This window comes from Aegilops tauschii, chromosome 5 (assembly GCF_002575655.3).
Source record: "Aegilops tauschii subsp. strangulata cultivar AL8/78 chromosome 5, Aet v6.0, whole genome shotgun sequence".
Lineage (NCBI taxonomy): Eukaryota > Viridiplantae > Streptophyta > Magnoliopsida > Poales > Poaceae > Aegilops > Aegilops tauschii.
Genome location: NC_053039.3, coordinates 496,684,678 through 496,756,609, shown reverse-complemented (window position 1 = coordinate 496,756,609; position 71,932 = coordinate 496,684,678). Strand labels below are relative to the sequence as shown.

The 71,932-nt window shown below is 46.1% G+C and overlaps 3 protein-coding genes across 4 annotated transcripts; all 3 read right to left on the bottom strand.

Moving 5' to 3' along the window:
* Positions 1-28,581: 28,581 nt before the first annotated feature.
* Positions 28,582-30,579, bottom strand: LOC109753018 (transcription factor JUNGBRUNNEN 1). The gene is made up of 3 exons (XM_020311949.4): positions 30,202-30,579; positions 29,808-30,112; positions 28,582-29,654 (listed from the first exon to the last, which is right to left on the bottom strand). Exons 1-3 carry the CDS (start codon positions 30,446-30,448, stop codon positions 29,088-29,090), a joined length of 1,119 nt encoding a protein of 372 aa, XP_020167538.1. The 5' UTR covers positions 30,449-30,579; the 3' UTR covers positions 28,582-29,087.
* A 12,955-nt stretch (positions 30,580-43,534) lies between these two features.
* LOC109753025 (mitochondrial import inner membrane translocase subunit TIM14-3) lies at positions 43,535-45,266 on the bottom strand. The gene is made up of 3 exons (XM_020311956.3): positions 44,999-45,266; positions 44,165-44,343; positions 43,535-44,023 (listed from the first exon to the last, which is right to left on the bottom strand). The coding sequence occupies exons 1-3, from the start codon at positions 44,999-45,001 to the stop codon at positions 43,870-43,872; spliced, it is 336 nt and encodes a 111-aa protein (XP_020167545.1). The 5' UTR covers positions 45,002-45,266; the 3' UTR covers positions 43,535-43,869.
* Positions 45,267-51,378: 6,112 nt separating this feature from the next.
* LOC109753023 (uncharacterized) lies at positions 51,379-52,223 on the bottom strand. Of its 2 annotated transcripts, none has more exons than XM_020311953.4 (2): positions 52,053-52,223; positions 51,379-51,950 (listed from the first exon to the last, which is right to left on the bottom strand). In XM_020311953.4, exon 2 carries the CDS (start codon positions 51,926-51,928, stop codon positions 51,557-51,559), a length of 372 nt encoding a protein of 123 aa, XP_020167542.1. In that variant the 5' UTR covers positions 51,929-51,950; positions 52,053-52,223; the 3' UTR covers positions 51,379-51,556. The 2 variants fall into 2 exon arrangements, with proteins under 2 accessions (XP_020167542.1, XP_020167543.1); XM_020311954.4 differs by having other exon boundaries at positions 51,379-51,947; positions 52,053-52,221.
* Between the last annotated feature and the right edge of the window lie 19,709 nt (positions 52,224-71,932).

The following is a 71,932-nucleotide window of genomic DNA, read 5'->3' as shown; positions in this document are numbered from 1 at the left end:
CTATGTATTCACACATGTATTATTTTTCCGGTTAATACAATTCTAGCATGAATAATAAACATTTATCATGATATAAGGAAATATATAATACTTTATTATTGCCTCTAGGGCATATTTCCTTCAGTCTCCCACTTGCACTAGAGTCAATAATCTAGTTCACATCGCCATGTGATTTAACATCAATAATTCACATCACCATGTGATTAACACCCATAGTTCACATCTCTATGTGACCAACACTCAAAGGGTTTACTAGAGTCAATAATCTAGTTCACATCGCTATGTGATTAACACCCAAAGAGTACTAAGGTGTGATCATGTTTTGATTGTGAGATAATTTTAGTCAACGGGTCTGTCACATCCAGATCCGTAAGTATTTTGCAAATTTCTATGTCTACAATGCTCTGCACGGAGCTACTCTAGCTAATTGCTCCCACTTTCAATATGTATCTAGACCGAGACTCAGAGTCATCTAGATTTAGTGTCAAAACTTGCATTGACGTAACCCTTTACGATGAACCTTTTGTCACTTCCATAATCGAGAAACATATCCTTATTCCACTAAGGATAATTTTGACCGCTGTCCAGTGATCTACTCCTAGATCACTATTGTACTCCCTTGCCAAAATCAGTGTAGGGTATACAATAGATCTGGTACACAGCATGGCATACTTTATAGAACCTATGGCCAAGGCATAGGGAATGACTTTCATTCTCTTTCTATCTTCTGCCGTGGTCGGGCTTTGAGTCTTACTCAATTTCACACCTTGTAACACAGGCAAGAACTCTTTCTTTGACTGTTCTATTTTGAACTACTTCAAAATCTTGTTAAGGTATGTACTCATTGAAAAAACTTATCAAGCGTTTTGATCTATCTCTATAGATCTTGATGCTCAATATGTAAGCAGCTTCACCGAGGTCTATCTTTGAAAAACTTCTTTCAAACACTCCTTTATGCTTTGCAGAATAATTCTACATTATTTCTGATCAACAATATGTCCTTCACATATACTTATCAGAAATGTTGTAGTGCTCCCACTCACTTTCTTGTAAATACAGGCTTCACCGCAAGTCTGTATAACACTATATTCTTTGATAAACTTATCAAAGTGTATATTCCAACTCCGAGATGCTTGCACCAGTCCATAGATGGATCAGTGGAGCTTGCATATTTTGTTAGCACCTTTAGGATTGACAAAACCTTCTGGTTGCATCATATACAACTCTTCTTTAATAAATCCATTAAGGAATGTAGTTTTGTTTATCCATTTGCCATATTTCATAAAATGCGGCAATTGCTAACATGATTCAGACAGACTTAAGCATAGATACGAGTGAGAAACTCTTATCGTAGTCAACATCTTGAACTTGTCGAAAACCTTTTGCGACAATTCTAGCTTTGTAGATAGTTACACTACTATCAGCGTCCGTCTTCCTCTTGAAGATCCATTTAATCTCAATGGCTCGCCGATCATTGGGCAAGTCAATCAAAGTCCATACTTTGTTCTCATATATGGATCTTATCTCAGATTTCATGGCCTCAAGCCATTTTGCGGAATTTGGGCTCACCATCGCTTCTTCATAGTTCGTAGGTTCGCCATGGTCTAGTAACATGACCTTCAGAAGAGGATTACTGTACCACTCTGGTGCGGATCTTACTCTGCTTTACCTACGAGGTTTGGTAGTAACTTGATCTGAAGTTACATGATCATCATCATTAACTTCCTCACTAATTGGTGTAGGAGTCACAGGAACAGATTTCTGTGATGAACTACTTTCCAATAAGGGAGCAGGTACAGTTACCTCATCAAGTTCTACTTTCCTCCCACTCACATCTTTCGAGAGAAACTCCTTCTCTAGAAAGGATCCATACTAAGCAACGAATGTCTTGCCTTCGGATCTGTGATAGAAGGTGTACCCAACTGTCTCCTTTGGGTATCCTATGAAGATACATTTCTCCGATTTGGGTTTGAGCTTATCAGGATGAAACTTTTTCACATAAGCATCACAACCCCAAACTTTAAGAAACGACAACTTTGGTTTCTTGCCAAACCACAGTTCATAAGGCGTCGTCTCAACGAATTTTGATGGTGCCCTATTTAACGTGAATGTAGCTGTCTCTAATGCATAACCCCAAAACGATAGTGGTAAATTGGTAAGAGACATCATAGATTGCACTATATCCAATAAAGTACGGTTATGACGTTCGGACACACCATTATGCTGTGGTGTTCCAGGTGGCGTGAGTAGTGAAACTATTTCACTTCGTTTTGACTGAAGGCCAAACTCGTAACTCAAATATTTTACCTCTGCGATCATATCGTAGAAACTTTTATTTTCTTGTTACGATGATTCTCCACTTCACTCTGAAATTCTTTGAACTTTTCAAATGTTTCAGACTTGTGTTTCATCAAGTAGATATACCCATATCTGCTCAAATCATCTGTGAAGGTCAGAAAATAATGATACCTGCTACGAGCCTCAATATTCATCGGACCATATACATCCGTATGTATGATTTCCAACAAATCTGTTGCTCTCTCCATAGTTCCGGAGAACGGCGTTTCAGTCATCTTGCCCATGAGGCACGGTTCGCAAGCATCAAGTGATTCATAATCAAGTGATTCCAAAATCCCATCAGTATGGAGTTTCTTCATGCGCTTTACACCAATATGACCTAAACGGCAGTGCCACAAATAGTTTGCACTATCATTATTAACTTTGCATCTTTTGGCTTCAATATTATGAATGTGTGTATCACTACGATCGAGATCCAACAAACCATTTTCGTTGGTGTGTATGACCATAGAAGGTTTTATTCATGTAAACAGAACAACAATTGTTCTCTAACTTAAATGAATAACCGTATTGCAATAAACATGATCAAATCATATTCATGCTCAACGCAAACACCAAATAACACTTATTTAGTTTCAACACTAATCCCGAAAGTACAGGGAGTGTGCGATGATGATCATATCAATTTTGGAACTACTTCCAACACATATCGTCACCTTGCCTTTTACTAGTCTCTGTTTATTCTGCAACTCCCATTTTCGAGTTACTACTCTTTAGCAACTGAACCAGTATCAATTACCGAGGGGTTGCTATAAACACTAGTAAAGTACACATCAATAATCTATATATCAAATATACCTTTGTTCACTTTGCCATCCTTCTTATCCACCAAATAGTTGGGGTAGTTCCGCTTCCAGTGACCAGTTCCTTTGCAGTACAAGCACTTAGTCTCAGGCTTAGGACCAGACTTAGGCTTCTTCACTTGAGCAGCAACTTGCTTGCCGTTCTTCTTGAAGTTCCCTTTCTTCCCTTTGCCCTTTTCTTGAAACTAGTGGTCTCGTCAACCATCAACACTTGATGTTTTTCTTGATTTCTACCTTCGTCGATTTCAGCATCATGAAGAGCTCGGGAATTACTTTCGTCATCCCTTGCATACTATAGTTCATCACGAAGTTCTACTAACTTGGTGATGGTGACTAGAGAATTCTGTCAATCACTATTTTATCTGGAAGATTAACTCCCACTTGATTCAAGCGATTGTAGTACCCAGACAATCTGAGCACATGCTCACTAGTTGAGCGATTCTCCTCCATCTTTTAGCTATAGAACTTGTTGGAGACTTCATATCTCTCAACTCGGGTATTTGCTTGAAATATTAACTTCAACTCCTGGAACATCTCATATGGTCCATGACGTTCAAAACGTCTTTGAAGTCCCGATTCTAAGCCGTTAAGCATGGTGCACTAAACTATCAAGTAGTCATCATATTGAGCTAGCCAAACGTTCATAACGTCTGCATCTGCTCCTGCAATAGGTCTGTCACCTAGCGGTGCATCAAGGACATAATTTTTCTGTGCAGCAATGAGGATAATCCTCAGATCACGGATCCAATCCGCATCATTGCTACTAACATCTTTGAACATAATTTTTCTCTAGGAACATATCAAAAATAAGCAGGGAAGGAACAACGCGAGCTATTGATCTACAATATAATTTGCAAAATACTATCAGGACTAAGTTCATGATAAATTTAAGTTCAATTAATCATATTACTTAAGAACTCCCACTTAGATAGACATCTCTCTAATCATCTAAGTGATTACGTGATCCAAAGCAACTAAACCATGTCCGATTAACACGTGAGATGGAGTAGTTTCAATGGTGAACATCACTATGTTGATCATATCTACTATATGATTCACGCTCGACCTTTCGGTCTCTGTGTTCCGAGGCCATATCTGTATATGCTAGGCTCGTCAAGTTTAACCCGAGTATTCCGCGTGTGCAACTGTTTTGCACCCGTTGTATTTGAACGTAGAGCCTATCACACCCGATTAACACGTGGTGTCTCAGCACGAAGAACTTTTGCAACGGTGCATACTCAGGGAGAACACTTTTATCTTGAAATTTTAGTGAGAGATCATCTTATAATGCTACCGTCAATCAAAGCAAGATAAGATGCATAAAGGATTAACATCACATGCAATCAATATAAGTGATATGATATGGCCATCATCATCTTGTGCTTGTGATCTCCATCTCCGAAGCACCGTGCTTGTGATCACCATCTTCGAAGCACCATCATGATCACCATCGTCACCGGCTCGACACCTTGATCTCCATCGTAGTATCGTTGTCGTCTCGCCAACTTATTACTTTTACGACTATCGCTACCGCTTAGTGATAAAGTAAAACTATTACATGGCGATTGCATTTCATACAATAAAGCGACAACCATATGGCTCCTGCCAGTTGCCGATAACTCGGTTACAAAACATGATCATCTCATACAACACATTATATCACATCATGTCTTGACCATATCACATCACAACATGCCTTGCAAAAACAAGTTAGACGTGCTCTACTTTGTTGTTGCAAGTTTTACGTGGCTGCTACGGGCTTAGCAAGAACCGTTCTTACCTACGCATCAAAACCACAACGATAGTTTGTCAAGTTGGTGCTGTTTTAACCTTCGCAAGGACCGGGCGTAGCCACACTCGGTTCAACTAAAGTGAGAGAGACAGACACCCGCCAGTCACCTTTAAGTAACGAGTGCTCCGAACGGTGAAACCAGTCTCGCGTAAGCGTACGCGTAATGTCGGTCCGGGCCGCTTCATCTCACAATACCGCTGAACCAAAGTATGACATGCTGGTAAGCAGTATGACTTATATCGCCCACAACTCACTTGTGTTCTACTCGTGCAAAGCATCAACGCATAAAACCAGGCTCGGATGCCACTGTTGGGGAACGTAGTAATTTCAAAAAAATTCCTACGCATACGCAAGATCATGGTGATGCATAGCAACGAGAGGGGAGAGTGTTGTCCACGTACCCTCGTAGACCGACAGCGGAAGCGTTATTACAACGCGGTTGATGTAGTCGAACGTCTTCACGATCCGACCGATCAAGTACCGAACATACGGCACCTCCGAAGTTCTACACACGTTCAGCTCGATGACGTCCCTCGAACTCCGATCCAGCCGAGTGTTGAGGGAGAGTTTCGTCAGCACGACGGCGTGGTGACGATGATGATGTTCCACCGACGCAGGGCTTCGCCTAAGCTTCGCGACGGTATTATCGAGGTGTAATCTGGTGGAGGGGGGCACCGCACACGGCTAAAATATCGTATATCCAGTGTGTTCTTAGGTGCCCCCCTGCCCCCGTATATAAAGGAGCAAGGGGGAGGCCGGCTGCCTATGGGGCGCGCCAAGGAGAGGGGGGAGTCCTCCTCCTAGTAGGAGTAGGACTCCCCTTTCCTAGTCCTACTAGGAAAAGAAGGGGGGAAGGAAAGAGAGGGAGAGGGAGAGGGAAAGGGGGCTGCGCCCCCCTCTCCTAGTCCAACTAGGACTCCTCTGGGAGGGGGCGCACCACCTCCTGGCTGCTGCCCTCTCTCTCCCCTCAAGGCCCACTAAGGCCCAACACTTCCCCGGGGGGTTTCGGTAACCCTCCGGCACTCCGGTTTAATCCGAAACTTCTCCGGAACACTTCCGGTGTCCGAATATAGTCGTCCAATATATCAATCTTTACGTCTCGACCATTTCGAGACTCCTCGTCATGTCCGTGATCACATCCGGGACTCCGAACAACCTTCGGTACATCAAATCACATAAACTCATAATATAACTGTCATCGTAACTTTAAGCGTGCGGACCCTTTGGGTTCGAGAACTATGTAGACATGACCGAGACACCTCTCCGGTCAATAACCAATAGCGGGACCTGGATGCCCATATTGGCTCCCACATATTCTACGAAGATCTTTATCGGTCAGACCGCATAACAACATACGTTGTTCCCTTTGTCACCGGTATGTTACTTGCCCGAGATTTGATCGTCGGTATCTCGATACCTAGTTCAATCTCGTTACCGGCAAGTCTCTTTACTCGTTCCGTAATACATCATCCCGCAACTAACTCATTAGTCACAATGCTTGCAAGGCTTATAGTGATGTGCATTACCGAGTGGGCCCAGAGATACCTCTCCGACAATCGGAGTGACAAATCCTAATCTCGAAATACGCCAACCCAACAAGTACCTTTGGAGACACCTGTAGAGCACCTTTATAATCACCCAGTTACGTTGTGACGTTTGGTAGCACACAAAGTGTTCCTCCGGTAAACGGGAGTTGCATAATCTCATAGTCATAGGAACATGTATAAGTCATGAAGAAAGCAATAGCAACATACTAAACGATCGGGTGCTAAGCTAACGTAATGGGTCATGTCAATCACGTCATTCTCCTAATGAGGTGATCCCGTTAATCAAATGACAACTCATGTCTATGGCTAGGAAACATAACCATCTTTGATTAACGAGCTAGTCAAGTAGAGGCATACTAGTGACACTCTGTTTGTCTATGTATTCACACATGTATTATTTTTCCGGTTAGTACAATTCTAGCATGAATAATAAACATTTATCATGATATAAGGAAATATATAATACTTTATTATTGTCTCTAGGGCATATTTCCTTCACCAGCCCCGCGAGTTCTTCATCAGGCTGCGCCGGCCACCGCGTCGCCGCCTCCGTATGCCTACCCCATTTGCTCAGGAGATGGAGCTCGATCCAACCCAGACCCTCAGGTTGCACATGAGGGGCTGTGGGAACGGCAGCACGCGGGTCGACATCGACTTCCCCGCTCCTCACGTCATGTACCTTCGTCGGGGATGGAAAACATTCGCTCGCGTCCACAGCCTGACGGCGGGGCTCGTTCTCTACTTCAAGTTAATGGAGAATGGCCTGCTCGCCGTCAAGGTCTTTGGAGATCTTGGAACTCGCCTAAAGTGCTGCGTGGAGAGCTCCTCCGACGATGAAGATTCCTCCTCGAGCGGGAGTGACAAGGAGGACAGCGACAGCGACGACGAGGACATCGAGCGGCGGGACGCCGGCCCCGGCTCCGACTGACCGCGTCGCCCCTCCCTCGGCCACGCGCCCTGCCAAGGGCCTTCCTCATCAAGCTCTCCATCGGCGCGTTCCCCATCACCTTCCTTGGGCGGCTGGCGTAGGAGGGCCGGAGAAGGCGAAGAAGGCGGCCGACGGCCGTCAAGTCGGAGTACGCGGGCACCGACGCCTTCGTCGCGTATTGTCGGGCCGCTGCCTCATCTTCCAGCTCCTCTCCCGGCACCGGGATGCTCTCTTGGTGCCTTCTGCTTCTCGCACCTCGCCTAGGCGCTCCTTTCGCCCTCCTGCTACCTTGTTCCATCTTCTGAGGAGAGGGAGAAGAAAGGGATTACGGGCATCTTATCTTTTTTTAGTTTGTAAGCTTGCGGGCACTTGTTAGATTTAGAACTTGTAATCCCCTTGCTCATGTTTTTCATCCCGTATGAACTGTACCTGTATGGGACGTTTTTAATGAAAAAGGGTGCTTGCCGGGTTCTTTGTGCGTGAGCGAGGCCCATGCCAAGGAACGAATCCTTGTTATTTTTAAGATAAACATTGTTGCCCGGCACAGGCCTTGCCGTCCCCCCACTTCAGTCGACCATTCTCACACTCTTGGCGGAGGCAGATGCGAAGTAGAGTTGGGCCCCTCGTTCATTTTCTTGCCACCGCGGCTACGACCAAGTTCCGACCCAGGGGATAGCTCTTGGGTACAGGAAAAGGGGAGCACAGTGGTTTAAGAATTTAAACGAGGTTTCACATGTCCCAGTTCCATATGGAAAAGCATAACAGGGGATGAAAGACTTATCTGAATCCGCAGCCCCCGGCAACCTTGGCTTGTCGTGGTTGGATCCTTGTGTCTTCAGCACCCGGCAATCTTGGCTTGCCGGGGGCGGAGCGCCGGTTCGTTCTCTTTCTTCCAAGTGGCTCAGCAGAAGTGTCCACGTGCCCTGTGAACCAAAGAGGACAGAAAGACGCACACTCGACCTCTAGGCTAGGGGTTAGTCGCCGCTAAGCACTATCAACCCTAACCGAGGGAGAGACTTAACGTAGCACGCATGCCATAACTTAGGGCACCAGCGCTTCATTTATTTATGCTCAGGGTCTGCGCCTGGCTTTGTACAGAGGGTTACATGCCTTATCGGCAAGGCTTGTACAAAAGGTGGTTTGCCGGGGGGCCGGCAACCGCGCCTTATGGGTAAAACTTGCGAAGATGTTCAATGTTCTAGGAGTTGCTCACTAGAATAGCATCTTCGGTGTCCAGGCGGACTGCACCGGGCCTGGTGACTCGTATTACCCGATAAGGGCCTTCCCACTTCGGCGTCAACTTGTTGGAATTCTTGGCCGATTGAACGCGCCGAAGAACAAGGTCGCCTTCCTCAAAGCTTCGGGCATGAATCTTGCGGCTATGGTAGCGGCGCAAGGCTTGCTGGTAGCATGCTGCTCTCACAGCCGCCCGAAGACGATCTTCCTCAAGGAGCGTTGCGTCATCTTGCCGCAATTGCTCTTGCTCAAGCTCGTCGTAAGCGAGCACTCGAGGGGACCCGTATATGAGTTCCGTGGGGAGAACTGCTTCTGCCCCGTATACCAGGGCAAAGGGTGTCTGGCCGGTGACTCGATTTGGCATCGTCCTGATCGACCAAAGAACCGTCGGCAGCTCATCAATCCACCGCCTTCCGCTCTTGTGCAGCCTGTCAAAATTCTTTGTCCTCAGGCCTCGCAACACTTCAGCATTTGCCCTCTCCGCCTGGCCGTTGCTCCGTGGGTGTGGCACGGAAGCAAAACAGACCTTGCTGCCGAGGCCTTGGATGTATTGCATGAAGTTGTGGCTTGTGAACTGCTTGCCGTTGTCGGTGACGACTCTGTTTGGCACACCAAAATGGCAAACTAGCCCCTTGAAGAACTTGACGGCTGACTGTGCTGACACCTTCCTCACTGCTTCCACCTCCGGCCACTTTGTGAACTTGTCGATCGAGACGTACAAGTACTCAAAGCCCCCGACAGCGCGGGGGAAAGGGCCCAGGATGTCGAGCCCCCAGACCGAGAATGGCCAGGAAAGAGGAATTGTTTGAAGGGCTTGAGCTGGTTGATGAAGCTTCTTCGAATGGAACTGACACGCTTCACACTTGGTTACTAGTGCCGTTGCATCCTGGAGGGCAGTGGGCCAGAAGAAACCCTGCCGGAATGCCTTGCCGGCAAGGGCCCTCGACCCTATGTGGGAGCCACATATGCCTCCGTGTATCTCCGCCAACAGATCCAGTCCTTCCTCCCGAGGAATGCACTTCAATTTCACACCGTTCGGTCTCTTCCTGTACAGGACGTCATCGACGAACTGATACATAGCAGACCGACGGGCTACTTTCTCCGCTTCTTCCTGCTCCTCAGGAAGCTCCCCTGTTTGGAGGAATCAAACGGTATGTTGTGCCCATGCCGGAGCCTGGGGCTCGACGGCAAGGACCAAAGGCATTTCTTCTGCCATGGGAGCGGCCGTCTCTACGGCCAGGGCTTGACGGCCCGCCGGAGTCAGTCGCTCCTCGGCAGGCTCAGAATCCACGGCAACACCCTTGCCGGCGGCCCCCGGGGGCTCAGCGGGAAACTACTTGCCGGGGCCTGATTTCCTCCGTTTGTTCTGCTCCGTTGATGGTTCGACGGATGGTTGAGTTAACCGAAGCAAAAAAGTACCTGGTTCCACAGGTAGCTTGAATGCAGCGTGCTTTGACAGGTAATCGGCGATGTCGTTCTCCGCTCGGGGAACGTGCTCCGCTTGTATACCGTCAAAGTGCTCCTCCAGCTTCCTCACCTCATCTACGTAGGCCTCCATCAACAGGCTCTGATAATCTTTGTTGACTTGTCTGACGACAAGCTACGAATCACCCCTGACGATGAGCTTCTTAACCCCGAGGTTTGCCGCGATCCTGAGACCGGCAAGCAACCCCTCGTACTCAGCAGTGTTGTTGGTGGACATCTCCCTGGGGAAGTGCATCTGGATTACATACTTGAGGTGCTCTCCGGTGGGTGCGACGAGCAGCACACCAGCACCGGCGCCTTGCAGCAAGAAAGCCCTGTCAAAGTACATGATCCAGTTGTGACTTGCTTCCTTGTCGGGGAGAGTGGTCTCCTGGATTTCCTCGTCAGGCGTTGAGGTCCATTCTGCAATGAACTCCGCCAAGAATCTGCTCTGGATTGTCGAAGTACTTTCAAACTTCAACCCAAAGCTTGATAACTCCAAGGCCCACTCCACAATCCTTCCGGTTGCGTCTGGGTTGTGCAGTATCCATTGCAACGGGAGGCGGGTGACGACAGTGATCTCGTGGGCTTGGAAGTAATGACGCAGCTTCCTCGAGGCCATAAGGAGGCCGAAGAGCAATTTCTGCACACCGGAGTACCTTGACCTAGCCCCCTGCAAGAGGGAGCTGACAAACTAAACCGGGTGCTGCATCATCTTCTTCTTCTGCACCACTTCATTTGGCTGCGCGGGCCCTGTCCCGATGGCGTCAGACTCCGCCGGGGGCCTTGCCTTGCCGGCACCAGGCCCTGCCGGGGGAATCTCTGACTTGCCATCCGCCGGTCCTGCCATTGCCACTGCCTCTTCGTCGACCTCCCTCTACGCCACCAGCGCGGCGCTGACCACTTGATTCGTCGCCGCCAGATACAACAGCAACGGCTCTTGCGGTTTAGGCGCCACCAGTACTGGTGTGGAAGAGAGGTATTTCTTCAGATCCTGCAGTGCTGCTTCGGCCTCCGGGGTCCACTCCATTGGGCCCGCCTTTTTCAAAATCTTGAAAAAGGGAAGGGCGCGCTCGGCAGACTTGGAGATGAATCGGCTCATGGCGGCAACGCAGCCAGTGAGCCGACGCACATCCTTGATCCGCTTGGGCGCCTCAATCTGCTCGATAGCCTTGATCTTGTCTGGGTTTGCCTCGATCCCACGCTGCGACACAAAGAACCCGAGAAGTTTGCCGAACGGAACGCCGAAGACACACTGATACGTCTCCAACGTATCTATAATTTTTTATTTCTCCATGCTATATTATCTACTGTTTTGGACATTATTGGGCTTTATTATTCACTTTTATATTACTTTTGGGACTAACCTATTAACCGGAGGCCCAGCCCAGAATTGCTGTTTTTTGCCTATTTCAGAGTTTCACAGAAAAGGAATATCAAACGGAGTCCAAACGGAATGAAACCTTCGGGAACGTGATTTTCAGAACGAATAAGATCCAGGAGACTTGGACCCTACGTCAAGAAATAAAGGAGGAGGCCACGAGGTAGGGGGGCGTGCCTACCCCCTAGGGCGCGCCCTCCACCCTCGTGGCCCCCCTGTTGCTCCACCGACGTACTCCTTCCTCCTATATATACCTACGTACCCCCAAATGATCAGATACGGAGCCAAAAACCTAATTCCACCGCCGCAACCTTCTGTACCCACGAGATCCCATCTTGGGGCCTGTTCCGGAGCTCCGCCGGCAGGTGAATCAGTCACGGAGGGCTACTACATCAACACCATAGCCCCTCCGATGAAGTGTGAGTAGTTTACTTCAGACCTTCGGGTCCATAGTTATTAGCTAGATGGCTTCTTCTCTCTTTTTGGATCTCAATACAATGTTCTCCCCCTCTCTTGTGGAGATCTATTCGATGTAATCTTCTTTTGCGGTGTGTTTGTTGAGACCGATGAATTGTGGGTTTATGATCAAGATTATCTATGAACAATATTTGAATCTTCTGAATTCTTTTATGTATGATTGGTTATCTTTGCAAGTCTCTTCGAATTATCAGTTTGGTTTGGCCTACTAGATTGATCTTTCTTGCAATGGGAGAAGTGCTTAGCTTTGGGTTCAATCTTGTGGTGTCCTTTCCTAGTGATAGTAGGGGCAGTAAGGCACATATTGTATTGTTGCCATCGAGGATAACAAGATGGGGTTTTTATCATATTGCATGAATTTATCCCTCTACATCATGCCATCTTGCTTAAGGCGTTACTCTGTTTTTATGAACTTAATACTCTAGATGCATGCTGGATAGCGGTCGATGAGTGGAGTAATAGTAGTAGATGCAGGCAGGAGTCGGTCTACTTGTCTCGGACGTGATGCATATATACATGATCATACCTAGATATTCTCAAAACTATGCTCAATTCTGTCAATTGCTCAACAGTAATTTGTTCACCCACTGTAGAATACTTATGCTCTTGAGAGAAGCCACTAGTGAAACCTATGGCCCCCGGGTCTATCTTCATCATATCAATCTTCCAATACTTAGTTATTTCCTTTGCTTTTATTTTACTTTGCATCTTTATCACAAAAATACCAAAAATATTATCCTATCATATCTATCAGATCTCACTCTCGTAAGTGGCCGTGTAGGGATTGACAACCCCTTATCGCGTTGGTTGCGAGGATTTATTTGTTTTGTGCAGGTGCGAGGGACTCGCGCGTAGCCTCCTACTGGATTGATACCTTGGTTCTCAAAAACTGAGGGAAATACTTACGCTACTTTGCTGCATCACCCTTTCCTCTTCAAGGGAAAACCAACGCAGTGCTCAAGAGGTAGCAAGAAGGATTTCTGGTGCCGTTGCCGGGGAGGTCTACGCAAAAGTCAACATACCAAGTACCCATCACAATCCCTTATCTCCCGCATTACATTATTTGCCATTTGCCTCTCGTTTTCCTCTCCCCCACTTCACCCTTGCCGTTTTATTCGCCCTCTCTTTTTCGTTCGCCTCTTTTTATTTTGCTTGCCTTGTAGTCATGGCTAGTCCTTTATCTTCTCCATTGTCTCCCGAAAATGAAGTTCTCAATTTTAAACAAGGGGAGGGAGAAAATCTAAAAGATGCTTGATATAGAATTTGCAATGCTCAAAATAGATCTACCAGGAAGCAATCTACTTCCGTTTTTCTCCGCAATTTTTATGTAGGCGCTAATCCTTGGTATAGATATATTCTTGATACCATTACCGGAGGGAATTTCTTGGGTAGCCATACTTTTGACTCTTATAATGCTATGATAGATTTATTTGGCTCACCACCTCTGTTGGTTAATGGAACTATGTTAACTTTGGAGCATGTAATGCAAAGACTTGAAATTATTGAAAACAAAGTTGCCACCATAGAGTTAATTGAAAATCTTGATAAAAAGATCCGCAACCAAATTACCCAATATGGATCTAAGGTAGGAGTCACTTTGAAAAATATTAAGGAGAAGGAACCCATAGTTAATGAAAGAATAAATCAAGATTCCACTAGAATCGATAAACTTGAGGGTGTCATTGCCAACTTGGGAACCGCTTTTTCTTCCGTAAAGAACACTCCTAGTCCTCCCACTAAAATTTTCAAGCTTATGTATGTTCCTAAAAATAAGGGTGAATCCTCTAGTAAGGAAACTGCGGATCTCAAATCTATAAGTATTCATCCCGATCTTTTTGCTATCATTAAGGAACCATTTGCTACAAATGAATTTTTCCATCTTGTGCCTAAATGTTTGATAATTACTAAAAAGAAAGAAATTCCTAAGGATGATAGATGTCTCATTGAAGAATTGCCCACCAAAGATGGCAATACCTAGATCTATCCTTGCTTTTATGCCTAGCTAGGGGCGTTAAACGATAGCGCTTGTTAGGAGGCAACCCAATTTTATTTTTAGTTTTTTGCTTTTTGCTTCTGTTTAGGAATAAATATTTGTTCTAGCCTCTGGTTAGATGTGTTTCTATGTTTTAATTAGTGTTTGTGCCAAGTTAAACCTATAGGATCTTCTTGGATGATAGTTATTTGATCTTGCAGAAATTTCCAGAAACTTTCTGTTCACGAAAATAATTGTTTAAAATCACCAGAACGTGATAAAATACTGATTCTAATTTCTTCTGATCAATAAACAAATTGTCTAGGTCGTCCTATTTTGGCTGATTTTTTTGAGTTCCAGAAGTTTGCGTTAGTTACAGATTACTACAGACTGTTCTGTTTTTGACAGATTCTGTTTTTCGTGTGTTGTTTGCTTATTTTGATGAATCTATGGTTAGTAAAATAGTTTATAAACCATAGAGAAGTTGGAATATAGTAGGTTTAACACAAATATAAATAAATAATGAGTTCATTACAGTACCTTGAAGTGGTCTTTTGTTTTCTTTCGCTAACGGAGCTCACGAGATTTTCTGTTGAGTTTTGTGTTGTGAAGTTTTCAAGTTTTGGGTGAAAGATTAGATGGATTATGGAACAAGGAGTGGCAAGAGACTAAGATTGGGGATGCCCATGGCACCCCCAAGATAATCTAAGGACACCAAAAAGCCAAAGCTTGGGGATGCCCCGGAAGGCATCCCCTCTTTCGTCTACTTCCATCGGTAACTTTACTTGGAGCTATATTTTTATTCACCACATGATATGTGTTTTGCTTGGAGCGTCTTGTATGATTTGAGTCTTTGCTTTTTAGTTTACCACAATCATCCTTGCTGTACAAATCTTTTGAGAGAGCCATACATGATTTGGAATTTGTTAGAATACTCTATGTGCTTCGCTTATATCTTTTGAGTTATATAGTTTTGCTTTAGTGCTTCACTTATATCTTTTAGAGCACGGTGGTGGATTTGTTTTATAGAAACTATTGATCTCTCATGCTTCACTTAGATTATTTTGAGAGTCTTAAATAGCATGGTCATTTGCTTAAACAATCCTAATATGCTTGGTATTCAATATTAGTAAAAACTTTCTTATGAGTGTGTTGAATACTAAGAAAAGTTTGATGCTTGATAATTGTTTTGAGATATAAAGATGGTGATATTAGAGTCATGCTAGTTGAGTAGTTGTGAATTTCAGAGATACTTGTGTTAAAGTTTGTGATTCCCGTAGCATGCACGTATGGTGAACCGTTATGTGATGAAGTCGGAGCATAATTTATTTATTGATTGTCTTCCTTATGAGTGGCGGTCGGGGACGAGCGATGGTCTTTTCCTACCAATCTATCCCCCTAGGAGCATGCGTGTAATACTTTGCTTTGATAACTTATAGATTTTTGCGATAAGTATATGAGTTCTTTATGACTAATGTTGAGTCCATGGATTATACGCACTCTTCTTCCTTCCACCATTGCTAGCCTCTCTAATACCGCGCAATTTTCGCCGGTATCATACACCCACCATAAACCTTCCTCAAAACAGCCACCATACCTACCTATCATGGCATTTCCATAGCCATTCCGAGATATATTGCCATGCAACTTTCCACCGTTCCGTTTATTATGACACGCTCCATCATTGTCATATTGCTTTGCATGATCATGTAGTTGACATCGTATTTGTGGCAAAGCCACCGTTCATAATCTTTCATACATGTCACTCTTGATTCATTGCATATCCCGGTACACCGCCGGAGGCATTCATATAGAGTCATATTTTGTTCTAAGTATCAAGTTGTAATTGTTGAGTTGTAAGAAAATAAAAGTGTGATGATCATCATTTTTAGAGCATTGTCCCAAGTGAGGAAAGGATGATGGAGACTATGATTCCCCCACAAGTCGGGATGAGACTCCGGACGAAAAATAAAAAAAAGAATAGAAAAGAGGCCATAAAAAAGAGAAAAAGGCCCAAATAAAAAAATGAGAGAAAAAGAGAGAAGGGACAATGTTACTATCCTTTTACCACACTTGTGCTTCAAAGTAGCACCATGATCTTCATGATAGAGAGTCTCTCATTTTGTCACGTTCATATACTAGTGGGAATTTTTCATTATAGAACTTGGCTTGTATATTCCAATGATGGGCTTCCTCAAAATGCCCTAGGTCTTCGTGAGCAAGCGAGTTGGATGCACACCCACTTAGTTTCTTTTGTTGAGCTTTCATATACTTATAGCTCTAGTGCATCCGTTGCATGGCAATCCCTACTCACTCACATTGATATCTATTGATGGGCATCTCCATAGCCCGTTGATACGCCTAGTTGATGTGAGACTATCTTCTCCCTTTTTGTCTTCTCCACAACCACCATTCTATTCCACATATAGTGCTATGTCCATGGCTCACACTCATGTATTGCGTGAAGATTGAAAAAGTTTGGGAACGTCAAAAGTATGAAACAATTGCTTGGCTTGTCATCGGGGTTGTGCATGATTTAAATACTTTGTGTGGTGAAGATAGAGCATAGCCAGACTATATGATTTTGTAGGGATAACCCTTCTTTGGCCATGTTATTTTGAGAAGACATAATTGCTTTGTTAGTATGCTTGAAGTATTATTATTTTTATGTCAATATTAAACTTTTTTCTTGAATCTTTCAGATCTGAATATTCATACCACAATTAAGAAGAATTGCATTGAAATTATGCCAAATAGCACTCCGCATCAAAAATTATGTTTTTATCATTTACCTACTCGAGGACGAGCAGGAATTAAGCTTAGGGATGCTTGATACGTCTCCAACGTATCTATAATTTTTTATTGCTCCATGCTATATTATCTACTGTTTTGGACATTATTGGGATTTATTATTCACTTTTATATTACTTTTGGGACTAACCTATTAACCGGAGGCCCAGCCCAGAATTGCTGTTTTTTGCCTATTTCAGAGTTTCGTAGAAAAGGAATATCAAACGGAGTCCAAACGGAATGAAACCTTCGGGAACGTGATTTTCAGAACGAACAAGATCCAGGAGACTTGGACCCTACGTCAAGAAATAAAGGAGGAGGCCACGAGGTTGGGGGGCGCGCCTACCCCCCTAGGGCGCGCCCTCCACCCTCGTGGGCCCCCTGTTGCTCCACCGACGTACTCCTTCCTCCTATATATACCTACGTACCCCCAAACGATCAGATACAGAGCCAAAAACCTAATTCCACCGCCGCAACCTTCTGTACCCACGAGATCCCATCTTGGGGCCTGTTCCGGAGCTCCGTCGGAAGGGGAATCGATCACGGAGGGCTTCTACATCAACACCATAGCCCCTCTGATGAAATGTGAGTAGTTTACTTCAGACCTTCGGGTCCATAGTTATTAGCTAGATGGCTTCTTCTCTCTTTTTGGATCTCAATACAATGTTCTCCCCCTCTCTCGTGGAGATCTATTCGATGTGATCTTCTTTTGCGATGTGTTTGTTGAGACCGATGAATTGTGGGTTTATGATCAAGATTATCTATGAACAATATTTGAATCTTCTGAATTCTTTTATGTATGATTGGTTATCTTTGCAAGTCTCTTCGAATTATCAGTTTGGTTTGGCCTACTAGATTGATCTTTCTTGCAATGGGAGAAGTGCTTAGCTTTGGGTTCAATCTTGCGGTGTCCTTTCCCAGTGACAATAGGGGCAGCAAGGCACGTATTGTATTGTTGCCATCGAGGATAACAAGATGGGGTTTTTATCATATTGCATGAATTTATCCCTCTACATCATGTCATCTTGCTTAAGGCGTTACTCTGTTTTTATGAACTTAATACTCTAGATGCATGCTGGATAGTGGTCGATGAGTGGAGTAATAGTAGTAGATGCAGGCAGGAGTCGGTCTACTTGTCTCGGACGTGATGCCTATATACATGATCATACCTAGATATTCTCATAACTATGCTCAATTCTGTCAATTGCTCAACAGTAATTTGTTCACCCACCGTGGAATACTTATGCTCTCGAGAGAAGCCACTAGTGAAACCTATGGCTCCCGAGTCTATCTTCATCATATCAATCTTCCAATACTTAGTTATTTCCTTTGCTTTTTACTTTGCTTTTATTCTACTTTGCATCTTTATCACAAAAATACCAAAAATATTATCCTATCATATCTATCAGATCTCACTCTCGTAAGTGGTCGTGTAGGGATTGACAACCCCTTATCTTGTTGGTTGCGAGGTTTTATTTGTTTTGTGTAGGTGCGAGGGACTCACGCGTAGCCTCCTACTGGATTGATACCTTGGTTCTCAAAAACTGAGGGAAATACTTACGCTACTTTGCTGCATCACCCTTTCCTCTTCAAGGGAAAACCAACGAGTGCTCAAGAGGTAGCACACACTTCTCAGGGTTCAGCTTGAGGTTGATCTTGCGCAGGTTGGCAAACGTCTCTTCTAAGTCTTGTACGAGAGTTGCCTTGTCCTTGGTTTTGACCACTATGTCATCCATGTAGCTGGGGCTCAAAACCAATTTGGACCGCCCTCGCGAACGTCGAGCTAGCACTCTTCAACCCGAAAGTTATCCGTAAAAAGCAATACGTACCACATGGGGTGATGAATGATGTCTTCTCTTCGTCTTCTCTTGTCATGAAGATCTGGTGGTAGCCCGAGTAGGCATCGAGAAATGATAATAGATGACACCCGGCCGTGGAGTCAACAATCTGGTCGATGCGCGGCAACGGGAAGGGGTCCTTAGGACAAGCCTTATTGATATCTGTGTAGTCAATACACAGCCTCCACTTCCCGTTTGCCTTGCGCACCACCACCGGATTTGCCAACCACATTGGATGGAGCACTCCCCTCACCAAGCCTGCTGCTTCCAACTTCCTGATCTCCTCTGTGATGAACTCCTGCCGTTCCAAAGCTTGCTTCCTGACCTTCTGCTTGACGGGTCGCGCATGGGGGTGGACAGCAAGATGGTGCTCAATCACTTCCATGGGAACGCCGGGGATGCCGGATGCTTGCCATGCAAACACATCGACATTCGCCCGCAGGAAAGTGACGAGCGCGCTTTCCTATTTGCTGTCGAGGGTGGAGCTTATGGTGAAAGCCCCTCCCGTGCCATCCTCCTTGACGGACACCTTCTTGGGCTCTGGTGGCGCGGCTCTGGATTTCTTGCTCTTGCCGGTGGAGCTCTCTGGCACGTCCTCGGCGGTAGCACAACACTCCGAAGAGGTGCGCTTGCCGGAGTGGGTGCGAGAGGTCTTGTAGGTCTTCTTCTTCCCTCCCGGAGCTTCAGCGGCAGGAGCAAGTGCCTTGGCGGCAGCTGCTGCAACTACTTCTTGGTAGAGTAGGTCGGCGCAGATCAACGCATCCTTCTTGTCGCAGGGAACGGTGATGATGGTCATCGGCCCAGGCATCTTCAGCGTGTTGTAGGCGTAATGCGCCGCCGCCATAAACTTGGCTAGTGACGGGCGGCTGAGGATCCCATTGTAGGGAAAAGGGATCTCGGCTACATCAAAGACAATCCTCTCCATCCTGTAGTTCAACTCGCCTCCAAACGTCACAGGTAACGTGACCTTCCCCTTCGGCTTGCTCCTTCCCGGGTTGACCCCTTGAAACGTGCCCGTCTCCTCGAGGTCTCCGTCAGGAATTTGCAGCCTTTTGATCACAACGGGTGAGATCAAGTTCAGACCGGCCCCGCCGTCAACCAGCATCTTGTTCACCTTGAGGTTGCGTATCGTTGGTGAAACCAACAACGGCAAACACCCGACCGCAGTTGTGCGATCAGGGTGATCCTCGGCGTCAAAAATGATGGGCGTGCTGGACCACTTCAGCGGCTTCTGAGCGTCGAACGATGGCTCCGCTGCTGTGATCTCACGCGCCCACTGCTTGAGCTAGCGGTGAGAAGTGTGCAGCGAGGCGCCACCATCGACGCACATGGCCTCCGTAGCCTTCTGAAACTCTTGCTCGCCGGACTCGTCGTCCTCGTCATGATCGTCGTCTTCCTACTTCTTGTCGCGGCCCCGAGCGGGCCTCTCTTGTTGGTTATCCTTGTCGCGGCGGCCTCCTTGGCCGGCACGCTTCTTGCTGGATCCTTTGACACCATCCTGACCCTTCTCCTTGTCCCTCCTCTCATACTCGGCCTTTTGCTTCTCAGCAAGCAGCTCGACTTGTCGGCAGTTCTGGAGGTCGTGGCCCTTGGTGCGGTGGATCTTGCAGTATTGCTTGTCGGAGCCTCGTGGCTTGTCGGCAGCCGCCAAGGCCCGGCAAGCGGCGCACCCGGCAATCTATTTGTCGGGGTCGTCTGCCTTGGCCTTCTTGGCGGCGCCGGTGTCGTCGAATCCCTCGACGGCAAGCACGACCTTGCCCTTGCGTTTCCTATTGCGACGCCGACCCTTCTTCATCGGGGCGGTGGTGTCTTCGTCGGTAGAGTCGGTTTCCACGCCGGCGTCCTCGCCGGGGTACTTCCTCCCCTCTTCAGCCCGAGCGAATCTATTGGCCAGAACATAGAGTTCGGCCACATCCTTGACCTTGTTCATTGCCAGCTCTTCACGCATCTTGCGGTTGCGCACATTCTGATGGAACGCGCTGATCACGGCGGCAGGATGAACATCTGGGATGTTGTATTGCACCCGACTGAACCTCTGTATGTACTTGCGCAGGTTTTCACCTTCCTTCTGGGAATGATATGCAAATCACTCGCCTGGCCATGAGCTTGGTGGCCTCCGGTGAAGGCACCAACGAACTCATGACACAGATCTGACCAAGAAGAAATGGAATCCGCCGGCAAGTGCATCAACCAAGACATGACATTGGGTTTCAGGGCCAACGGGAAGTAATTGGCAAGCACCTTGTCATCGCGAGCCCCAGCGGCTTGCATCGCGATGGTGTAGATGCTGAGGAACTCCGACGGGTGGGTCTTGCCGTTGTACTTCTCGCCGACGTCGGGCTTGAACGTACGGTGGGACGGCCACTGGAACTGCCGCAGCTCACGGGTGAAGGCCGGGCAACCCACCTCGTAAGGTAGGCCGCCAGAGCCTCCCGGTGCTGGGTGGTCTGTAGCGGGCCCCGCCCGCCTATCTGACTGGTGGCGTGTATCGCGCCGGCGCTCGATGGTGGTTCGAGCGTCTTCATGGGCTCGCTCCTGAAGAACTTGACGCTGGTCGCGGTGTGTCTGTGGGTCGGACGACGCTATGGAAATGTTATCACAAGCGTCATCACGACGGATCGACACCCGCGGTGGCTGGCGTGGAGGAGGAGAGTGCACCGTGGCCGCAGCACCTCCGGCCCCTCCACCGCTGGCATGCGGTGGTTCGACGGAGCGTCGGCCTGAGGGCCCCGCTAGCCGTGGCTCGTCTTGGTTGGCGACGCCGACAAGGCTCCAGATGGTGGCCCTCCACTCATCGAGCTTTTCCGCAGCAGGAGGGAAGTCGAGGAGTAGCTGTGCGCGAGCCAAAGCTTCTGCTGGCGTGGGTGGCGGCGAGAGCTGCGTGTACTGTGGTGCGCTTCGACTTCTAACCATGTTAGAAGGAGCTCTATTATGGCCCAGCGGCTGCGTGCCATTTTTGCCAGCACTTCGGCGGGCATGCTGGCCTCCTTCGTCCCGCAGATGATGCACAGGACTCTTCCCACGGCGGCGTCCGGGGTCTCCAGCGTGGTGGCGCTGCTCGTCGCGCGCACCCTGGGAAGAGCGCGCTGTGGGCTCCGGCGTAGGCGTCTTGGAGGTTGTTGCGCCGCCCGTAGGGGGCACAGCGACACCCCTGGAGGGCCCCGCGCCGCCTGCGGGGGGCCCAGCCCCGTCTTTGGATTTGGCGGTGTGCGGCCCGTCGTCTGGCGCACGAACGACGCCGCTCGCCAGGATCTGACTGCCAGAGCAATGCGGGTGCTCGCGGGCCGCGGCTCGGGTTCTGTCCGCGACCGGCCCGCTGCTCGCCTGCACTGGCACGGGCCGTTCGGCTCCCGACGAGCCGATCGCCGTGATCGTCTTCTTCTTGGGAGCCATGGCGATGAGGAACTGCTAGACTAACTGCTAGACCAGATTCTCACAACTGCGCCCCCTACCTGGCACGCCAAAGATGTCGGAGAAACGACACCTATGGGATCACTGGAATCCCTTCTACGGTTGGCGGGCGGGGGGTTGTGAGAAGAGCAGGTTTAGGAGCTAGCACAAAGATCGTTTACCCAGGTTCGGGCCGCGAGGATGCGTAATACCCTAGTCCTGCTTTGGTGTGTATTTCAGAGTGTTCCTGAGTTCTCGAACTAGCTACGGTGGCTGCGTAGTTCCAAAGAGCCGAATCCTTCTCCTGTATGCCTCGGGCATCCTTTTATAGTCGAAAAGGGGTTGCCACAGTGGCACACAGGAGGTGGAAAGGGGTACAGTGCGCGAGCTTATCGCCCGGCCTTACGGGACAAAGCGCATTAAATGCGCTACTTAGGTGTCCCTTAGCTTTATCAGGGACGGGAACGAGGCCCGTCCCGTCCGTCGCCGCTCTGCCTCGCTTCGACACGCGCCCAGGCCAGCGATGCGTGCAGCGCCATGTAGGCAGGCAGGCTGCTGAGGTGGCGCGATGGCAGGGCCTTCACGAAGATCTGCATGCCACCACGCAGGTGCTTGCTAAGTCGGTCTGGAAGCCGCATGTTGCCACAGGTGCCTGCCCAGCTAGTTGGGCTGGCAGCTGCATGCGAACGGCGGCGGAGTCTTGGTTGATGCGGGCCTGGCTGTGGATCTGCAGGCGTCCTCGGCAAGGGTCTTGTCGGGGCCCCGGCAAGGGTCTTGCCGTGGCGTCGTGTTCGTCCTGTGGATTTCCTCGGCTAGGATTCCACTGAGGGTCGTCGTCTTCTGGTCCTCATCTGTTCTCGTGTGTTTATGATCTTGACAAAGATCTGCATGCCACCATAGAGGTGCCTCCCGAGCCTTGGTTCCAACGTAGTCGTTGGCGGCGTTTGGAATTCTTGGGCTCGAGGGTGGCTCGCTCTGCTGGTACTGGGCAAGTTGCCCCGGCAAGGCTCTTGCCAGGGCCGCGGAAACCGCCCCGGCAACGGCCTTACCGGGGGAGTCCACCTCGCCCTCTTGCTTTTTGGTGTTTCTGGTCTTGGCGTTGCCTTGACCGTCTTGTGCTCCGGCTTCTCTCCGGCTTCCCTCCTCTGCCTTATTAAGTGTGGCCGCGGGTGCGGCTCTGACTGCCCGTGCATAAGTAAAGGGGTCAAAAGGAGATCCCCTACTTTTGTACACCGACAAGCATGAATAATAAACATTTATCATGATATAAGGAAATACAAATAACAACTTTATTATTGTTTTTAGGGCATATTTCCTTGAGTGGAAGCATGAGAGGAAGAGGGATCAAAGAGCCCGTCGCACCGCCTGCGGGAGACGGCCGGCCAAGCGCACCCCAGGGGTCTACTGCCATCCTTGTTTTCTGCAGCGACAGGGAGGTTTGGGCAAGGGCAGCCCAGTGGGTAGCGCGCGGTGGTGCGAGGGGAAGAAGGGACTCTCGACGGAGGGGCACTCGTGCTGGGTAGATCATGACGACACAACACGCACACACATGTGTACTCGACCTGCACACCACGAGGCCACACCTGGTCGGCGCACAATGCACACACCCACATGAATCGTCTTCCCCACTTTCGGCCATGGCTTCGCCCGCAATTCATAAAATTCTTCGTCGCAGGCGGGATTCCGGTGCCGACGAGGGTCGCCAGAGTAGCAGGGGGATCCAATGCTTTTCTGATCACTAGGGTGGCGGACGGCCGGCGTCACGAGTTCCAATAGCGGTAGCGTGGCGCCGGGGCTACTCCAGGGTTGCTACTTGGACCATAGCTCCTTCCTACACTTACGGGCAAACCACTTACGTACTCCTCTCCACCAGTCTCTCTTCCTCCCCTTAATTTTCAATGCGGGACCCACCCTCTACTGATGCCAATCAATGTTTCCCAGCTCAGGCCGTAACTCCATTCAGTAGGAATGAGCGCGTAAGTGTAGCATTTCTCTTGAACCATATATAGTTATTTGGGGATGGTTTATAGGGAGCTAAACTTATAATTGTAGTAAAGTTGGTTTTAGGGGATCTGCTAGCTAATGCTTTTTAGGCCAACTCTAACTGATCCCCTATAAATACAGGAGGACCCGGTCGAGTAAATTTTTTATGGAGTATATTTACTCCACTAATTTTTGGCCGGACCTAGCTGATCCCCTAAATATAACAGAGTATACAAAATTTCATTCCATTCCATTTTTGGCCACCGAAACCAATTTCATTGCATCTTTATTTTACTGAACGACATTTTAATACATTGGAGCACATAATTTACCAATTCTTCACTACGAGAACGACACCAAAGAAAACAAGAACCACAATTAGACACTTTAATATATCCAACTTCCATAACAGCTCCCACTAGTTGGATTAATATTTTCTCGATGTCTTTACTATTGATTCTTTATATTGGTTTCTTGAGATTGCACACTTCTTTCTACTTTCATTCTGACTTATTCGATATTGTGTCGCATCTAGTTTCATCTCTAGTCTCCACTCTAGAGAGAAATGCGCGAACATCTATCAAATTTCTCGCTATCAATAGATTGATGTAAGCTTCTTCCCAATACTAAAACTTGCATCCATCCTACTCACAAATTTAAGGAAACAATGAGCTAGAAACGACGTCGAATCCGATGAATAACCGAATCAAAAGAAGCACTCATCCCATGTTTTTTGCACTTGAAGAACACCCGCCCGGGGTGATCCGGCGTGGTGGAAACGCAGTGCACCACCTGTCGCGGGCAGTCATCATACTTAATGATGGGCAACGGGGAGCCGACGAGCTACTGGGCCAGTGCCGAGCCTGGCCGACGGGAGGGCGTGTCTTTCCCAGCAAACCTTCGATGAGTGAGATCCGAGTGGCTAGAGGTGGAGGCCATACCTGCATGTGGCGCGAAGGCGTAGTCGGGACTGTGCGATTCCATGACAAAGGCGTCGTCGCCGGCGGCCAGATGCGTCAAAACCGGCCACAGCGGCAGTAGCAGCAGATCTCCCGATTATGTGGCGGCGACGGCGCGAAGAGGCAGAAATTCGGGTGGGCAAGGACAGCCGTGGGGCCTAGAGCGTCCCTATTGGCGGGTGGTGGCCGGCGAGGAGGCGAGGGGGGGAGGATGGTGCGTAGATGCGGCACGGGAGTGGGGTGGGTGAGGTAGCACAGGGAAGAGGATTTTTTTTCCTCCAAACGATAGCAGCCGAGCAAATATAGGGGTGGGATAAGTTTTTTTAATGTAAAGCCAAAGCTTTATAACTTAACTGCTCTTGGGCAAATCACCCAAGACACAAGCGCCCACATGGGCGGGTACATCAGACTCCCACTCTAAGAAGTGGTTAGGATCACATCCACGGCCAACAATGGCGAGCGCATGAGCAACAGAATTTGCGCTACGCCTACAAACAGAGATAGTAAACTTGGAAAACCAAAGTTTCAAGTGGTATTTTATGTCTTCTATGACAGCTGCAACAGCCATGAAATATTTTGTACTTCTATTGCCCTTCCTCAACCAGGTGACGTGCGACCGCTGTTTAGCCTTAGTATTTCTCCTCTCCTCTATCTTCTCCACTCTACACCGTAGCTCCGCCTCCTCTTGAATCTTCTCTTCACTCACCGGAGCACGCATACAGCTCTCCAAATCACGGCGTGCTTGTTTCAGCTTCTCCTCCAAGTCACCGGCCACCTCCTTAACCCCACTTCGTCATGCACCCCGCCACCATCTTTAGCGTCATGGCCACATCGCCTCTTCCTTCCAAGCATCCTTCCTCCCATGCCCCTTGCACCTCCTCACTACACCCCTCCTCCTGTAGCCACCACGCCTCAAAATGGAAACCGCCATCACCACCTCGCTCTCTTTTAGTTCCTCCCTGAGTGCATACGATAACAGGCCCGTGGTCCGAGTGGCGAGGAGCCCCATTGAGGACACTGAAATTTGGAAACCATTCACACCAAATGGCATTCGCAGTGGCTCTATCAAGATGTTCACATATGTATGTACTGATCTCCTTGCTATGATTTCTCCAGGTAAATTTATCTCCCTCGTAGCCAATGTCACTGAGCTCGCATCATTCCAGGGCCTCTCTGAAGTTATCCAACAGCCGTTGTGGTCTATCTGGCCCCCCAACCTTCTCGTCCCACGGTAAGATTTTGTTAAAATCGCCCAAACAGAGCCATGGTCGACCCCCTTGGTGTTGCTGACCAAGAATACGTAGGGTTTTTCAAGTCTGCAATTTCCGATCCGCGGCTGATTCACCATATACCCCAGTAAGACGTCAGATCCTACCATCCTCCTCCTTAACGTCCACATCCACATGCCTTCTGCCAAACGATCGTAACGTCACATCCACCTCTCACCTCCAGAACAAAGCCACACCTCTGCTTCTTCCTTCTGCACTCCACACTGCCATATGTGACAATCCCAACATCCAACGAAACCTCTCCAACTCCTTATCCGACATCTTTGCCTCCGCCAAAAACAATACATCGGGCTCCTCCACCCTCCCCAGCTCGAGGAGGCTGCGAACTGCCGGGCCATTCCCGAGACCCCGGCAGTTCCATCCGATGATTTTCATTGTGTTCGGCGGGGCTGTTCCAAAAGCCCGACCGATATTTCAGTGTTTGGCGAACCCTCCTGTGTGCTGGTCTCCTCTCCCGACTCCTGCACCCCTTCCACCGCCCGACTCTTCTTACCCGTCTGCTCCTCCCCCTCCTCCATTCTCCCCCTCTTCAGGCCAAGAACCGCCTCCCTCTCCTTACTACCCACCACCTCCGGCCGGTCACGCCCTTTCCTTTTATAGCGCTTCCCGGAGTTATTCTTATGTGACTCCACCATCTTCTGCTTCTGGGCCGTCTGTTTGTCCTTCTGCTCAATCTGACTGCCGTCCCCCTGCCCTTCCACAACCATGACTATGTCCTTCCCACCCAGCTCTTGAGGTAAGCTCGAGGCAGCGTTTTTTCCTTGATCAACACTTATCTTTTTTGACCCCTCCTCCTCGAGAGCAAGTTTCCTAGGGTTCCCTGACTTCTGTGATGGCGGTGCCGATTTGTGAGGGCTCGTCACTTCTTCCCCCCCCCCCCTCTGTTCTTCCTTTCCCCCCTTCACCGGATCTGGAATCAGATTTCCTCCACGTGAGACTGTCGCTGCCACTGCCCGATCGGCCCCCTGAGCGTCTATACCCGTAGCTGCGGGATCCTCCTGTGCCACCCCCCCCCCCCCCCCCCCCGATCTCCATGCACCCTCCTCCATCCTCCCCGTCCTATGTCCAAGATCAGCTTTGAGCCACCGACCAAACTGTTGCTTCTCTCCCTTCTTGAGTTTTATCATGCAGTCCTTCTCCCCGTGCCTGATGATACCACAAGTGTAACAGAAGTCCGGTAAGAATTCATATTCAAACCTACACCAGTCACCGTCTTCCTCCTCTTCTTTCCCATCCGTCCTCTCTCCTGTTTTCCCACTCCCCTCCTTCTGGTTATCTTCATCCTCCAGGGTAAAGCCCCTCATGATTGGTTTGTCAATCTGCATACGTACTTTGATCCTCAGAAATCTGCCAATCGCACTCCCATCCGCTCCTGTATCTGCCTCAACAAATCTACCAATAATATTGCCAATGTCCTCCGCCGAGTCCTCATTCATCATGCCCAATGGGAGGTTAAAAACTCTAACCCAGATCGGGATGTCATTGAAGACGTAATCTTCCGGCTGCTTACTAGGCACGTACGCCTCTAGTACCACCAAATCCTTATCAAACATCCACGGCCCGTCCTCCACAGCCTTCCGCTTTCCCGATTCCTGATGAAACGTGAAGAGGAACTTGTTTACCCCTATCTCTGTGCAGGTGATCCCCTTAATCGGGCACCACACCTTCCCCAAGGTGAGAGAGATCGCATCTGGGTGAGCCAATTTTTCAGACATGATCTTCCCCACGTCCTGGATCGCCGCCTCCTTGCCCTTCTCCTTCGTCGAGAACCGGATCGTCACTCCTTTCTTCTCCTCATCGGACAGCTTCAACCCACGCATCAGCCCTGCCACGCCCTCCATCTCTTCCTTCTACCCCCTCACTCCTTCCTAGGGTTGATTGTGTATTACGACCGCGCGCCCTAGGGAGCACGCAGAAGGCCTCCGGTGGATGGGGATCGGGATCGAAGACAGAGGGACGCTCGCGGGGAAGGGAGATCTGATGCCCGAACGAAGAAACCCTAGATCACGAGACCCAGGACAGGAGCGCCCCGCGATCGCCGGACCTAACGTGAACCGTCACCTACGAGGGACGGACCGATAGAGGGGGGGGGGGGATAAGTGGCAGAGGATAAATTATCCTTCTCTATTCGGCTTAGGGGATCGGCTAGGTGCCGGTTAGATGGGTAAAACCGAATTTTTACTCCTCTAACATAGGATCGGTTAGAAATGCCCTTAACTCCCTAAAAAAACCTACCTTTTCTACTCAAATATAGGTTCTGGGGAGCCCCTTATTATACTTTGCCTAACTCAAAAAACTATCAAACATCATTTCAATTGCACACAGGATTAGGATTTCGGTGACATTATCAAGATACATGTTCACAAGGACAAGATGGACCCAATCAAATGATTTAGTTCAACCACAAGTTCCTCAATTCATGACAGATACATGAGCCCAGCCAGGCACCGCAAGACTGCTATCGTTGTCTTGTATACTGTTCCTCTGGACCAGCGCGGCGCAGGGGGGCACGGCTGCTACAGTAAGTGACTGCTGCTGTTTCCCCGGACCACCCGAGACCACACTCGCCGCCGGGCCTCCACTTCAAGACCTTCCGATGTACCCAATAGGCACCAGAAGGTAGCAGCCGAGTACTACCCGGTCGACGTCGGAACAGTAAACCCCATCCCGAATTGGGCAGACGGATCGGCAGGAAGCTTCCACACTGTCGCTGTTCCGCCACCTTTCAGCTTCCCTGAAGATCATCGATACTGAACTTCTCTAGAACGACGCGAGAACGGCCGGTGTGGGAAGGAGGGCGAACCATGGTGTTGCCGAAGCCGCCGGGCGATGGCGGCGAGAGAGGGGGCCGGACCGGACCGTCGGCGAACTCGCGGGAGCCTATGGAGCCGAGGAGTGGAGGGTGCGTTCGAAGCTCGGCCCTCTGTTTCCTGCTGATGAACCGTATGATCTGTAGTCGTAAAACCCTGCCGGATCAGTCACCTCCATCATCCTCGCGATCTCCTCCAAATACCCGTCGAGGGCCTCGACCTTGTGGAAATCGTTGGTGGCGACGGCGAGGCTATGTTCATTCTGGTGGAAGGAGTCGGCCGTCGACAATGGATTTTGTGGTTTCTGCTCCGGCATCGGCCCGGCAGGCGGAGCGTTCCATTGTCCCTGAAACTGCTGGTTGTGCATGGTGTCCCTGTAGAAGAAGTTGCCGCTGTTCACCGTGCCCGTCTGACTGACATACTGGTGCTGCTGCTGGGGGATGCAAGGAGCGGCGGCTGCCGGAGCCTGCAGGCAGTTCATGTACTCGTCACCGCCCTCCGACGACTCGAAGCTCCCCGTGTTGGAGCTCGAGTCGGCAGCAGTGATGGCGGTGGATGGCGCCGGCGCCGGCCTCCACGTCTGCTGCTTGCGGTAGGTGATGGTCCTCCTGAAGATCCTGCAGATGGTCCACACTTCCTGCATTTTCAGGTCATATGCGCACACGTCAGAGGGTCAATGATACACTTTGCACCGCACCACATCACACGCGCCCCGGACCGGTCGCCGGTAGGGGTAGCCGCACCGTGACTTTCTGTGGAAATGGAATGCGCACGCGCGTGGACCACTTACGGCTTCCTGCATGCTCGGGGAGGCGTTGGTGGCCGGGGCGGCGGCCGGCGGAAGCCGGAACTCGTGCATCATCCAGTCGGTCTTGGTGCCCTTGCCGGCGCTGCCACGGTAGTAAACGAGCGACTTCTTCAGCCCGATGGACACGCCGGAGCCGCCGGCCGCGGCGGAGTAGATCGGCCGGTCGATGCCGGTGGCCTTCCAGAAGCCGGAGCCGGTGACCCGGTTGGGCCGGATGCTGTTCCGGTACTTCCTGCCCCTCAGGCAGAAGAAGTACCACTCTTTCTCCCCACCAACCGTGCTCGCCTCTGCGTAATTTGCAAGTGGACGATGGCACTGTCAGATTAGAAGTCTTGTTCCAGAAAAGAAATTGCACTTGATCAGACAACGAACTTACTGGGGAGATCCCATGGGTCGTGCTTGTAGATATCCATCTCCCGGATGACCTCGATGCGGAGCGACTTCTTGGCCACCTTGCGGCGGAGGTAGAAGGTGACGAGCTCCTCGTCGGTGGGGTGGAACCGGTACCCCGGCAGCACCACGTCGTCGTCATCCTCCTCGTCTCCGGCGCCGAGCACCACCTCCCCGTCGCTCGTCGCCTTCTCCATCTCTATGGCGCTCATCTCCGCCTTGGCCACCATCATAAATCAATCTCAGCTAGCTATCTAGCAAAGCTTCTCCTGTGATCTTGCCTTTGTTCTCGTTTATACGTCTTGCTTGCTGCTGTTTCTACTCTGTCTAGTTCTACACTTGTATGGATCTTCTTCCTTGTGTTGCGCATATGCGTTGTATATATAGGGTAGGAAGCTCTTGGTGGCCTTGGAGTTAAGAAAATTAAGGTGAAAGCTACCGAGGCGAGGGCTCTGCAAGAAGTTAAGGAGGTGACATAATTCCAGTCTAAGTCGCTTGGTCTGACTTCTCTCGCCACAGTCTATCTTGACGAATCTTCTTCACAGCAGCTTCTCATTTACGTATTGTGCTTGCATGTGTAGTTTAAGATCTAAAATAGTTTTAGTGCGTCACTCTAGCATTTTTAGCCTGCTAAACCTAACATTGGTTTACCAGATGCTCAAAAACGCGCGTCTAAAAAAACACTTAGTGCAAATTGTGAAGCGCGCGCAATCGGGCACCCCAATTTTGCAGTTTCTCATAGCGCTTTTTAGCGCGTGCACTATTTTACAGTTTCTGCTGAAGCTATCCGGCGCCCAAAAAATTTGAATTTTAGTGCTCGGAGCGTTTTTGTATGCCTGTTGGAGATTCTCTAATAACATTTCTAGTCAATCCCTTGAATCTTTAGAGGAGCAAATTTGAGAGCTAGCCGCACCTAGCCGAACTCTTAAATGGTTAGAGAGTAACAAATTTAAGGCTTTGCTACACATACATAAACATTGTTACTTTTTTTTTGAGACAACATAAACATTGTTACTTAACTTACTAACGGGATGACCTGGCCTGTTTTGGTTGGAAATTAAGAAGGCCCAGGCCCACCCCGTGAAAATCAGGGGGTTGATTGGTTGAGAAAGCTCGGAACGTAGCATTTAAAAAAATTAAGGAGTTAGGCAGCCCAACTCGCACATTTTTATTCTTCCGGTGCCACTTCTCAGATAATTTTGGCCTCTATCCTCCTGCACGAGCCGTCACCACTTCTCGCCACCACCGTCCAATTTCACCGCCGCGGCCACCGCAGCCCCCAATTCCAGATGAAATGGAACTGGAAGGCTCCTCCGCTACCACGCCGACTGCAAAACCCGTCGACCCCTCTGCCGCTGTCCGTGCCAATGAAGAGGTTGGGAACAAAAAAGTTGGATGAACTATATGCATGCTTTAATTTAAATTGCTGTATCGGTGCGCCGGGCTGTTCGGGCGTGCTTTTTCCCGTTAACCAGATACAAACTTGGGGGAGGGGGGGTTACGGGTGTCTGGACTGCTGACACGCCCACTCCTGACCGCCCTGGTTCACAAAACACCCTCCTCCCTCCCCCGTCCGCGTGCATTCCCACCCGGTGCCAAGTGCTCGCATTCAAGCCGCTGTAGAGTGGCCCATCCGCAATGACACTGGCCTAGAGCGGACGCGACCTCTCACTGACGCCGGCATTGAAGCGTCACGCCGGCCGAGGGAGCCGCCGCGCTCGTTGCGTCCTTGGTGTCCATGCCTGTTCAATGTCGTAGCGGTGTTTGCTGTACGGGATGCGACGGATATCTACCATGCCCGTTCAATGCCCATCCGTCCGTATGCCGCCATTAAACAGGCTTGCCGGCCGAGGAACCAACTCCGGCGCCGCGCATTGAAGCACCCAGACGCTTGGCCTCACCGGAATGCGCTATTTAAAGACGGCCACACATGGCTATCTACACACCACAACACATCCTCCTCCCTTTGCTTCACATCCGCCATGACCACGAGTAGAAATGCTCTATGGGAGACCCTCCGTGACAGGCGGATCTAACAAGGCATGCCGGCTAACTCGCCCGAGGTTTCCGACAACGACTACACGGGTTCCGATGATGACACGACGTCAGAATCCGCGCCAGTGCAAGCCGGCCTGACCATGGAGCAGGCGCAGGCGCACTATGACACTGTCATGGCGGAGGAGTTGCAGCTTGCAGCGACTCTTCTGTCGGCATTCCGGTAGGCTTAGGAGGAGGAGAGGTACAACTTGTTCCTCCTCGAGCAGCACCCACTGACGGAGGGCCAAATCTACGGCGAGCCTGCAAGCGAGGAGGCTGTGGACGCCATGGCGGCGGCGAACCAAAACTTCACTGCGGAGCAGCGCACGATCTAAGAGGCCACGCGCGTCGCTCGCAACGAAGTTTCGCCACAGTTGGGCGCAAACACGGCTGCCAGTTGCGCCTCCTTTGCACCGCTGTCGATCTATCGGGGTTGCACGTGGCAGGTGGACAGTGACAGACCGTCCACGTCCATCATCGACCTCACGTCATGTCTACTGCCGCGGGCGATAGACAGATCGCGGACTCCTCCGTGGATGAGTAGGGCATGGGAGGCGGCAGGGCATTGTGTCCCAAGTGGGTTGATCCATCTCCCATGTTCTACTATTTCTCGCCGAAGACCGCACCTTCACTTCACGGGTCTTACCGCGGCCGCTCATGGAGACGGCAGATGGAGCAGGTGGTCACCAATGCGGAATAGAGAGGAAGTGGACGATGGCCACCACCATAGGATAGGTTTAGGGTATGTTTTCTTTATTTTATTATTCTAAATGTTCGAAATGTAATGAAACTCCATCGTGTTTACATGAATCTCGTCTGGTTTATATAAAAATCCGTTGTATTTGCATGAATTTCGTTCGATTAGTTGAAAAATTATTTAAAATATATCCGGGCAGTGTTAGATGGCGGCCTCCGGCATCAATGTCCGCGGACGGGTGCCGAAGGGAATTACGGGTTGCCATTTGAAGATGCCCTAAGAAAGCATACAAGGAGTTAAGATGAGTGTCAATTTCCCTGTACTCATGGGAAAGCATGCACAGTACTCATGGCAAAGCATGCATAGGTTAGTCGCATGCAAAAACAGTAGCCGGCCGCATGCGCGTGTGCATAGCATATACTCCCTCCGTCCCGTAATATAAATGCGTGAGGAAGTAGGTTAGAAGAAAAACTAATCAAAGGGCATAAGCTCATACATACTACTAGTACATAGCCCTTGACTGGTCCCTGCATAAAGAGAAAGGAATATTTGCGAACGTATTCGGCTTTGTTGTTGTCAAGGGTAGAGATCAAGATCAGTCTAGAGACACAAAGAGAGATCTTGGTTGCACGACTTCTTTCTTAGTAATTTCTTTGTGATGACGCACGCGATGCTGCAAAGTTCTAAGTACCACCGGGCTAAGGCACGGACCAACTGTACTCCCTCAGTCTCTCTGACTTGGTTAAAAGGATGTTGTGTCGAGTTTGTGCATGTCAACTGGAAACAATCGTACGTACGGAGATGGATCGGGCAAGAAAAAAAGAAGAATTAAACCTTTGGGGGGACACTGGTGGAATATAGCAACAAAAATAAAGTAGGTTAGTGTAAGAAAAAGTAAAACATTGTGTTTTTTGAACCAAAGTATGGTGGGTTCAGTAAGTCGTTTTGCCACACACTAAAAAGAACCAGCATGGAATGGATCGTGGAGGATATGTATGTAGCCTTTGTTGACCGGGGAGCCAATGTGAGCAATGCTGCGGTAACACTTACACATTTATGTTAGAGGTTCTTTTCTGGAATACTATGTTAGAGGTTCTTTCAGAAGGCGGTTAACATCGGTTCTAGCTAAGAGCAACTCTACAGATTCGTCATATCGACTCCATCATCATAACAACAGCTATTATGGCGATTTTGGCAACAACAAAAAAAAACATCTGAGCAGAGCCGCCATTTTGTGAGGGTTTTGAAGAACCCTCCATATCTGGTCTCTTAGTCGCCATATTAGCGTATCGAGTTTGCCTTTTGTAGCACACTTCATATAGCAGTTACATGTAGGTTGCATGTGGCGCGAAGAAAACATCAAGTGGTCACCCACCTCACGTGGGATGGCGGGAAACTTGGGGAAAGAGGATGTCCCATTGATGAGTGGGCCCCATGATTATGGAGGCGGCAAATATCGAGACTCTGAGCTTGTGTGTTACCTCTCAAGCCTCCATTTTTTTTCTGGAGTGCACTTCACAACGATTATGGAGGTTGTGCTTTTGACCACTCTACTAGAGTTGCGCTAAGTATATAATGTCTTGTCTTATAACATGTAAATGCCTCATATAAACCGTTGTACTATATATTAAGATGTAAGAGGGGGACTTGACGTCGAACAAGGGTTGAGCATTTTGCAAAAGTCGTCAGGATCCCTCAAATATTTAAAAGAAAAACTCATTTCTTCGGTTTTCACATGTCTGTGAGTGTTGAACTAGTCGGTCAGTGCTTCTGCCTTCTTTGTGACACGGGAGCTTGTTAGTATTCGCCTAAATGTGGAAAAACAGGATGGTAGGAGGAACTAGAGGGACTTCCAGGTACCCCCCCCCCCCCCCCAACACACACAGGCACACAACGATGTGGCCCTCTCGCTCCTCTTTTGGGTCGATAACGACGGACTGCCATCTGGTGCCACCAAAGCTAAACAGGAGCAGGAGCACGACCACGTCACTCCTAGCGCAAAATTCATGCCTAGTGTGAATCATGTAGTAAGCGGTTTTTATTTCTCCTTCTGATTCGCCTCCTCGGTCTTTCGAAATGCCAACGCTCAATTATGCATTTTGAGGAAATTTTGTGTATAACTGATGGGCCTGCATTGTAGACATGTTTTCGCTCGCCAGTAACATGTATCTATATACTTGCTGAAAGGAGCCAACCTGTTTGTAAAAGTCTAAAGATCATCTACTTCGTATGGAAATCTATCTGAATGGTTGAGTATGAACTTAGTATCCTAGCTCAAGGAAAAGTAAGCAGGCCTTGGTGACTGAAACCACGACATCCTTGGGTGTGCACAAGCATAATTTTATTGCAAAAGATACCATGCATTAGGGATGAAGGAGTTTGTTTCCAAAATAGAAAAAAATAACAAGCAAAATATTATAATAATCATATCGATAGGGATCAACACACACAAACCAGTAGAGAATACACTACTAAAAAACTTTAAGATGAGATCCCAGCAGCCAATAGAGGCCATATTTGGAGTTATCACCCTCGAAACATAGCTTAGAACCAACAACAAACAAGGTGTTGATAAATAAACTCATTCCGCTTAGTCCAGGCAGTAAGTTTTTCTCTTGGAGTGTGACATCTGGGTTAATAGGCTTAATAGACTACTCATATCAATAAAGTGCACTTTTTCTGAAAGCTCGTCTCCAAAGAACCTCTGGTTAAGCGTGCTTGGCCTTGGGGTAATTTGAGGGTGGGTGACTGACCAGGAAGTTGATCTCGGGTGCGCAAAATGAGGACAAAGTGTTCACAAAAAACCAGCGTTGATCTGTGGGGGCAGTGTAGATCACAGGTGGTAGCCAGTTGTAATAGCCGGAACCGCTGGCTATGGCCAGGGCATTAAAAAATTGTATCAGAGTCGACTCTCATGGTTACACGGGTGTGTGTGGGTTAGGGGTGTGGGCATGTGGCGCATGGCAAGCGTGGCCCGTCAAGGCACATGGCATGGCACATGTGTTGACACTGGACGACAAAAGTGTACCAAGAGGGAAGGTTCATGTTGCGCCGACGAGGACGTCGGGTTCTTGGGAAGGGGGGGGGGGGTGGCATCCTGGTCATTAAGATTGATATACTATTCATATTGATAATGTGCACCTTCTTTTTTGAAAGCTCGTCTCCAAAGAACATCCAGGTTAAGCATGAGGATGGGTGACCAACCAGAAAGTTGAACGTAGGTGCACACGAGTGAGGAAAAATTGTGGAGGAAAGACCGGTGTTGGTCTGTGGGTCTAGTGTATATTCCAAGTGGTAGCTAAGTGTAACGTTCGGGAACCGTTGGCTATGGTCGAGGTGTTACAAAAGCACATCAGAGTCGACTCTCATGATTACACAGGCATGTGTGCGTCATGGGCTTTGACATGTGGCGTATGGTGCGTGTGGTCTGTCAAGGCATATAGCATGGCACATGTGCCGACACTGGACAAATATACGTGTACCAAGAGGGAAGGTTCCTTTTGTGTCGATGAGGACGTTAGATCTTTTAGAGGGGAGGGGGAGTTTTATGTGACATCCTCGTTAATAGGATTGGTAGACCATTCATATATCGACAATGTGCACCCTCTTTTTCGGAAACTCATCTCGAAACAACCTCCATGTGAAGTGTGCTTGCTCTTGGGGTAACTTGACGATGCGTGACCGATCATGAAGTTGATCCTGAATGTGCACAAGCGAGCACAAAGTGCATCGAGGGAAGAAGAAAGTTGGAAACGTCAAGAAAAGAAAGGGGCGACGCGACGCATTCTGGGAGAAAACAAAAAGAGACCTCGCTTAGTTTTTTTTCTTTTGAATTGTTTGGATTGCTTATCAGATGTGTCACCTGGCAAACCGCCGCTTCCTCAGCTCGAGCGGGTCACACGACAACTTAGAAAAGGCAGGCCCGGTGGCCACGTCTGATGTTGCGGCTAAGAAGAACTTTCAACTAATCCTGATTGAGCCGGCTGTGTTTTTTCCACACCTAACTAATTAGGTCCGTGCTTAGTACTACAAGGTTTTCGCTATCGTCCCGTACATTATTACAATCACCGGAATAGACTGATCCATCTTTCATCGTACAACCGTGGCAGGTGTGGCGAGCAATTTTCAAATCATTCAAATTTCCGTACATACATTCTACTGTATGTGGGTGCAAAATTGACCTTTGTACGATTACACGGTCGTCTTGACTATCACAACTATGTACCAACAATGTACAACGCATTAAGTTTCGAAAATACGCATGTGAGCTCGAGCGCCTGTGAGCTCGGAATTTGTGCCACTTGTTTCTCTCGCGATCAGTGTTGCAATGAGTATAGCGTCAGGTGTATGCTCACGGGACTATTTGCCCAAACAGTTAGATGGCCCACTGCTCAGAAAGCGCCGTCAGTTAATGCGGTGGCGGACGGGAGTGGACCTGGTGAGCCATTTAGTTACGGGACCTGGACCAAAGGAGCAGTTATTGGTAATGGAGATGCATGTCACACAAATAAGCCTCGCTTAGACACGTTGATTTATACTTGTTGACAACAGCAGACACTCCTCTGCATTACAGTACAGAGTTCACTACTCCACCGATGAACCACTTACAAACCTAGAGATCTACTCAACACACTCAAACTAATTACTGAGTACACATGTCAGCAACAAGGCAAAGGCATCTTTGCCTAATCTGACTGTACTAACAACGAACTACACTTCTAATTAGAAATTCTTTCTAGCACGTTTGGCGCTATGGCGATTGCTTTCCTCCACATAACTGGTCAAATGGCGAGACAAACAAACACACCTCAGCTTTTTTCGACAAAGGGAATATATTAATGCCACCAAGATACCAATTACACCCGGCCTCTGTACCAAGAAGATGTCCCAAAGGCACCAAGGATACACACAGCCAAAAATAAAATAAAAAGAAAAGAAGAAAAAAGACCCTGCCCCGATGATCAATCACTAGCATCAGCAGCACTCTAACCACCACCGAAGACAACGCCCAGATTACAAGAGAGGTTCTCCAAAAGCACTGCCTCCAAGAAGGAAACAATGCACAACGTTGGCGTTGCCCAATCGAAGATCTTGGGTTTTCACCCTGTAGAAAGTCTGAGTTCACCCAAAAACAATGCCTTCAACAAGGCAATTGCCAGGTACAACCAATAAAGGACAGACCTTGGGGTTTCACCCTGGGAATCGAGACTCGGTACTCGAGGACCGCCACCAAAAATGTAGTCCTCCAGTACCATCACCCCCACTTGCTGAGGCCGCTGATGCAAGTCACCAAACACCTGGCACACACAGTCTTCATCGCATCCAAAATACCCTTCCACCAAAGAAGCTTCAGGACCTCCAATCGCAGCCGCCATGACTTTCTCCACCTCTATTAATGCCTTGAGAATCTTGATTTAGACATGTCCCATGACACCGATAATAAAGCGAAGCTTCGCGCCGCGCCCTTTTGAGGTCATGCTGGCTGATAACATGAGCGCACGTGACTGAAACCTTTCTGATCTAGATATCAATGTGGACCTACACCAGAAGCAAGAAGAACTAGGACCAGCCACCATGAACACCCGCAACCTTTCGTTAAAAAATACCAACACCTCCAGCCATGGACCTCAAACCGCCCAACCGGCGGGAAAGAACATTATAGACATCGGTTTGTCTAAATCATGATTTCCCGTAGGTTGTATTACCTCCATTCGGGTTTATTAGCCCCCCTTGCATTTTGGGTCAAAATTCATCAGAGATTTAACTAGCAAAATATACTCCCTCCGTTTCAAAATATAGGCGCGATTGACTTTTCACGGTCTTTGACGCCACAATTTTGACCACTAATATATATATATATATATATCAAAGTACATTGATTGAACATGTATGAATGGCATCGTCGTATTTGCCTTGCAGAACAATTTTATTTTATATATGTGTATACTAGTTTTGTAGACAAACAATACGTGAAAATCATAGAAAAGTCGACCGGCGCCTTATATTTTGGATAGGCGGGAGTAATATATATGTACTTCCTCCGATCTATATTACTTGTCGTTGGTTTAGTGCAAAGTTGTATTAACTGTGTACTAAACTAGCAACAAGTAATATGAATCGAGTAACAACAATTTTATCATTGAAAAATTATTTCAAATACTAATCTAACAACATAATTTTTATGGCATATAATTTATATTTTGCTAATCGAATCTAAGGTTAAAGTTTAGCACAAAATACAAAAAGATTAATAAATCTGGAGGGAGGTAGAGTATGCTAGTACTAAAACACAGCGCCCATGTCCAACGGTGCAGTTGGTCAGTAACAAAACAAAACCCGGTTTGACTTTCATGGCCATGCATGAAGATTCGTTTCTTCTCGGAAGGTGCGGCTAACCAAGCGAAACTTTGGAAGCTTTTGGAACCTCGACCGTTTCGGCGTTTCCCATGGACATACACATCACCACGCACGCGTCGACCAGTAAAAACACCTATACTGCACCAACAGCAGCAAAGAATAATTCTGCCTCCCTCTGATCTTTCATCATTCACTTTTCCATGCGTTTGCAGAAGCCCCATGTCATCCTTCTGGACCTTCCGAGGGAGAGAAAGAAAAACGGTGCCTTCGAACGGCTCTTGTCCTCTAGTCAAGAGGCGACGTCTGATCGATGCTCCACTTCTCAAAGCAGAAAACAGGAACTGGCACAGGAGAAAATGGTCATGTATAGCCATGGCGAGTTTTTTTTACTGGGGTGTCGCAAATTGGTCACACGATGATGCATGTTTGTACAGACACAATTAAGCAAAGTCAGTGGGTATGTTCATTTTTTATGTTTGAGATGACTGGGTAGTACTCCCTCCGTTCGGAATTACTTGTCCAAGAAATGAATGTATCTAGATGTATTTTAGTTATAGATACATCCATTTTTTATGACAAGTAATTCCGAACGGAGGGAGTAACAAGCTAGTGTGAACTCTAACTAGAAGCAGAATATTGCCGCGTCGTTTTTCCTAACATAAGCGACACTTTTCACCCTTTTTAGGTTAACCAAGGTCCGAGGCAAAGTGACTGGTAGGGTTATTGACAGGATCTGTCGGCCGTGACAGTTTATCAAGCGCAGGAGTCGTTCCAAGATTGCCCAGCTTGGCTGTTAAAAAACAGCTGATTAGCTTAATCGGTCCGTGCTAATCCATAGTTAACGTGTTAGAGTTCGATTGCACTTGGGAAAATATTCGTAACCAAGACCAGGTAAGATGCAAATCTTTTGTTTCTACCACGTAGCACGGACCAGAGACAAGTGTCAGCTATTTTCTGGAATTGGCATGCTAGATTTCAGACCGAAACCCAAGCAAACAAAAAACACGTGATCATCCAAGGAGAAAAGTTTTTTTAAGCACGTTGGTTATTATATTAGCCTGGCCACCCATGTTTGGTGAGCTCTGAAATGTATCTCTTCTTTCTTCAGAGATTCAGATTGATGGCATATAAGCTATACGAAAATTATATCCCAGCCTATTACTCTCTCCGTTCCAAATTACTCGTTGCAGAAATGGATGTATCTAGAACTAAAATACATCTAGATACTTCCATATCTGCGACAAGTAATTAGGAACGGAGAGCGTACTATTCAGACGACTTCCGAGTAGCAAAACCGCAAATGCATTTGGTATCTGGTTACTATTTCTGATGTGGCCTCAGATCTTTAAAAAAATATTCTGATGCCTTGTGGAATTCTGTGTTGCCTATCTTGTCAAAAAGATGGGCACATTATCTCCCCTCTGAACCATACGTATACATCAGTAGAAGTTGAGTTGCTCACTTCTTTCGGTACAGCAGTTTTCAGTATTCTGTCCTGAAACGGTACATTAGGAAATTATGTCCAGCCAACTTGTAGGGAAAATGAAGCAAAAGATCAGGGCCAATGAATTCAACATCAACAGACGAAAATGTACTTTTGCACCTAAGAATTCATCAAGACACTCACAAATGCTGCATAGTAATGCTGCTGATACTGTCAAATGTGGCAACAGGCCTACAGCTGATGACCCCTGACTCACTACAACTGATATGACACTGAGTGGTTCAGTGCATTTATGGTTTTTCTCTCTTGCTTCCAACCAAAATCCGACTGTTAGGTCAGAAGAGGAACTGCTGCAAATTTATAGTAGCAGCATAAGCATGGTGTGATACAGCATATGTAACTAACAATTGTACCTGGTCCAGGACAGAAGGAATAGCCGGGAAGCCGGCTCAAATTCGATATGGTCGAAAGGGTCAAGCATCCACAATTCATTCCAAGTTTCCAACCTCGCATTCGATGTCCAGTGACAGAATTGTTCCTTTCCGGTTGGCCGGCAGTATCCTTCCATGAGCCAAGAGGAATGGGAGATAACTATTGTGACTGTGTTCAGGTCTGCACAAGCTACATAAATCTTCATCACTGTCAGTCGTGTTATGCATGCATGTTGTGTTCCTTGTTTCTTGCGATTTCTTCGCCGCCATCGATCCCCAAGTGGAGTGGGAGGAACTAAGGCTGGAAGCAAAGAGACCCAAGACGAGGGGCCCCATTTTTTTTGGAAGTTCTTCTGCTGGTCCGACGGACAAGATGATGGCCAAGTACTCAGGACTCAGGAGGAGCACGTGCAGATGACCACCCAATAGTTCTACATTTGACTGGACAAATGGCATAGGGTTGAATATTTTCTACTTCTACGAGACCTTTGTCTTGTCAAATTTGGACCCCTGGCAGAAGATTATACTCCCTCCGTCCCAAAATAAATGTCTCAACTTTGTACAAAAGTTAAGACACTTATTTTGGGACGGATGGAGTATTTGATATAGTGATTTCTATGTCACCGCCTGGGATGGATACTGCGATTCAGTCCTGTGATGAAACCTTAACATCAAAAAGTGTCTTCGGAGAGATCTATGATCTGGTCGAGAAAATCGACCCCGCGAGTCACATGATCTGGTCATCAACTTGAACTAATGGTTAATTACTTAAGCCGGCTGCATCTTAATCACATGCTGATTTAGTCCGAGGATAATAACAAGGCAGTGATTCAGGGTTCTTTCATCACAGAAAGAATTACACCAAAAGTGAACACTTAAGGTAACAGTGCTAATGTGCTATCTTAGTTATTTCGGACTGCCTTGATGCATTTGCCTGAACAGACGAGCTGCGTTGTTCATCATCTTCGTCAGATATTATTACAAAATTACACTGTTACCACAATGTTTTGCAGCTTGCAGCCTGTCAGAAAGTTCAACAAACTTCAAACATTATCAATGACATGCTGAATGTTCGACGAACTTCAAACATTACCAGTTTACCACAATGGTTTGCGGTCTTTCTAGGTTCTTGATGAGCATGCTCTTAATGAAGAGTTGAACAGAGTTAATGCAAGCTGCATTGTATGAAGAATGTCTGCTACTACATGCTGATGACTATGCACTAGATTTTGACACTGCAACAATGTCAATTATGATTTGGTCTGGACCATTTCTGCAGTCATCGACTAACTGATCAACAAAAATAGTTGGGATACTGTTCAAGGGCTTCCCTTTGAACATTATTTTTCATTTTCTAGAACCGCGTAGTAAATACATCTGCGTGCCCACAAAAATAATAAGTAGACAGTATGAGTTGCATGAATCCTTCCAATGGAAGGCAAGAATCTTTCCTGGTTCCCAATGAATTGAATTATTCCCTAATGTTTCAAATTTCCAGCCTTCACATCAATTATTTTCATCAGGCTGAACACAAGAGTTGAATTTTTGGTCATAAACTTGCTGTCGTCAATTTGCGCAAGCAGGATTTCGGACAAAGAGGTAATAAATTCTTCAGCGTGCCCAAAAAGGTAAACAAGTAGATGATATGAAGTGCATGAATTATTCAAATAGAATGCGACAATCCTTTTTCGATGCCCACGTAATTGAATTGTTCACTGAAATTTTCAAACTTGCTGCATCCACAAAAGTTATTTCTGCCAGGCTGATGACAAGAGTTCATATTTGCACAAAATATCTGTGTTTCCAATTTGCATGGACAGGGGCTGATAGATTAATTGAAGTATAAGTTAGTTTGACATACTGTAGTGAAACAGCGCATATATTTAACTGTTACAAGTCGCGCTGTGGATGAATATTTGATAAACAGTGGTCATTTTGTTAAGATATAGCCTGAACTCCGCAAAAAAAGGATATAGCCTGAACTGGAACGGGAGGTCAAATAGCTAACGAGGCTTACAATATATATGCTTCTTTTTACAGAACACTGCAAATCTCCAATGAAGCTTTCAACTGGAGCTTAAATGTTTGATGTGGATTGTGCATCAAAGAGATTCAGTGCAGACTTTTCGACAAAGAATGTCCACTGCTCCTCTCCATGCTATGCATTTATTGGTAACTTTGACACTGCAACAATATAAATCATCACAGTGTGCTGACTTGGACGTTTTGGGGGAGATTTATAGCCCTTTATATGAATTAATAGGAGTTTCCTAGAATAGAAGAAACGAAAGGCTGGACAATTGTTACAACAGAGATAAGATCAAGCAGATGTATGAAGGATTTTCTAACGATATGATCGTAAACAGCTTATGCTTTTATCAGCAGTGACATTAAACAATGAGAAACAAACTGATATCTTACACACACATCAGTAAGCAACAAGCCCCAAATATACAATCTTTCAAGTAAGACAGCCCAATGGTCACAACAGACGACGGTTAGCATAATATCTGGAGCCTCTGGGTAAACTTACATCAGCCACATCTCAAGTTACTCTGTTTCCATACGGTGTATCTTTGTTCAGATGCACGGTATCAGCACAACACTGTTAATGATGTCGATGGAAAGCGAATCACTACCTCATCGCGAACAATGCAAAATAACTTCCATCTCGTATGTATCCACTGTCTAAAAAATGGAGCCGGATTTCCCCTTCCCCATGAGCATGTCCTTGGCCTCGTTTATCTTGGAAGCAATGTAATGGCTGCCGCCACCATCAGGGTGGTTGGCTACCATCACCCTCTTGTGGGCCTCCTTTATCTTGTCCAGTGCAGCACGTTCTCTGAAACAACGACAGTTTCATATTTTCAGCATCTCAATGTAACTCAAAAACCAACTGTACATCATTTCAGTCGCACAGGATTTCAGCGACATTATTATCAAGATACAGGTTAACAAGGACAGGACGGAGAAGAAACATCACCTTACGCCAAGGATCAATGCGGCTTCTCTTCTGCTCATCTCCCTCTCAAATCCTCCAGGATAGAATTTACGCACACGTGGCATCGCAGCCCGGATTCGAAAGGCCTGCCATGCCTGAATCATGAATCTGCTCCCCATCGCAGCAGCAGCTACCGACAGCCCAGCTACCAGCGGCGTAGCCTGTGGTACCAGAGAATGTTCCAGATGGATCGATGACAGTGCTAAAAATTCAGAATCATACTCTGAACATGACATGAGTAGGCTTGCGAATTGGACCCAAGCAATAATAAAGAAGTAATTCATCTTGTTATAACTGCAAATTGGACCCAACCAAATGATTTAGTCCAACCACAAGTTCCTAAATCCATGTCAGATACACGAACCCAGCGAGGAAGACTGTCGTTGTCTAGCACTGTTCGTGTGGACCAGCGTGGTGCAGGGGATTACGGCAGCTGCAGTGGGTGACTGCTGCCGCCTCTCCGGACCAGCGGACCACGCTCGCCGCCGGGACCCTGCGATGGCCCGATTCAACCAACCCACTAGGCACGCTAGCAGCCCCGCAAGTACTGGCCCGGTCGCCGTCGTCGACGGCGGAACAGTAAACCCCATCCCGAATTGGGCAGATGGACCGGCAGGAAGGTTCGCACACACTGTCGCTGTCCCGCCGTAACTCTCGCCCAGCCGGCGGACCCGGCTCGGGAGCCCTATCTCTCTTATCTATCTACCTAGCGACAGAGGCCGGAGCCGCGGGGCACGGCAGGAGGAACGACGGCGACGCCGGATATTCACTAGAACGACGCGAGAACGAAGGGCCGGGGTGGGGAGGAGGGCGTACCATGGGGCAACGGCGGCGGGAGAGCGAGGCGGCCGGAGCAGTCCCGTCGGCGAGCTCGGGGGAATCTGCGGAACCGAGGGGAGCGGAGGCTGCGGGCGGCGGGCGGGCGAGGTTTGGCTGCCTCTGTGGGCCGGGGGTGGTTGCGGATTAAGGCGAGCGAGGCGGCGCTCTTCTTGTGCAGCAAGAAAGAATCGAGTGGAAAAAGGAGGAGGGGTCGGTTTCCTTCTTTTTTTTCTTTTTTTCTTTTCGTTATAAGATGAGAAATCGGTTGGTTCATCTTGGGGAAGAAGAAGAAGAAGAAGAAAAGAATATGCGGCGGCGGCGGAGGGCACGCGGCGGGACGCTTCCGGAGAAGGCTGGAACACGCGCGCCCCCGGTCGTTCGAGAAGGCCCACCAGGCCATCAAGAAATATGGGAGCCTTCGCCGGAAGCCAACTCAAACGGGCCGGCCCACTGTGCCCGTCACACGGGTTTCTCTTTTTCTTCTTCGGTTTTTAGTCGGCCTTTCACCTAAAAAAGCTACATATTTTTTAAAACCTCTGAAAATTATTTTTATAAAAACAAATCTGTATGTGTTACACGCTATGCAAAAGTCCAGTGTACATAAAGAAGCTTAATCTATATTCAATGAATGTTTGGTGTGTGTTATAAATAAATCGTATAATTTTTTTTAAAAAGTATACTGTATATAAAAAATAAAAAAATATTAATCATATACTAGAACCATTTCCACTATATTATTAATAAGTGTTCACCTTATATTACAAAAAAAACTTAAAAATTAAGAAAATGTAAACAATGAAAGAAAATAAAAGAAAACCCAAAATCTAAAAGCAAACAAAAGCAAAACAAAAACCAAGAGCAAAACCACACACACAAAAACAAAAAACACAAAAATGCGCAAACGTGTCGAGTGAGCCGACCCATCTTGCCTCGCGTTTCTGGCGCACCTATATGATTCAGGCGGACGTCCCATAGGATTTTCCAAGATTCTTTTCAGGCACCTATATCTCGCCTATAGTGGGTATAACTATTATCTCGTCTGACAGCTTTCTATCCTAGTGTAGCTGCTCAGCCAGCTCATTTGTCTTTATTACGTTAGCCGGGACGCTCGCACGTGAAAGTCGTTCCATCGCTCCACATTTTTGGTTTGGTTTTGTGAGAGGGGGGGTGTCATTTTTTTTCTTCTGTTCATTTATTTGGTTCTCTCTTTTTCTTCATCAGTTTTCTATTTTTTTACATCGGGTTTCTTCACTTCTTTCATGGTTTTTTATTTCTTTTTTCATTTTTTTTCTTTGTTTCTCTCTTCCTTTTTCACTGGTATTTACTCCTTTCCTTTTTTTCTTGCCCCTTTCTTCCGTTTCTTAGGTTTTCACCATATTTCTTTGTTTTTTATTTTATTCTTCATCACATGTCTAAATTTTTTGGTACATATGTGCACATTTTTCTCTGTGACGGGAACATTATTTGTATATGTTTAACAATTTTTCAAATGCATGATTAACATCTTTTATAATTTTGATTTTGAGGACTACTTTTGTTATACATATTGTACATTTTTATATATACCAGGAAAGTTTTTAACACATGACCAATTTTTTAATACACGTTCTATAATTTTTGTATACATAAGGATTATTTTTATACACCTTTAAAAAAATTAACACGTGATTAACACTTTTTCATACACATTATACATATTCATATATATTATAATTGTGTTAACTTTTATATATATATATTTTATATATATGTTTAACTTTTTTAAAATGTGTTATTTTCATTTTTCAAACATAGATAATTGAATATTTGTTGTTCAAATATGTGTTAAATATATTTTTCAATAATTCTTGAAACATTTTTTTCTGGACACTATCAACATTTTTTAAGACTACAAAGAAAACTTTTTTCAAACTTAAATATTATTTTGATATACATATTATGTTGTTTTCGAAATAAAAAAGAAAAAACAAAATCAAGTAAGCCAAATAACGAAATCTGAAAAAAAGGAACGGTGTAACCAGGCCGGGCAGTCCCGGTCTGTCTAGCTTGAAGCGAGATATAGTCTCGCGCCCTTTTCCCATCGGCTCTGCACAGGTAGGCCAGCTACTAAGCTCGCATCAGCGATAGTCTGCTCCTCTATGAGGGTTTTCTCGCGCCGCATCACGGCCGCGATTTGTGAAATTTAGGTCCCCTCACCTCTGGCTACCATCTTGACGCTCAGGGGTGGGGGGGGACCTTGGATCTTCAAGACCTTTATGTTCTTCACCAACTTCTAGTGATCATCATAGTTTTGTAAGAATTAATTTCCTCTTGTTTTTCTGGCGATGTCATGAGATTAGAGAGTTTTCTGTCCTTGTAGATCCGATTATTCGAATATGATGAATTTTTGTTGTGTCAAGCTTTTTTGGTTGGTCTGATTCTTTGTGGAGGCAAAATCTTTTATCGACATCATGGTGAAGATACAGTGATTCAACGGCCTACGTTTCTAGGGGATCATCCCCGGCCCAAGTACGTTCATTGATCAAGGCTTCCCATCTTCTTGGATGGACAACTCAAGGCGCTTCCAAAAACCATTTATTGGTATTGTTTGTGCGGGTGAAAGAGCGACAACATTGTTGCTTTAGTCCAATTGCAACCTCTTTATCGAAGTCTTTGGAGTATTTCTTCAAGCAGATATTGATACCCTGAAGAAGGTGTTTTCAAGAGATTTTGTTATAATTCTTAGTCATAGGAGTTACTACTTTGTATTTTCTTGGATCTTAGGTCCAAATCAATGTACCTGTAAAACAAATTGACAGTCAGTGTACCTGTAATTATTATGAGTACGAAAAAAACTAGTGGTATTTATAAAAAGAAACTACTAAGCTCTCTTCACGCCTTATCTACCGGTTTCGGGAAGGTTCAAACGGTTTTCTTCTTTTTCCTTTTTATGTGTTTTCTTTTGTTTTATTGGTTTTCCATATTTCTGAATTTTCTTCTTGCATTTTTCTTGTTTTATTTTTTTTACTTTTTTGAAAATTATGAACATCTATTTATACCTGATTTTTCTTTCACATCTGTTAACAGTTTTTAAAATTGATTAATATCTATTGAAATTTGGTAAACATCTTTGTTTATTTTTCTGAAATTAAAGAACATTTTAATAAATATTAACATTTACAAATTCGTTCCAAATTTATGGAAATTTTTAGTTGATTAATTTTTAAAACTAAAAAGTAATTTTCAAATACAAAAAGTTGTCATCATTTTTTAATTTGAACTCACAATCATTTTATAATGTTTGTAAATATATTTAAATTTTTTTAATATATTTTCAAATCCATAAACATGACTTTTACTTCAAGTACATTTTTTACCTTTTACGAATGTTTAAAAAGAATCGCGAAGATTTTTCATTTTTTTGGGCATAATATATATTCTCTCGGTTTTCTTCCTCTCTAATTTTTTACCTTCACTTCTACAAATGTGCTGAGGCACAACTACGTTGACTAGCCAACTAGCTGAAGCGAGCGCCTTGTGATGTGTGTTTGGTCATCCTTGGACATGTTGCACACGGAGTAGGAGATTCCTTCGAATTTTTATTATTTTTTGTGTTCATTGTACTGCCATAATTGAAGATGAATAGATTGAAAGTTTTCTCGCAAAAAAGGGGCAGCGATGATAGTTGTGAAACGATGGATACAAGGATACTTGTGCATGGCCGAGCCAAACATGTTCATATCCCTTTTTTTTGTGAGATGTTCATATTCTTTTTTCACTGACTATACCCAAGTGGAACAGAACAAGTTCTAGCAAAAAGAGAATAACCTCTTATAAAAAGGTAAAAAAGAAAACCAAAAAGTTTGTGTCGGTTTCACACAAAATGTCAATAGGTTAGGCAAGACCTATCCCTAGCTGCGGACTCCGAAGTTGACAATGTCGAACAAAAAAGCTGCTCAAAGTCGGGCAAAACACTAATTAATTAAGGTGCTTATAAGATGTTTTTTGGGGCGCAAGGTTTCACACCTATGACAAGCTCAGACAACTACCGGCCAAGCAAGAGGGGTGGTGGATCCGCCTGCGGTGATGGGGTATTGTACTGGAAATGAGTTGCAAACAATATGGCAAACAAACAAGCACGTATCCTTTTATTAAGGTTGCATCTGATTACTACCCGACCTACATAATTTATACAATTGTTCTCTCCATAGAAATAACGAGCTCTTAGCATTCTGGGATGTGGATTCACGGCTGGCCACACATGTCGTCGACTAAGCAATGTTTTTCACCGCCTTGGCCAGCACTTGGTTACTCATGTAATTCATTAGAGACGTTTTGGGCCGTATGTTGTCATATCGTCATGTCATAGATCGGTGAAGGGAGGAAAACACTGGTACATGTGGAGTGTTGTCTATGTTTCTTGTGCTAGGTGCTCGCCTTTGATATTACCGTTGGATCCATATCCACAATAGTTGTGTTAGAGATTGGCATGCAGGGAAGGTGCCATTGTCATGGACCGAAGAACTAGGGGTGACTAGATCTTTCGGAAGAGGACACAACGCCATCATTTGTAGAGTTTCTCGGGTTAAATAAGCAGTGTTTACTTTTATCGAGGCTGGTGGCAACCTTATACGTGTGAAAGCATGGACTCTTCAACCATACATATGCTTTCGAGAGATATCACATCTTTGTTCATCCCCACTAAAACCACGAAGGAACTGCCATGCATGAAATAAACCCTATAAAGGAAACCACGCAACAAAGTGTGTATTTACTTCTAGGTAGGTTTACTTATGCATGAATGGCCGGAGTAAAAGCAATATATTTTAAGCATTATCACCCGATAAACAATACCCCTTTCCTTGTAAAATGCATTATCTATTGTAATAGTAAGTCACTGATTAATAAAAATCTTTCAACAATAGTCATTTCATAGTACAACGTAATAATAGAGCTAAAACTAATACACGCATCTTGCATAACAAAGGAGAAAGTAGTGCATGCTTAGAAATGCTTCATGGTTTCCAGTAAATCCAGTAAAGAGAGTAAATCAACCTCGTGCAAGAACAAGCGCGCGACCCGCACTACGTTTCCAGGGCCACTGAGACTCGTGACGACAGGCGCTTTCTCCATAGTTCCAAGGTCGAGTCGGAGTAACTCACCACTGTTTATACCAGACCTTGGCTGTGATAGGATGACGGCACCGCTCCTCTCCCCGAACCCCTCGATACTCAACGGCACAAGGGCATATTCGTAGGGAGAGAAACCCACCTGCCTCGCGATCTCCAGAGTGTTGATAACCACCCGTCGGCTCCATGTCGCCGCTGTCAACGTCCACATCGCTATGCCGCAGCTCTCGGCGACTAGCAAGCACAACCGAGCGCGCACTGAGGCCAGGTGGAGGTGCTCGTTTTTCTTACTGGCCGCCATTCTGGAGAAGCAACCCCGTGGGAGCTTAATCATCGTCGCCTCCCGCGCGTCGAGGTCCAGAGCGAGGACATGGTCCCAATAGGAGACGGCGTGGACATGACAGGGCCAGTAGACGGTGCGACTGATGACGGCGGAGCAGTAAGAGCCGACATGTTTGTCTGGGTGGGGGACGGAGACCTGGTGGACGGCGCTCCATTGACCGCCCTTGGACGAGAATGTCTGGTGGAACTGTATGTTCTTGTCCGCGACGAGCAGCTCGAAGGAGCGGCCGGCGTCACCGATGCTGAGCACGACGTGGAGGTACACGCCGGGCAAACTCGCGGGTGGGAGTGAGGTAACATGACCGGTGAATGCATCACACACCCGCAGCTTGACATCAAGGCCTTGGGGGTGCCGGCAGAGGACGACCAGGCTGCCCCGCGAGGCCACGGCCCTGAGCGAGTCCGGGAAGCTAAGTTCGTCGAGGCGGGCAGTGAGCTTTGTTGGCCCTGGGGTGTGGATGACGCGGTGGGTCGTGACATCGCCGCGTTCCCGGTAGGAGATGCCGAGGAGGAGGGCGGGATCAAAGCCGTCGTGGTCGTGGGCCATGATGCTGCGCCGGAAGGCCGGGTCGAGGATGCCGCGCCGAAGGATCCTGCCGGTCGCGGCACAGCGGACGACGGTTGTAACGTCAGTGCGAGCAATGATTTCGAGAAGGAGATCCACCGGGAGGGGCTCCCACGACGGCACCGCCGCTGTCCGGCCGCACCAACGTTTCCACATTGTTGAGTTGTTCTCCTCCCGTCTCGATCCACCGGGAGCGATGATGTCGAGAAGGAGATCCACCGCGAGTGCGAGGTAACTGGGCGTGCGATCCAGGGACTCTCGCATCTTGTAGGAGCAGTAGCTAGGAGTCTGCCGTAAATAAAAAAGCAATGTGAGGCACGGTTTAGGAGAGCTGCTACAACCGAACGGTGAATCCCAATCCAAGGTGAAAACCAACTACTAGAATCGGGAGTCGTACACGGATTATTTGACAGTTCAACTCTTCAAATACTACCATTGTTAGTAGTACATGGGTATTGGAGCAACGAGCATGCAAACAATGGCCTTGGTCATTTCAACAAACACCTTGCTTGCGCTTCCGGCTCGCCGGCGACCCTCGGATTACTTCTCCTCTTCCTCCTCCTCCTCCTCTTCCTCATCGTCATTGTCCACGATGGATCCGGCGCCCATGTCCAGCGTGAACCCGTCCCACCCCTCCCCATCGGAGGCGTCCTCCTCGCCGTCCGCGGCGGCCGCCGGCTCCAGGTCCTCGACGTCTCCGTAGGCGTCGGCCTCCCCGTCGGAGGTGGAGTACCCGTCAGGCCTCGTGGGCGGCATCCGCCGCGCCATGCGCGCGTAGCCCCGGCCCTCGACGGCGCGGGGGCGGGCCTCCGGCTCCGGGCGGCGTCGGGCCAGTGTCGCCGCGGCCGCCACTGGCCGGCGGGGGATCCAGGCCGAGCGCCCGCGTAGCAAGGAGGCCGCGCGGCGGAGCATGCCGTGCCGCGCCTGTGCTCTGCTGCGCCAAAGCGTGGGAACCGGATGAGTGCCTCTGTGCCTGAGCGGCGATACTGAACCTTTCCCCAGAGGGTAGAACGACAGGGGCGGAAGGACAGCGTACCGCGATGTCACCGAAGCCGCGGGGCGAAACGGCGGCGAGCGATGCGGCCGGGCCGGTCCGTCGACGAACTCGCGGGATTCTGCAACAATGAAACGGCGGCGATGTGGAGGAGGGGGTGGACAAAGAAGATGCGGCGGAATTATTTCTCCTTCTCGTCGTGGGGACTCCTTTTTTTTTTCCTAAGGGACACCAGACCTTTCAGGAACGCCCGCGCGCGAAGGCCGACAAGGCCCGTACGAAAGCCCAGCGTGTGGGAGCGTTGTGGATAGACCGGCCTGTGCAGAATAGCCGAGCCCATTAAAAGTAGGACTTGTTTTTTCAATTTCTATTGACGAAACTCTTATTTCTCAAAAAATAATTTTTTTGACGAAAATCTTGAGTAATAAAGGGGCCAATATGGCGGCGGATGTATTGTCTAGGAACTCGGAGACTTCTCGAACAATTGTCTGGAAGTCGGAGCCTCCGGGGTTTCTAGTAGACATTTTATTAAACGATGTATCTTTATTCTAACATGAAATATAAACCGCCATGATGCCATTCCCTCAAAAAAAAAAGAGGGCGAGCTTTCACCCAGTTTTCTTCTGATGAAAAAGAGCAATTCCTAAGGTATTTTTTCGTCCAAAGTACTTTCTAGGGGAAATCAAAAAAGTTTCTGTTATTTTCACTCGAAATGTCAGTGGGCGTACTTGATTAGACAAGAGTTTTCACCATTGAAAGTGCTATATGGCTGACATCAGTTTTTAACAATCTTCAGCGAACGTACTAGCTGGATGACGGCATGGATCTTTGCGCAGGGGAGAGGAGACATGTGTGGGAGCGTTGTGGTGATGTTAGCTATGAAAATGTGATAAATTTGTTAAAATTGTCTGAGCAAACATTTTGAAGAATTTAAATAAAAAATAGGATAGGGGATCTACTAGCTGACATCATTTCACTAATTTCTTAGGAAAATGGATCGAGAGAAGGTTTTGGACTTTTAGCATAAGGAATCCGCTAGAAAGGCTCTTATAAAGTTGGACTTGGGACAAAATCTCTTGTCCAACGAAAAGTGACCGATGGAATGAATAATGCTCTTCCCGCCCCCTATACGGTCGAGGAGGTTCGGAAAGCCCTATTTGATAGGTGATTTAAAAGCACCGGGCCCTGATGGCCTCAATTCTATTTTTTACAAAAGATTTTGGTCCATGTTGGGGGATGCCCTGATGAAGAGGTTCTTCAGGCGGTAAATACTTCTTGTATACCGGTTGGGTGGATTGATACTGCAATAGTAATGATCCCAAAGGTTACTTCTTCGAAAAAGCTAACTCAATTTAGACCAATCAGTTTGTGCAATGGGGTGTATAAGGTTATTTCAAAAATGATTGCTGCTCGTCTAAAGATAATGCTATTAGATATTATCAGCTGAAGTTAGAGTGCTTGTACACACAATATCTTGGTGGCATATGAGTGTTTCCATACAATAAAGAATAAAGGGCGGGTAAAGATGGTCTGTGTGCCATCAAATTAGACTTGCAAAAAGCATATGACCGAGTTAAGTGGTCTTTCTTAAAGGAAATTATGTTAAAACTGGGATTTAAAGAGAATTGGGTGAATTTAATTATGCAAAGTGTATCCTTTGTGGAGTACCGGATCCATTTTAATGATGGAGAGACTGAGAGTGTTAAACCTACTAGAGGATTGAGGCAGGGAGATCCCATCTCTGCCTACTTATTCTTGTTATGTACAAAGGGCCTGACTGTTCTTTTAGCTAATGCAGAGGAGAATGGAAGCATTTCTGGTATAAAGGTTAGCAGAGATGCCCCATCAATTTCTTATCTCCTCTTTGTTGTTGACTCTTGATCCTTATGAGAGCCAATTCCATGAGTGCGGAGGCTTTGAAATCAGTTTTGTATTCTTATTGTGCCGCCTCGGGGCAAATGGTGAGTGTTGAAAAATCTAATATATTCTTTAGTCCCAATACAAAAGTGAAAGACGACAAGGCACAAATATGTACAATTCTAAATATTATGACTGAAGCCCTCGATGAAAAATACTTGGGCTTGCCTGCCAATGTGGGTATGGACAAAAGCAATTGTTTCCAATTCCTGATTGATCAATTTATTATGAAATTTAGTGGATGGAAGAAAAAAAATGTTATCTGACGGAGGGAAGGAAATTTTTCTCAAATCTGTTGTACAAGCGATCACCACCTATGGCATGTTCGTCTTTAGAATGCCTTAAAAAATTGCAAAGGAATTATTCACGCGATGTCGCAATTTTGATGGGGTGAGGAGGACAATCAGAAGAGGATGGATTGGATGGCATGGTGGAACATGTGTGTTCCAAAAGATGAAGGAGGTATGGGCTTCCAAGATGTGCATTGTTTCAATCTGGCATTGTTAGCTAAACAAGTGTGCCATCTTCTTGATAATCCTGATTCTTTATGTGCCACTATCTTGAGAGCTAAATATTTCGCTAAGGGCGATTTGATGAATGCCAGTTTAAAGAAGGGATCCTCTTTTACTTGGCAAAGCATCATGGCGGGAGTCAACTCCTTGAGAAATGGTTATATTTGGCGGGTTGAAAATGGATAAAATATTGATATTCGGAGAGATGCATGGATCCCTAATTGTGCGAGTAGAAAAATTATTACTCCTAGAAGAGGGCACCTTTTGTCAAAGGTTGTTTGGCTTATGAATCAGTATTGTTATATGATGGTATATAAGCCAGAAGCCAAAGCAAAAATCACCTATTTAGAAGCTTTTTTTGGTTTTTTTGTCAAAGTGGAAAAGCTGCAAAAGTAGAATTAAAAGCCCAAATAATCATGATCTATATTGAATGATTCTTACCCATGGCTTAGTAGAAATAGAAAAAGCAAAACCTTCTTAATGGTTTTCCCGCAGCACTAGTAGAAAACTGGGCTTTGGTCACAGGGCAATATTCACATTAGTCCTGGTTCAATCACGAACCGGGACTAATGCGAGCATTGGTCCCGGTTCGTGCGGCCAGGGGCCTGCCGGGCCTCGTGGGGGCATTGGTTCCGGTTCGTCCGGCCCCTTTGGTCCCGGTTGGTGGGACAAACCGGGACCAATGGGCCACGCTCCTGGCCCACCACCCTTTAGTCCCGGTTCATACCACAAACCGGGACTAAAGGGCTGGTCCTAGTTGCGGCCAGTGTTTAGTCCCACCTCGCCAACCGAAGGGCGCTTACACCAGTTTATAAGCCCGTCCCTCTCTGCCTTGTTGAGCTCCTCTCAAAGTGAAAATAGATGCCCTTATACAGGGAATTTGACCTAAATTCACAGTAAATTTCTTTGAATTTTATAGAAATTTATTATGAATTTAGGTTGAATTTTCTCTATAGGCGCATCTATGTTCATTTTTTTATAGTAAATAAAATAAATAAACCTTAATAAAATAAATAAAAGTAAATAAACCTTAATAAAATAAAATAAACTATAGTAACTAATATAAATAAACCTTAATAAATTACTGTGGATACTACGTTTGCGAGTCCATCCGCTACACGACCTGTGAGCGGGGCTACTCTGACGAACAATATGAAGTGCGTAAGCAATAATATTCACAATTTTATTTTATTACCATCATTTGTGTTGAGTTTCATTTATTCATATATATATGTATTGACCCCCTTCTTCAAATTAGATGTTTCGGAAGCGGGATGAACTCCTAGCACCAGATCGTATGCGAGCAATTCAAAAGGAATTGGCGGCATTCTTCCTTGACCACGTGATCGCTGAAAACGGAGAATACTATGTGGACCCTGTGTTCTTACAATTTAATTAGGAGATTGTATTGTAAGAGATAATTATTGTATATATGTAGCCGGTAGTGTCGGATAGATATACGAGAACTTGTTGTTCGACCAATCTCTCGGAGAAGGAGAGGTGGTCGATATCACTTCTCTCTGTATGCATATGTTCATGACGATCTTCTGTTTCCTTCATTTGATTACTAGCTAGCGTGTCTAGTCCTCTCCATACGTATATAGTACGTAGCGTCGACCAAGCACGGAGATAAGAGAGGGCACTTCTCTCTATTAATTAGCTAGCTAACACAATGTATGAAACACCTAAATTAACCCCCCAACCCCCCCCCTTTCAAAAAAAAAAACAAAAACGCCAGCCCCTGAAATGCTAACGCGTGGATGCCTATTGGTCCCGGTTGGTGACACCAACCGGGACAAAAGGCCCTGCCTATTGGTCCCGGTTGATGGCACCAACCGGGACCAAAGGCCCCCCTGCCTGGGCTGGCAGCAGCGGCCACGTGGAGGACCTTCTGTCCCGGTTCGTGTAAGAACCGGGACTAAAGGGTTAGGGCTTTAGTAACGACCCTTTAGTCCCGGTTCAAAAACCGAGACAAAAGGCCCTTACAAACCGGGGTAAAAGCCCCTTTTCCTACTAGTGCAGCAAAGTCTTGTGGCTACATTTTCATAGGATCTGTACACTTTGTGCAACTCTACTACTTTGAATGAATCGAAAAAAAAAGTTCCAATCGATAACGCAGTAGCTAGACAACATGCATGTTCAGAAAGATTTCATGGCTTGAAGCAAAGAGGTCAAATCCGTCTCATGCAAGAAGACACACCGAATAAGTAATTTTACCGGTGTCGGGATGTACCGGTGGGCAATCCATCCTCCGTCGTTTTCATCAAGATCCGTGCAGGTTTTATACTCTATTTTCAGATATCAGACTACACATAGCAATACATGTACTAGTGTCAGATATTGTCAACTTTTACAGAAGAGAGAGAGAGTTAGAGTAGAGACAACGGTGCATGCATGCATACATTCACTCACGGGATACATATGACATGCATTTTATTTTCATCCTCATACTTTTTATGACTTATATCTTTTGAACCAAATGTCCATTATTGAAACTTTTTGTATATTTAAATTCGTGGTGACAAGATCTACAGAACAAGATCAATTTTGGATATGTTTGAAATATATTTTATTTTATATGTTTCAATTATCTTTGAAATCACTTTCATAAAACACTAAACTGTTTCACTATTTCATACAAGTTTTTCTAGTGTTTCGCTCATTTCCACAAACTGGAATATGAAACACACAAAGACACAGATATATTTGATATGGTAGTAAAATAGAAGTTTAATATATTCAATTTAGACGTGTTTGACTGCAACTTAGACGTGTTTGAAATAGTCAATTTCACATATTTTAAATAAACCTATTTCACTAATTTCTTATTTTATATTTTAATTATCTTTTAATATCGCTTTCATAAAACATAAGATTGATCCTCTATTTCATAAAAGTGTTTTTGAATGTTTCGCTAATAGAAGTTAAAAAATCATTTCACTCGTTTCAAAAATAGATTTCACACATTTCAGAAAACACATTACTCTCATTTGCAATACTAATTTCACTGCAAATTTAAGAAATATATTCCGCTCATAAAAAATATCAGTTTCAAACACTGAAGAATTAGTTTCACAACAAAAATTGGTTTTATTTCACTTTTATTCAAATAACTTATTTCACTCATTTCAGAAAACACACTGCACTCATTTACAAAATATAGATTTCACCCATTTCACTAGTTTCAGAAAACAGATTTCACTCATTACAAAAAATATATGAGAAACTAATTTCACTTCGTATTTATGAAAAAAATATTGAAACATATTTCACTCAGCAGAAATATCAGTATCACACAATGAAAAAGTCGATTCACACCAAAAAGATATATTTCACTTTTTTCAAATAACTCATTTCACTCATTCAGAAAACACACTACAGTCGCTCAATTGAAATAATATATTTCACTTGTTTCAAAAAACTGATTACACTTATTACAAAAGATAAATTTCACTAGTTTCAGTAAAACACATCACAGTTACTCCATTGAAGAAATAGTTTCACAAGCTAGAATATGAAACTCACAAAGAAAACTATATTCGGAAAAGTGTTTCAATCATTTCGAAAATTGTAATTTGAAATGAGTGAAATTAATATTTTGATATGATTGAAATAGTAAAAATTAAACTAGTTTAAATATATTCAAGATTGGTATCATTATAAAGATCTTATGTTCAAGAATTTGAATATATGAAATTTTTAAATAATGTAACAAAGCTGTAAAAAATATTGGTCATCTAAAAATATAACCAAAAATAAATGCATGGATTTGTTTGAGAGAGAGGAGAGATGCTGCATGCATGTGTACATTCCACTGCAAAAAATACTGCCTCTCCCTGACATGGACCCTACTAGTCTGACATTGATTTGACTATATACAAAAGGTCATCTGTCTCAATACATGATTATACATATGAATGGGCCCTACTTATGTACAGATCATAAAGCATGTGAAGGGTGGATGCGGCTCCGGTACATCCCGCCTCCGGTAAAAAGGAGTTTGCGGAAGACGCACGTGATGGACCCATCTGTCCGGTTAGGGATCCGGGTGACGGCCTTGGTTCCTAGGTCGAGCCGGAGGAGCTTGCTTCCGTCCACCCGCAGATAACAGCTCCGCTCCTCTCGCCGAATCCGTCCAGAGCAAATGGGAGAGGTGAGCTGACCAGCCCCACCGGCTTCTGGAGATCGGCTCTGCCGACTAGCAGCTGCCGGCTCCACGTCGGGGGGTGCTCGGGCGACGACGCTGGCGTCAACGTCCACATCGACAGCCCATATGTCTCGACGACGAGCAAGCTCAGAAGGCCACGCACGGAGGCCAAGAGGAGGTGCTTGTCTTTCTTGGGAAGCATCATTCTGAACAAGCAGCCTGGCGGGAGCTGTATCGCCGTCTCCTCCGCCGCGTCGACGTCGAGAGCGCAAGCGACGATCCCGTGGGACCCCTCCCGTTCCCAGAAGTTGGCAGGGCAGAGCCAGTAGACGGTGCGGCCGATGACGACAGCCGGGCGGGAGGAGGCACGCAGACGGGGCGGGCGCTGCTCGGGGAGGGGGGCTTCCCGGACAGCTCCCCATTGACCGTCGAAGAAGTTCTTCGAGGAGAAGATCTGGAACTTCATGTAATTGTCCGCGACGAGCAGCTCGTAGGAGCTCCCGGCGTTGCCGTCGCCGCTGCTGAGGAACGCGTGGTAGTCGTCGCGCACGCTGGTGGGAGGGAGGTGGGCGATGCGGCCGGTGACGGTATTGCTGCAGACGCGCAGCTCTAAGAGGCCGGGAGACCAGGGAGACTCGGGGTCGGTGGAAGGAACTTTGTAGCGGCGGAGGAGGAGCAGGCCGTCGCGCGCCGCCAGAGGCTGCTGCCGGTGTCGAGGCGGACGCGGTGCTTGGATGGAGACGGGGTGTGGATCACGCGACGGGCGGGCACCACGCTGTATTTGGTCCACCGAAGGAAGGAGAGTCCGAGGAGGAGGGCGGGGTCGAAGCAGCCGCCGCCGCCATCGGCCGCGGACCGGAGCGCGAGGCGGCGGACGAAGGCCGGGTCGAGGATGGCGCGACGGTCGATCCTGCTTGCCGCGGTGCAGCGGACGACGGTTGTCAGGTCGGAGCGCGCGACGATCTCGAGCAGGAGATCGATCGGGAGGGCTCCCGTCGCCGGCGTTGTCGCGCTCTCCGTGCTGCTGCACCTGCGAACGCGTCGTTCCGTCGACATTGTCGTTGGCTTGTTAGGCATGAGATCGTTGGACTCACGACTCGCGAGTCGCGACTCGTTCGTAATAGAAAATACTGGAAGCTCTAGCTAATCAAGGAAGGCATCTCTAGTGTTCCTATTCTCCGTGTAGGTCGACGCGAGTCGATCAAACTCGCACCCCCCGACGGTCGCCACGTTAGTTTGTTCTTTTCTGTTTTCAATTTCTTTTTTTTGAATTATATTAATAAAAATTAAATTCGATGAACAAAATTTTAATTGATGAATATTTTTTGTATTTTTTGATGAACAATTTTTAAATTTGCAACATTTTTAAAAATCATGTAATTTTTGTTAATGAAATAGAAAAGAATCGTCGTTTTGGAAAATGTTTATCACTTTAAAAATATGTTCATCAATTTCAAAAAATGTTTGACAAGTACAAAAAAAGTCCATTGATTCAAAATTTATTCATCAAATTCAAAACATGATCATCACATGTGATTATTTTTTCATGATTTTCAAAATATATTCATCAAATTCCAAAAAATATTCATCAAATTCAAGATTTGTTCATCATATTATTGTCAAATTCAATTTTTTTATTAAACTTAAAAACATGTTTACTTTTTGAAATCTTGAACATTTTTAAATTTTGGAATAAATTGTGATTTTTTTAAATCCGAGAGCATTTTTCATATCCGTGAACACTTTTTTGAAATTCAGGAACATCTTTTCCAATTGATGAAGATATTCTGATATTCAAATCTTTTTTGAAATGCCAAAGCAAAAAATAAAAGAATAGGGAAACAAAAAAGTTTAACAAAATGGGGAAAATTATCCCACCTCGAATGAGCCAGCCCATACCTTGCACGAGGGGACGGGGGGACCGGGGGGGGGGGGGGGGGGGGGACGTGTGTTTGTTATTCCTCCTTGAGGACCCCTTCAGAATTTAGGCTCTTGAAAATATCCTTCTACCTTAACTTCTTGGTAGCCAGGGCTTTTGCTAAGCATTATGGCCCAACACAATTCCCTTTTGCATAAAAAATAAAAAAATGTAAACAACTGTCCATCATTATTTAATATACAACAACAGAAAAATCACGTGACACATGCAGTAACTATCTTATGGAGTGTACAAAATTTTATTGCCATGTTGTACACAAAAATATTGCCGACGTCTAGTACATTACCAAAAGAATTCATGCATAGTAAATTGCCGTGGCTAATGTAGAGAGAAAAACTTGTAGAAAAACTGCCATGAAGCAGAGCAAAAAAAGAAAAACAAAAAATGACGTAAGTTTGCCATCATGGGGGGGGGGGGGGGGGGATGTTTGAATATAAGTTTGCCTTAACTAAATATACCATATCCTAAAAACATAAAAAAGAAAACTTAATAGTTATGTTTGAACTTAAGTTATTTCGTAAAGATGATGAAAAACAATTGAATCATTTCTATGAAAATCAGTTTCATGAAAACAAATTTCCTAGGGTATGTTCTATTTTTTCCATGGGGTAAAAGAAAGAATTTAGAATGGTTTGTTTCAAAAAATGTGCCATGTTCCAAAAAATAATTTGACCATGGAGCAAAAAAATAATTTGCGATGTTTCCAAAAATAAATTTACCATGGATAAGCTTATAAATATGCCATGCTAGAAAATAAAATAAAATATCATAACGTCGATTGTTCAGTAAAATTGTCGTGGTCCCAAATAAAAAATTGAAATGGTTCATAAAAGGTAAATTTGCCATGTTGCAAAAAATTGCCACGATAAATGAAGTAAATTTGCCATGGTCATTGGCGAATAAAAATAGTATATTTTCTATCGTCCGCTAAGCATATTTGCCGAGGTACGTAAAGTAAAGTTGTCATGTTGCAAGAAAATAATGGCAAAAATATTTATTGTCCTTTGCCATGTCTTGGAAATTGAAGAAATGTATTGAAATTGCCATGTGACAGTAAGAAAAAATAATCAAAGTTGCCATGTGTGTAGAACGAAGTTCGTAGAGTTGCCATGTGAGCCTTAAGATGTGTTCTAAATATTTGCCATGTTAAAAAAAGTATTTTGAAATAGACATGTGTCCATTAAAAACAAATTTTCAAAATTTGCCACGTGCGGAGATAAAAAAACCCGTAGTTTTTGCCATGTGAGCATTGAAATATTTTATAATTTGCCATATTTACAAAAATCTTGATTTTTCCATTTACAAATAATCTACATAGCATGTACAAAACAAATGCGTGTGGTAAAGAGAATTTGTTATGCTATCTACAATCAAAATGCCATGATGCAGCTAAAAACACTTGTCTTGATTTAAAAATGACATTAGTGGCAAAATGTGTGTACGTTTGTCATGATGAAAAATACGGGGTAAAGTTGCCATGTTGCATAGAAACCAATTATCATGGCAAAAAAACACATTTTAAAATCTTAACACAGACACGGGAAACATAAATTGATGTGGGGACACATTATAGTTTGCCATTTCTTTAGTTTGGCATTATGAAAAGTAACCACGACAAAACTACAAATTAATTGCCATGAGAGAAAAAAATAATAGAGTATGCCATTTGAAATTTAAATATATTTTGTACATTTGCCATGTTTTTGGAAGAAAACCAATTCTAAATTTACCATGTTCAAATAGTTTACATAGTATGTACAAAAAATATGCCCATGGTAATGAGAATTTGTCATTCTATGTACGATAGAAAAATGCCATGATGTGCATGATAAAAAACATACAATCATTCTAAAAAAATCATAGTAGTGGAAAATGTGTGTAAGTTTGTCATTACGGCAAAAAAATGGTGTAAAATTGCCACCATGAATAGAAACCAATTACCATGGGAAAAACACGTCTTAATTCAGCACGGAGACATTCAAAACATAAATTGTCGTGGGGAAATATCATAATTTGCATGAAAATTTGCCATATTTTGGGGAAACATAATATGTTGAATTTGCAGAGTGATCCCAATAGATGTTTTTGACACATACAACAGTAGCATTTTGTAGAAGTTTGCCATGGAAATTTTTGAAATGTATCTAATGACCGAATGGCAATTTTATCATAGAAATAATGTATCTAATTGCCATGGTGTGTTTAAAAATTTATCGTGGAATGTTCAAATAATTTCCCATTGGTGTATAAGAAGAAAATTACAATTGTATAATAAGTTTGCCAAATGATTATTCAAATTTCCTAAAAGAAAATGTGCCATGATATATGAGGAAAACATTGTGAATTTTTTTCCATGATGTACGAACACACACTTTCACCGACAAATTGTCGTGTGACCGGTCCAATTTTTTTCCACAACTTGCCATGTTGTTTAGACCAATTTTACAAAAGATTTGCCAAGTGACTAATATAATATTTCTAAATTTTGCCATGCTGCATGAGACAAACTCTTTATAAATTTTCCATATGATCAATAAATAACATTGTTTCTCTAAAATTTACCATGTTCTAGAGAACAAGTTTCTACAATTTGCAATTTCTCTATTATGAAAGTTCTATTTTTTGCCTTGATTTAGTAAACAAATTTGCCAACAAATCTACTGACCAAAATTTCTCTAGAACTTGGGATGTGCTGCAATCGTCGGGATGGGAAAAATTGCAGGGGATTCATCTTACACAGCTTACACACATGTCCCAAAAAAGCACACTAACAAACACCCCACTGGTTATGCCCATAAAATTTAGCGCAAAAGTGAACTGAAAAAAGAAGATTAACTACCTTAAAAAAGAGTAATTAGTAGTATGCCTATATACCATAGCAGGAGCTCATGGACGAGTGGGCAAGCAAGATCAAGGTAGGGCTCCTACTCATCATCATCCCTGGCGTTGAAGAGGTCGTCGGCCACCTTCATCTCTTCAAGAAACCGCTGCACCGCACCCTCGCCCGCCTCGCCACCCACTACGGTGCTCCTCCTTAGCTTCGGCTACTGCCGCATGGCTTACGCATGGAGAAAATACAACATATAGGGTTTTTCAGACCGCTCCGACCTTGATTTCATGTGGCCGTCGGTCAGATATGGAATTTCCCACATTAATTTAAAGCCCTAAGAATGCAATTAATGTCCAAAATATCGCAGGGGGGCCAACAAAAGCCAGTGCCTAGCACTTGTCATGTGATGGCCTCCTTTGAGCGCACAAAAAGTTACGAGACCAACGGACTAACATGCCCTGCACTTTCTCGAAAAACCAGACACGTTCCCTCTCGATAGTTAGATCCTCCCTCCGAGATGGTCCTGTTTCTACGCGGCCTCCGGTCAGGCTTCGGCAAAATGCACTCAAATTTTATCACAAACTATAGGGAACATACGATGACCACATGTCAGGTCCAGTGGATTTCCAGCATCGTAAGATTTTTTGTGGATTTAAACTGCTGCATTTGGCATGCCGCTGAGCTACATTGTCCCCCAGTAGCGGGGCTGGCCCTCCTGCAGCTGCGCACGTCCTATGCACAGGGAAAATACAACATATAGGATTTTTCGCTTTCGACATTGATTTCATGTGGCTGTCGTTCAGTTCTCGAGTTTCCTGCATTAAAACCCTAGAAATGCAGTTAATGTCCCAATTTTTGCAGGCAGGCCCAAAATAAGCCAGGGCCTGACACGTGTCATGTGATGGCCTCCTTTGAGCGCGCAAAAAGTTTTGAGGCCACCGAAGTAACGGGCCCCACACTTACTTCACAACCTGGACACAGTTCCTCTTGATAGCTAGATCCTCCCTAGGAGATGGTCCTTTTTCTACGCGGCCTCCGGTCAGGCTTCCGACGGCGGCATTACAACATGGAGGAGCGGCGACAGGAAAATGAATTCAAGAGGTGGCGACGGCCTAGGGTCAGAGAAAGCGGCGGGTGAGGGTTATAAAGAAACCAAATGGTGGTTGAACCTATGTAAATTATGCAATGGTGGTTGAATCTATGTAATGCTTGACACTAGTAGGAAAAGGGGCTTTTACCCCGGTTTGTAAGGGCCTTTTGTCCCGGTTTTCGAACCGGGACTAAAGGGTCGTTACTAAAGCCCTAACCCTTTAGTCCCGGTTCTTACACGAACCGGGACAGAAGGTCCTCCACGTGGCCGCTGCTGCCAGCCCAGGCAGGGGGGCCTTTGGTCCCGGTTGGTGCCACCAACCGGGACCAATAGGTAGGGCCTTTTGTCCCGGTTGGTGTCACCAACCGGGACCAATAGGCATCCACGCGTCAGCATTTCAGGGGCTGGGGTTTTTGTTTTTTTTTGAAGGGGGGGGGTTGGGGGGTTAATTTAGGTGTTTCATATATTGCGTTAGCTAGCTAATTAATAGAGAGAAGTGTCCTCTCTTATCTCCGTGCTTGGTAGACGCTACGTACTATATACGTATGGAGAGGACTAGACACACTAGCTAGTAATCAAATGAAGGAAACAGAAGATCGTCATGAACATATGCATACAGAGAGAAGTGATATCGACCACCTCTCCTTCTCTGAGAGATTGGTCGAACAACAAGTTCTCGTATATCTATCCGACACTACCGGCTACATATATACAATAATTATCTCTTACAATACAATCTCCTAATTAAATTGTAAGAACACAGGGTCCACATAGTATTCTCCGTTTTCAGCGATCATGTGGTCAAGGAAGAATGCCGCCAATTCCTCTTGAATTCCTCGCATACGATCTGGTGCTAGGAGTTCATCCCACTTCCGAAACATCTAATTTGAAGAAGGGGGTCAATACATATATATATGAATAAATGAAACTCAACACAAATGATGGTAATAAAATAAAATTGTGAATATTATTGCTTACGCACTTCATATTGTTCTTCAGAGTAGCCCCGCTCACAGGTCGTGTAGCGGATGGACTCGCAAACGTAGTATCCACAGTAATTATTCCCGGGTTCCTACCACAACCACTTTACAAGAAATAGAGGTCAATCAAACTGATAAGCAAGCATGCTAAATGGTATTGATGAAACTAGCGCTTGAATCACTAGGAGATGCGCGGAACATGCTACTATAGTACTTACTTTCGGGTGTTTAAATTGCAGCTTCTTCGGCAGTCCCGGAGCTTTTGTGGTGAATTTTCTCCAAACCCTGCCAGACAAAGAAAACAATTACTTAATATCAGGAAATGAACAAAGTTGCTGATATGGTGGATAATGATCGATTTAACTTACTTCTCGAGCATTTGAGTCATGTTCGCATAGTCCTGGGGATCTTTTCGTCTCGAGTCTAAGACGGTTACTACTCCCTGCTCAAGCTTAATCTCTAGGAGAATATAGTGGAAGCTGTGCATGCATGCATAAGTCATCAATTACATTACCATAACCTGGACTAATAAGGGAAACCGAATATGCACAAGACAGTAACACTCACTTGAAGTTGTAAGGAAAGAGTATTATATCTTTGTTTTGATTTAATACCAACGGTTGTAGCAAGTTGGCCTCGGCTTCTTTGGGATGTTTTTCAACCTTATATGCATCTATGAGATTTGTGTTAATGAACCCAATATCACCGATTTGTCTTTTCTTCAATTCGGCGATCTTCAATCTGCATAATATAGTGAGGATAATTATAAATACATGCAATGAAAGAGCTGACCTATATAGAGAGACTTAAGGACAGAAGTAGTACTACTTACAGACAGTAGCAAGTGATCGTTGTTTTATCGAGGGCCTTTTGATTGTAAAACTGGAAGAAATCCTCAAATGGAACATTCAGCAGTTCAATTCCAACGAGGTCATGCTCCGGTTTAACTCTCAGCGTCAAAGTACTCGTCCCATCAGACTCTCTGCAGGTTTTCATGTACCAATCATGTAATCTTCGCATCATCGTTGTTAGAGATCTTTCATCTTTGACGAGAGGCTTCCCGTAATGGTATTTGTGTTCGTCCACCTCCATGATTTCATAATGTACATCGTCGGGCAGGTAATCTCCAAGATTGCTATAACCGGGTACCATCCTCGGATCATTAGCGACGATGTCTTTTGACACCTTGAGCGGGGGGCACGATTGGTTCGCTTGTTCGCCGAGCTGGGCAATTTTTTTCCCAGCTCGTCGTTCTTTCAACCTTTGATCACTGACAGCACTGCCCGACCGCTCCGCTTCGGCATATGTCTTTGCAAGAATGCGCTCATAGTTGCCTCTCGGCGGAGACTTTGGTGGTTTTGTCAGGGCAGCCAGAGTGCGCTTTGCTTTCACCGGATCTACCTTCTCCTCCGGAGGTGGATGTTTCTTTGCTTTCACCCCTTCAAAGAAGTTTGTCACTTCGGCTCGCACGATCTTCCTGGTTTCCTCCTCGGTCCTCTCGTATGGTAACTTCTCTGGAGTCTTCAGAGAAGGACCGAATCTGTATTGCCTCCCGCCTCTAGCAGCTGTACTGCTAGACGCCGGCAGAGCAGACGGAGTGGCTGCGGCTGTCTTCTTTCCTTGCTTACGAGGCGGAGGAGAAGGACTACGACGCGCCGGAGCAGCCGCAGCGGCGGCGGGTCTCTTCCGCCCTTGCCGACGAGGCGGAGAAGGAGAAGGCTGGCTGCTCTGGCGCGCCGGCGCAGGCGGAGAAGGAGGCGGAGTGCCGCCACGCGCCGGAGAAGGAGGCTGAGTGCCCTGATCACTCGCCGGAGGAGGAGGCGGAGTACCGCCACGCGCCGGAGAAGGAGGCTGAGTGCCCTGATCACTCGCCGGAGGAGGAGGCGGAGGAGGAGGCGGTCTACCCTTACTCGCCGGAGCCGTCCAGTTCGGAAGGTTGATGAGCTCCTTCCGCCATAGGCACGGAGTTTTCAGAGCTAATCCCAACCGAGTCTCCCCTTCACCGGTAGGGTGGTCAAGCTGGAGGTCCTCAAATCCCTTCGTTATTTCATCCACCATCACCCTAGCATATCCTTCTGGAATCGGCCGGCAATGGTAGGTTGCGCCGGGTTCAGGAGGTAAAACAGAGCCAACAGCCGCCTTGACTTTGAAGTTCTGCCATTGCGCCATAAGGTGGCAATGTTGAGACTCCGTGATAGCATCCACGGGGTAGCTAGCAGGAGCCGTCAAGACATGCTCCAGCTGAAGCAGCTCGGTGGAAGCCACGCTGCTTCTCCGCTGAGATGGCGGGGTAGCTTCGGGGGTAGTTTCGGCATGTCGATTGCTGTCTCGTTCCTCTAGTGCTTGAACCCTTTCGTGCAGCTTATGAATTTGGGTCTGCTCCATTTTTTTCCTCCTCTCCTGGCTTTTGTAACCGCCTGCGTCCAGAAAACCAGCCTTCCACGGAACGGAGCCTGGCGTGCCTCGTGTCCGTCCAGGGTGCTCAGGATTCCCGAGGGCCATTGTGAGCTCGTCGTTCTCTCTGTCTGGAACGAACGTCCCTTCCTGCGCTGCATCGATATATTGCTGAATCTTCTTGACTGGTATTCTCAAAAGCTCGTTCGTCCAAACGCACCTCCCTGATACAGGGTCCAAGGTTCCGCCAGCCTCGAAGAACCAAATCCGGCAACGGTCTGTCCAATTCATTGTCTGTGGTTCGATCCCTTTTTCAGGCAGATCATTCTCAGCCTTGGCCCACTTAGGCCGGGCTTTGAGGTAGCCACCTGACCCCGTGCGATGGTGAAGCTTCTTCTTCGCAGCATTCTTCTTGTTTGTCGCTGACATCTTCTTACTCTTTTCCGATGTCTTGTGGGCCACAAATGCGGGCCAGTGATCTCTGATCTTCTCATACCGGCCGATGAATTCTGGTGTCTCTTCTTTGTCGACAAACGTTTTCAGCTCATTCTTCCACCTCCTGAATAGGTCTGCCATCTTCTTAAGAGCATGAGACTTGATTAATTGCTCTATAACTGGCTTCTCCGGATCCTCCTCTGGCGGTAGGGTGAAATTTGCCTTCAGCTCAGTCCAAAGATCATCTTTCTGCATATCATTGACATAAGACACCTCAGGGTCTTCCTTCTTAGGCTTATACCAGTGCTGGATGCTGATCGGGATCTTGTCCCTAACTAGAACCCCGCACTAAGCAGCAAATGCATCCTTTGTCCGGATGGGTTCAATCGGTTGGCCGTCGCGCGCGATTGCTGTGATCTCAAACCTTTCATCCGAGCGCAACTTTCTCTTCGGGCCTCGTCTCTTTACCGAAGTTGTGCTCGATCCGGAGGGCTAGTAAAAAGAAGAAAGACAAGTGTTAATTAATATGTGTACATACCAAAACAATGAATGCATCAATTAGCTAGTCAGCACAGGCTTAACTAATATATTTACCTGGCCGGACTCTGTTCGGTCGCCGGAGCCGTCACCACGGGCTCCTTCTTGCAGCAGCATTGGGTCACCGGAGCCATCATAATCATGTCTTTCCTCCTCCACTCTTCGATCACCGTAGCCTGCTTCTTCACCCTGTTCTTCCAGACCATCATTGTCGTTAAGATACGACAAGATATCACCTCCGGCTAAGATTATGTCCCCCAACACCTCTTCTGCTTGCTCGTCTCGTCCGTGCTCCATTGTTTCTGCAAATATTACAACATGGCAATTATTACACAAACATGACAGCAGGTGGATATATTAGTGCAAACGTAGACCTAGCTTATTCCGGGTTTGGGGTGGCCTAGGCAACGCTTCAAGGGTAGGGGCGCGGCGGGAGGGGGTAGGAGACCGACATCGTTTTTTTCTAGGGTTTGGGTGTCCTCGAGAGTTTTGGTCGAGCGAGAGGGCCGGGGGGGTGCTCCCGTGGTATAAGTTATCACGGTCGAGAGGGGGTATAAATATCGACCGTCCATCATGTCGAAGTTATCTGGGAGGGAGTTATATATATCGACAACGACGACATACATACATGGGAAAATAATGTTATCGGGGAGGGGGTATATCGACCCCCCCACGTGTTGAAGTTATCGGGAGGGGGTTATATCGACAACGACAATGAACGTACATGCGAAAATAATATTATCGGGGAGGGGGTATATCGACCCCCCCTCGTGTTGAAGTTATCGGGAGAGGGGTATATCGACGACGACAGACCCGATAAAACATAAGAAAACGAAGAAGAAACAAAAATAGGAGAAGAAGAAAAGGAATAGAGGAGAAGATCGAAGAAAAAAAAGAAGAAAAAGAAGAGGAGAAGAAGAAAGGAATAGAAGAGAAGAAGAAAAAATAGAATTTTTTCTATTTTTCTTCTTCTCTTCTATTCCTTTCTTCTTCTCCTCTTCTTTTTTTCTTTTTCCTCTTCTTATTTATTTCTCCTCTTCTTCCTCTCCTCTTCTTCTCCTTTCTTCCTCTTCTTATTTTCCTTTTTCCTCTCATTCATAAAAAAATGTTCAAATAGAAAATTTCGAAAAAAGTAAAGGTTTTGCCTAATGCATTGTTCATATGAATATACAAACATTTGCATATTCTACAATCATTAATATCACCAAAAAAATCTATGAACAGAAAAAAATCCTAACTTTTCTAAAAATCTATCTTTTGCATATATACATGAACATATATATACACAGAGAACATATATACATACATATACACAGAGAAAATGCAAAAAAAAGATCTAAAAAAAGGACATATAAACAGATATACACACATACATATACTCATACATATACATATAATTAAGCATATAAATGTGCAGAAAAAACATGGAGGAATTAGGGGGCAGTGCCGGCCCTGACCAAGGCGATGACGGCGCGTCGGGGCAGGGGCAGAGGCGACGGCGCCGTGGTCGGGCAGGGGCAGAGGCGTCGGCGGCGAAGGGCGGGGCAGGGCGACGGCGACGACGGGGACGGGCCGGGGCGGCGCGCGTCGGGGCAGGGGCGCGGCTGACGGCGAGGGCGCGGGTAACGCGACGGCGACGACGGGCACGGGCGACGGCGACGGCGACGGCGGGGGCGGCGGGCGGCGTCGGGGCAGCCTGGCGGCGTCGGCGTCGTCGGGGCGGCAACTGCTAGGTAACTCTAAAAATTTCCTAAGTGTGAATTTATATAGCAAAGCCTTTAGTCCCGGTTCGTGGCACCAACCGGGACTAAAGGTAGGCATTAGTCCCGGTTGGTGCCACCAACCGGGACCAAAGCCCTCTTTTCAGCAGCGCAAAGGGCGGGAAGCGGCGGCCTTTGGTCCCGGTTGGTGGCACCAACCGGGACTAAAGGAGGGGCATTGGTCCCGGTTGGTGCCACGAACCGGTACCAATGCACCCCTTTAGTCCCGGTTGGTGGCACCAACCGGGACCAAAGGCCTCTTGCTGCCCGCGTCGCGGCCAAAAGTTTAGTCCCACCTCGCTAGTTGAGAAGGGCTCGGAGTGGTTTATAAGCCCCGTTGCGGCTGCTGTCTCGAACTCCTCTCTATAGCAGGCTTCTGGGCCTAACTTTGGCGCGCTGCCCGTTGAGCCCTCTAGCCCTTCTGGGCATGTATTTGCAAACCCGAGGGTTGGAGGGCCCAGTGGACAGCGGCCCAACAATTTTTTTGCTGTATTTAGTTTTTTTTCTTTTTTGCTTTATTTATTTTGTTTTGTTTCTACTTACAACAAAAAACTTATTTATTTTATTTTATTTTGTTTCTAATTACTTATTTATTTTACTTTATGATAATTCTTTTTGCTATTAAAGTTTCTATCAAAAAAAGTTCTTTATGAAAATTCTTTTTGCTGTATTTAGTTTTTTTGTTTTCTTTTTTGCTTTATTTATTTTGTTTTGTTTCTACTTACAACAAAAAACTTATTTATTTTATTTTATTTTGTTTCTAATTACTTATTTATTTTACTTTATGATAATTCTTTTTGCTATTAAAGTTTCTATCAAAAAAAGTTCTTTATGAAAATTCTTTTTGCTTTTAATGATTTTGAACAGAAAATACTTCGATAATTTTAGTTGCATCAATTTTATATGATTTTAGTTTCAATAATACTAGAGGTTTCTTATAATGTTTTGAACAGAAAATACTTTGTTAATTTTAGTTTCATAAATTTTATTAAAGTTTATTTTATTTTGTCGAAACACAAGAAGTCCGGAGTTGTAATAAGTTATTAAAAATAAAAAAAGAGGCGCAATGCTCGTTGATTTGCTTCAAGCCTTTCGGAATAGTGTAGACTGCACTGCACATAGCTCCATGCAGTCTACCTTATTCCTCAAGGCTTGAAGCTAAGCAACGTGAGCATTGCGCCTCTTCTTCATCGTCTCTGCACTCAGGGCTTATAAACCGCTCCTAGTGCCTCTCAGCTAGCGAGGTGGGACTAAAAAACTGCTTAGTAAGAAACTCTAGTACCGGTTCGTGCCACGAACCGGTACTAAAGGTGCTCGTGGGGCCACAGCCTCATTAGTACCGGTTCGTGGCACCAACCGGGACCAAAGGGTGGAATTGGTC

Excerpts from the sequence above, each read along its gene's own strand:
- LOC109753025 (XM_020311956.3), bottom strand. Across the intron at positions 44,024-44,164 it reads GCATTGATCCTTGGCGTAAG|AGAACGTGCTGCACTGGACA; the intron begins GTGATGTTTCTT and ends TCGTTGTTTCAG.
- LOC109753018 (XM_020311949.4), bottom strand. The coding sequence starts at position 30,448 with ATGATGGTGGCCAAGGCGGAGATGAGCGCCATAGAGATGGAGAAGGCG. Across the intron at positions 30,113-30,201 it reads CGACCCATGGGATCTCCCCA|AGGCGAGCACGGTTGGTGGG; the intron begins GTAAGTTCGTTG and ends CAAATTACGCAG. Across the intron at positions 29,655-29,807 it reads CCCCGAGCATGCAGGAAGCC|GAAGTGTGGACCATCTGCAG; the intron begins GTAAGTGGTCCA and ends CTGAAAATGCAG.
- LOC109753023 (XM_020311953.4), bottom strand. The coding sequence starts at position 51,928 with ATGCTCCGCCGCGCGGCCTCCTTGCTACGCGGGCGCTCGGCCTGGATC.